Raw genomic sequence first — 72,089 nt, forward strand, 5'->3', positions numbered from 1 at the left:
CTTCTTTTAACTTCATTTCATACAAAAATGGGGACGAGAATTCGATTGAAAAAAAATACGTTGATAACAGTTCAATGGATTAAACGTCTCTTATTGCATTGTGTGCATACACATTCTAGTTTGTCCGCGATATTTAATTGTACACTTGGTAAAACGCATTGTAAATTGTTTCGATGTAAATTATCCATAGTCTTCGATTGCTAAAAATTTTGCTAAATCCTGCAGATTCTCGAATTTATTCTGTTCTTATTTTAACTAACGAAAAAGATTTTTCGTATTTCAGGAAATTGTTATCTACCAAATTAAAACGAAAAATTATGCAGAACAATAGTAATTTTTTCATATTTTACTCAATCCTGAGGTATATTTTAACGCGAGAAGAATACAATTGGCTTCGAAATGACCAAAAGAATCAGAGTTGAGTGCAGTTTAAAGAAAGAATTTTTTAAGCAGTTACTATATTGAGTAACAGTTATTTTACAATTCAAATAACATAGTATCCATCGGCAAATAAACTATTTTTCTTTTCGGTAAGCTAATACTTTATTCCTTCCTCATCTTCGTCAAATAGAAATTCATTTCATTTATATGCTTTAAAATGACACCGGTTTTCCAAGTATTTAACTCCATATGTATACGTTAGAAGAATCAACGATAATTTAAAAGGAAGGAAAGTAAAAGTAGCAAAAATGAATTGTAACGGATGTTACGACCGTTCGCGGAGTGACGCGGTCGCGAGGAAAACGCGTCAGCGAAAGGCGTAAATTCTCGCTACGATGCGGCTAATCGACGCCGCGAAATACTCGTTCCACTTGTTTCGATTAAGATAACAGGGGTAGTTCAATGAATTTAACACTGTGTTAACAGGTTAATATATCGTGTATATTTAACAAGCAATCATGCAATAATATGAGCGTCACAAAGTATTTGGCGATGAGTACAGTTAATGTGTCAGAGAAATTAGATCCGACTTTACGATATCTCTCAATGAATTCGTTGGATTAAGCGACTTTATTCGTCAGAATTCTCGATGTATGCATTTAGACCTTACAGACGGATTGATTTAAGGGTAGAGTCGTTGTTCGACTTGTTGATTGCTCTGACGATGAAAACGAACTGACTTGAAAGTGACGATGCTGTGTCGGAGGAGGGCTAAAGAAGGGTGTGTCTAACGCACGGGATCATCGGGTGAAAGAAACTTGCGATCACAATTTAATCATCGTGACATTTCACAGCAATTTAGCTATGTACAAATGACTTTTCGCACAAAAAGAAAAAAGTAAAAAAATGGGCGGAGCAGGAAAAAACAGAGCAGGAAAAAGATAAAATAGATGCACGGCGTAGCACGAAATACGAGCTGATGACTACTTTGGTGAGACAAGGGCTTGTAATTGACATAGCAATTAATTTAACTGGACCGCTCTAGGGTTTTTGCTTTCTCTTCTTTTTGGGCGGATTTTATCTGCATTCTTTCAATTCCCTTTTGTGTTTTCGTCGACTGGAATCACTGATCATGGCGAATTTGTTTCTTCGTTGCTTACAATGCTGTTCAACTATGAAAAGAAACCGCGTCTGTCAAAGAACCTATTTGTGGTAAATCGACGTAGATTTTTACAGTTTCTACCATTAACATTTGAAAGTCACAGAATAAAAACATAATAAATCATATTTTCGATGTTTTACAGAGAAATAATTTTAAAATTCCAGGGTAAATCGTCGGGAAAATGATATTTCATTTGCTTTACGTTTAATTTAATTTATAATACAGGGGTTATTAGGCAGAAGAGTGCGAATCGTGAGATTTTAAATTTAAGGCGATAAAAAGATTATTATAGGCGGGGTTTCTTGGCGATACTGCAGAATTTAGAATAAGTAGTTATCTTCTTTTAGTAATGTAACGGCACTCAACAATAAAATTTTCCAGCGGATCCAACGGTCAGTACAAGTATCACCGAAGCATAAGTGCCGACAGGGCTAATGAGTCATCGATATCCTTACGGTCCTTCCGCGGAATATTTGGAAGAAGGCGTAGGTGGCAACGGTCGCGGACGCCTAACGAACGCGTGCGTAGTGGGGATACCGAGGAACAAAAGAAACGAATCGGATCAAGAAAACAGTTGAATTGTTTTCCCAGAAGGAAGAATGGTCACTAGGAATCGAGAATTATACGAAAGAGTCGAAAAGCGAAGATTGTTGATAAATATACAGTTGAACACCACCGAGTATTATTCTGGCACCCTACACATCCTATACCAAAATCACCTCAGGAACATCTCGCTGGATTTTAGTAAGATATCTAGGGCAAGACAAGATGAAACTTATATTAAACGTTCTTATTACAAGTTTTAAGACAATGTTATTCATAGGGTATAGGATTCTTAGAAGCGACGTTTTGACTGTACCGTAATAATTTTTATATAATGATAAGAATAATTATATAATGTAAATAATAATGTTAAATATTTTCGAAATATTTCAGGCGAAGAAACGTAATTTCAAAGTAAACATATGAAACATGATTCTTTTAGTTTTTTATAAAGATGTAATTAAATAAGTAATATAGTATTAATATAAATGACGTAGTAGGTATCTGGGTATCTTAAATTTCTTAATCGATCGATTTCATTTTATCGAAGCAAGTATCAGATAAATCAGGAAATCAAGTTTTTCAATCTAGTAATTGAATCTGTTGATTTCCTGCGCAATATCCTAAATCTTAATCCACGATAGTCGAGTGAATTGTAAGTGAGCTTTTTATACCTTTCAACAGAATATCACGTATTCCCATATAATAGAAGAAATATATCCGTTTATACACAGTTTATCTCATTCTTGTATCATTAATTTAACAGTTCATTTAATCACTTTAATTATTAAATACATTTTTATAAATATTATTATTAACAGCTATAAAATTAAATCAATAAAAGTAACTATCGTAAAGCTAACTCCCTGAAAATACATAAAATGATGGAAGAACTATCATATGAAAGGGAAATGATAGATAGATCTATGTAGTACATATTTATTTTTTATACCTTTTTTCTACAATTAAGAGATGCTGTAAGAAAACATGTAATAAAATGAAATACTATAAAGTAAGAATACATAAATAGATAAATATTACTGATTATGTAAGAGAAGAAACTGTTGATGCAGATGTTTCGTAGAACATAATCAGAGAATTTCACTTAGATGAAAATAAGCAGGGTTCGTGTAAATGAGCGGTTCTGCTTTAGCTTCGAAAGATTGACCGAGGTTGCTCCAGAAGCTCTATCTCTTGAAAAACAGTTTTTACATATAAAAAGAAATTAAGCTACTGCGAAATCACCTAGAAACATTTATAAAAATGCAAAGCAAGGATATGGCATGGATTTCTACTCTGTGATATGGTAAGCATCGTATAATATAATTAAACACATGAATTGCTCTACGAATTGTATTACGAACAAACTTTATTATGTAATTATCCAATTAGCAAATTGTACTATGAAAATTAATTATTTACATAATTGGTAATTACCTAATTATACCCTTATCAATTATAAATACTTTGATACAATTATCCAACATTACTTATTTATTAATTATACAACAGTATTTATACAACTAACCTTTTACATAATTATCAATGTTTAAATTTTTTCATTTTGACAAATATATTCGTCTAACGTATAATATATTATAACTAATATCTTTATAGGTATGTATATGTATAATAAGTCATAAATAGTACATAAACTGTCAATAATCATTTGATTTTTGGAAAAATAAACATCGAAAATATAGTAATTAATCATAAAAGAAATATTTGAATTCAATAATATGTTATTATATAAATTTATATTATTGTATAAAATTGGTAGCATTATTAAATGTTTCCAATTGTTTCTTTCTTTCTCAATGGATATAGTCTTAAAACTATATGATGCATTTGTACGAATATATAAGTATTTTCTGGCAACAGAATATAATGTTTTGCATGAACTGGCCATTTTTATTATATTATTATTTTCTGTTATATAATACACGTAAGAAATGAATTTGATTTACATTTGCAAGATTATTTACTTCTTTATCTTTTTATAATTTTAACTTAATAAGAAAGTATAGATAAAAGTCCACTTGGCCCTTTAAGTTGGTAATATAAAAGTTAGCAATTAAACTACTTTTTTTTTTATTCAGCTCTAAAAATTCCTCATAAAGAGTTAATGTTAATACTAGCTAAATTGAAATCAAAATCAAGGAGCACTTCATTAAATCTATTGACTCCACTCGACTATTAGGTATAAATTTTGTTTATACAATGGCTTTTATACCTCATTTACATCATGTATTAAAAAAGTGTATAAAGGTCCTAACTACTGTGAAGTTTACGTTCACGTATTGATTACAGAAAAATATTTTTAACGAAAAAGATCATTTTATTAGCATACTCAAAACTGCCTCCTATCAGGGATCGAGCTACATTTTTGTGCAATATTTCCCTGGTCAAGGTCCTCTTTAATAATAATACGCAAATTAATAGAATTATAAGAATTAACAGAACTATAACAAAAGGCCGCAAATAATACAATAGTAATTTAGAATTTTGCTGGATTCCATCACATATAGGTCAAAACAGCAACTACAGAGCAAACTGATAACTGTATTTGTATTCCATTTACTGATTTTCGTGAATCATTCGAGTACGAATGTAATTTGTATACGAAGGAATAAGTAAAAACACAAATAAAAAAGAAGGAAGGGCAGAAAAAGGAGTAAAGAATACGTAAGCTTCATTAAACCTGCATATTGTCTTTTGCTTTTTCAAATTACACAATTGTTTATAACCTGAGGTATTATTGATTCATGAGGATCAGGACTGGGTTCCGCACTAATGAACAATCGATAATCATCGTGTGGATTCTCCGAGCATTGTTCCATCTTTTTTTCTAATATAGGCAACCATTTCTTCACCAAATGGACATTTTGCAAAATTACCCAATGTCCTTCGTTCGTCGAAAGTTCTATGGCTTCTTCCGCTATGGGTTCCTGACCTTGACCCAGTGATACATTATGGAAAGTCCTTCCTCCAAAAGTGAAATCCAACTACATTCCCAGTTTATCGACGTCCTGAATTTTTATCGTTGTCGTTATTGTAAATACATATTCGATGTGATTACGTTGATTTTCGTAACATGTTTTTGTGTAATTCATTAGGTATCGATAATTCTTAATTTTAATTATCTTCGATTAAGGTTATAAACTGATAAACAAAAGATATGTCGTCAAAAGCAACAGAGTATAGGAAATGAGAAGAGTAAGAAGGTATTACAATTATATTGCATTAAAGAAAAGTTATTAAATGTTGTGCAGTTTGGTTATAGGGTTATTGGTTGTTCAGGGTATTCAAGAATTATATCTCATGACTTTGGTAGCTAATCCTACACCTTCAGATCGGTGGAGATTTATTAAAGAAAGATACCGTATAATAGAATTTCAAAGCCAAATTTTTTGTATTCATCGTGTAATGAATATCTAATGGGTCACGTAATATCTGCAAGGAACCATGGATCGCAAATGGATCGTTCTTTTCGAAAATGATCTTAAAGTTCCATTGGCTCTTATATTGAAATTACATTAGAAAATGTTTACATTTCCCAGTTAGATCAAAACTAAGTAATGCCATATTAAAGAACAAACAGAAAGGTATTTCTTTGAATATATGATAATCTACGCTAAATAGAATGAAGCATCTAACTTCATCATCTCAAACATCATTACAAAATGACTTACTTCATGGAAAAATCTTTCGCATAAAAATTGAATAGCGTTGAAGAGAATACGATTTGGTAGGTGGAATTACAGAAACGTTAATTACTCCATGATTTCGATGTTTTCGAATATGTTGTAGAAATCGATATTTCAAATAACCATTTCCTATATAAGAAGTGAATTCGCTTACTTTTCGGGATATTCGCGAAAAACTATCGATATCACTACAGTGAATTCTGCATTCGCAGTTCTGCAACTGTGACAGCGTATGCGTTAGTTTTAGTTAGTGGTTACCGATTACCGGTCACTTATCTTCTCTTTGAAAACGAGGGTCGGGCGGGTTTAAAGGCTTCGTGCACAACGTAACATGCGAGGCTGCAAGAGTCTGTTATAACTGGTAACTTATAACTCGATTAAAAGTGAATATCATCAATGTATGGGGTTCAAATATGAAATAATTAAATAAATGTTAATACACAGAAGATAAGTGACCGACGACTGGCAACCAGACCGACGCATACGCTGTCACGGATGAATAATCGTAGGCAGAAATATAATATAATCGTGCCGGTAGTTTCTTAACAATATATTGAAAATTAAACAAGTTCACTCCTTATATATAGTATAGTAAATAGGTAAAAGTTGTTCAAAGTATTTCTACAACATATCCAAAAGTCATAGAAATCCGAGGGTAGATAACGTTTCTACAGTTTCATCCTATATAGCGTTAAATATTGCATACAATATTATACAGATATATTATTATTATAAGTTAATAGTGCTATACATTAGATAAAGAAATAAATAAATAAAAAATGTTCAATAAGAACTCCTGATGTTCTATCAGCAAAATGACGTTCAGTCGCGCACGACTATTTCGCACGCGTGCATAGCACGTATACATATATATGCATGTGTTCCATATATTTTGTAGTCGCAGAGTCGTGCCTTAACTTCGCGGTTGCGCGCGTCTGATCGCAAATGGGAAGAAGAATAAAGAGTAGACTTCGTTTAAAGGATCTTGCTACGGAGTGGGGAAAGCAGTGATGCCTTTTAGTAAGCAGATTGTGAGGTTTTCCAAGTTTAGGGATAAGAGTAATTCCTGATATTTTCCAAGATTAGGATAGTATTCAAGGCGACGAATTGCATTAAAAATAGAGGTAATGAGAGCAATCCCTTTTATGAGAAGCTCCTTGATAGCTTTCTTACTTATCTGATCATGTCCCGATGCTTTCCTGGAGTTTAGACGACGGATTAGTTCTATAACTTCCAGAGATGAGAAAGGTTCAATAGGAGGAGACATCTGGAAAGGAGAGTGCAAGTATTCCGTTACTTCAGACATTAGTTAGGTGACTTGCAAACAAGTTGGCTTTTTGTATAGGGTTACGCGCCCACCCACTATGCGGACAGCCAATTGGAGGGATTATTTGCGGAGGATGGGTGAGTTTTCTGGATTCCTCAAAAGTGGTTACGTCTAACGATTGAATGCTTCGCGCGGCCTGTCCAGTCAAGGATGATCGGAAATAGTGGAATTTTTGTATCGGTGTTAATTGTTTATTCCGATCTATCGTAGACGAGAAAGGGTCGTAAAAGAAATACGAATTCTCGATGGTGCCATCAAAAGTAGGCAAATGAATCTCTGGTAATTTAATGGAGGTCGGCTCGGTTGAATTCTTTTACAAATGTGGATGATTGCTGTTCGTTTACAATATTTGTCTAAGTAGTGACTATCAGCAAAGATGTATTGTTCCGAGTTGGTTAATATCAAGTCAGTTTCTATTACAGGCGCAATGAATACAGAGTTTTGTTTGGAAGGTATCGGATAAATTTTAGTTATTTTCCATTCATTCTTTTCCAATACCGGCACAGTTATTGTATATATATTTTTAGTTTACTTAGATCTAGAATTAGTTGAAAATTTTGAGCTGAAGGTTCGATATGATTAGTCATAATGTTTTGTCTCGTTATTTGGTCAAGTGTTTTTAAGAGTTGTTCAGGTTCTACAACTTGTGGATTTATGATTCCTTGTTTTCCTAACGTGACAGTGTTAAAAATTTCGTCGATGATAACATGGAGTTCCGATATGGTAGATTCAGTTTCAATAACTAGGGAGACTAATATTTCGTTTTTTTCATTGTGGTTTTCAATCTTGTGTATATCGTTGGCAAGGTTTTCAAGTTGATCTGTTTTGGTGTCGTCTAGCACAGTGACAAGTGACATGATATGATAGATAAAATATAATATAACATAATGCTACGGCGTCTTATTATTCGCATCGCGAGAGAACTTTATCTCAAAATAAATTAATAAATTCTTACAAACTGTTGAATTTTCCTGCAGAAACCCTGTGTGAGATGTTTCACACGTTGAAAAAATTGTATACTTATTTGTAAAAATAATTTTATCATGTTCCGCGATGATTAATAATTTTTAGCACAGATATTTTCCTTCTACTCTTCTACTACTACTATAGTACGGTACATTGCGGTACGGTAAGGGGTGGAGCATCAGTGACATTTGATTGGTCGACAACTTGCGCACTTTGCACAGTGCCCTATAGTGGGATGAAGGGATCACTGTATAAAATAGGCACGTCCTAGCAGCAAGGTTTAAGATTCAAGGTTCAGTATTACTGTAAGAGTGGAATAGTTCGTGTGGTTCATTCGTACGACGTCGTCAGTATCAGAAATGTTGCCGATGCAAACGATTAATCCAATGTCGTCGGTTCCATCGACGTCGCGTGGCATTCAAGAACGATGTGATCTTCGTTTTGAAACAGCAAGACTCTTGACTTTTCGAAACTGGCCTGTATATGTTGCCATTCCCCTTGCAGCAGCAGGAATCTTTTATACGGGCACATCGAATACAATCAAATGTTTCGTGTGTCAAGTGAAGTTAAATTACCGTTTAGAGCCTAATACTCCCATGCAAATTCACAAGGCATATTCACCAGAGTGCGGATTCGTCCGCAATCAAAATTGCGGCAATGTGCCAATGAAAAGACAGAGCCGCTTGGGATCAAGAACAGTTAGCAAAGAAGCAAATTCGAAATATGATACTTACGAATCCAGATTAGGCACATTCGCAACATGGCCTAATACACATATAAAAAGTGAAGAATTAGCCGATGCAGGCTTCTACTTCAACGGAGTAAATGATACGGTTGTCTGTCACCATTGTGGAATTGCTATGGACAATTGGAGTCCAGGAGAAGATCCGTGGAATCGACATGCAATTTCGTCTCCTGGATGTTGTTATACAATCAAAGCACGGGGTTTGGAATATATTAAGAATGTAACAGGCCAAGACTTCTACGAAACTCCTACAGAAGTAAGTAGAAAAACTTACACCCTGAACCATATGTATAATTAATAATTCCAATATATACTTATGTACATTATATTTATTACAGGCACGAATAGAAACTACAGTTGGCAATCATGAGAGATCCCATGATGAAAATGAAACTGACGAGATGACTCTCGTTGAGAAATGTGGTAAGTAGTGAAAATAAAAACACAGATCATTTTTTCTTTAATTTGTATGAAATCCGTATACGTATAACAAATTTGTAATATATATTATATTTAAATATACTATTTACTATTTTAGCTGCTCTGGAACAAGAAAATCAGGAATTGGAGGATGCTCGATCGTGTAAAGTTTGCATGAGACGAGAAGCAACAATTGCATTCCTACCTTGCGGACATCTCGCAACATGTAATTATTGCGCCCCTGCTTTTCTGAAATGCATAATTTGCCGGGAAGAAGTTAAAGCTGTAGTTCGTATAGCTTCTGCTTAACGCATGCACTTGTATATATATATATATATATATATATATATATATATATATATAATTATGTACAAATAATAATAATTTTTAACAAATATTAAAACATTAAAACGTAATATTAAAATGTGTGATAATATGCAAATAGAAACATATTATTAATCTAATCTTATACGTTTTTTCTGTATATTTTTGACTTTTCTTTTATTTTAACTGTTACTTAATTAAACATTAATCTGAGTCATGTATCTTCTCTTACCTGAATAAAGTTAACTTATTTTTTAGTAATCTAACTAATTGTTCCTTGTTTTATTCCCCTTATTGTTAGTAAAATGAAACTGTATTATACATATATATATTTCTAATCATAAAAGTCATAGCTTACTTTTTCTCTTATTGTACTTTCATTCTTTATGCTTCGCTTGTAATCTTCTCTATTTAAAAATAGCTACCGCAAGAAAAAGATCAAAGACAAAAACATTTAACGCTAAAGGAGAAACTATCAAGGGCTAAATCTGATAAAGACAGTAGCTCATCTTTATCCAGTATACACATATTTATGTTTCTAATTTCTGTATGATTAAGTTAAAATTACATACAATTATTATATAATTTACTAAATAGTATCAAAACAATATTGCGGTGACAATGGAAAAGATAAATCAGTTAGATCAAATGAAGAATAGCGAATTGAGTGATTGTCTAAATGTGCGTTCAATTCCGCATGATCCTAAAGCAAAAAAAAGTGTACTTATTAATAAAGTATTATCACATATCAAGAATACAACAATTTTACAGCCATTTCGTATTTGAATGTATGTAAATGTATCTTTATAAGCAAAGAATGAAATGTATCATATGTGTTCTTAAGTGTACTAAGCTGGCATAAGAAATAACACTAATATGCTATAACATAAGATATTATATTTTTAAATTTATACATTAAAACAGCTTTAGTATACAACAAATAAAATAATGATATATAATTAGATATAATTAATAAAAGGTAATAAATTCCTTTTGCGTCGCTGATTTTTTATGATCTGTTAATCACTTCGAATATAGCTTTTCTGTCAGCTTCATTTTTTATACCAATTTCAATTAAACATTCATTAGTTATAAGTCATAAACAAATCAATGTCAACCTAAAATAAATTTACAATATTAATTTGTAATAAAATTTTACACATACATACATACATACATACATACATACATACATACATATATATATATATATATATATATATATATATATATATGTATATATATATATGGATACATTGTTCAAGAAATATAGGCACATATAGATCTAATCCGCAATGTTTCAGTAAAACAAACATTTTTGCTTCTTCTGAATTGAAAATTATTGCTCTTGGAGGTATCCTGTAACGTGGTGGCGTTGGTTTATTTTCCCCAAATACATTTTCATCATTCATAGTTGGAGGAACATTTTGTTGGCGCAATGGACTAAATTCAAGCACATATTCAAGACTAGTATCAGGATCTTCTTTGTCTTTACTTTAATATTTAAATCTTGTGACCGAATGGACTGTAATCTTTGCAAGCCATACGGTTAAATTAAAATATCCTAGTTATTTTGTATATGTTTCCATTGTGGATTTCTGGCATTGGCGGTAATAATAATCTCTTTCTCTTGGATCTTAGCTTTCACATTCCCTATTGTGTCAGAAACTTCCACTTCAAGAGTAATAGTTTTCCCTCTTAAGGTCTTAACGAAGGTCTGCATGTTGCTAGATCTGGGGAACTGTACAAAAAGACAAACAGATTGTATTGATGTACAATATCGTGAAAAAATGTGCAGTGGTAGTAAATCCTAAAATAAACATTTTCAATAGCTGTAAATTTTTAAAATTTTTAATTTATAAAAACATTAATCAGCTGAAGTTTTGTTAAACAAAATAATGAGGTCACAAAGTATCGGTTACTTGAAAACTCATATAATACCTTTTTACATAAACATGGAAGAAACAGCTGCTATACTTACATTTCTTGAAATAATTTATAGAATAGGGTAGACAGTTGCAACACAAGTCAATTTAAATTTCATTGATAAGCAAATATAGAAAAGCTTACAACATAATGCACAACATTAACAGAGAACGTTATTATATAGAATTATTACATTATTGCATAGAAAATCATTGACAAATGTTCAGAGTAATCCTTTTATATCAATTTATAATAAACCTTTGAATTTTTCCATATACGACTCTTTAAATCGCAAGTTGTTTCCTTGGATGTTATCGTTTTTCAGATGCCGTTTAAAGCTGTTATTACATTGGTTTTGCTTTTGATATTTAATTGATTCATACAGATTAATAAACTAATTAGTTTCGTATGCTGTGTATTTCACCACCTTGCACAACCATTTACGATACATTGGTTACGCAGATAAAAACAAACGTGACGGACGGGGGAAAACAGAAGAGAATCGCAAGCAGTTGTACCAAATCTGGATTTAGGAACCAGTGATGATACCAACATGACATTTATCTCGACAAAAGCCAGTTTAGATTTCCAGCTCAGAATCTTTGGTGCCTAAGGCGCATAAAATGCAAGATGCTAGAGAAAGATAATGAAAAATTCGAAAAACAAGCGAAATGAGAGCAATAGGATACCGTAGATACGCCGCTTCATTGAACACGAATATAAAGACATTCAACAATGAGAACGATTATTCATTTTAGCAATTTCAGGATTGTTAGTAACAAAACATAGGCATCGTCGATTTTAATGGTTTTACTTCGTCGATACTTTTTTTCACATTTGTCAAACGAGAACGTTCCCCTCGATATTTTTCAAGATTTTACTGCTTTTCAAGCTAAGTGTATCGCTTTAATAATTGATAGCTTCGATCTTCGTTTTTACTATCATCTAGTGCATACGCAATTAACACTTTTAGTGCCACACGATGGTATATTGTTGCAAGGAACTTTTGCGAAAAGTACCAAAGACGATATATGATTGCGATATCTATATATATGTATAATAAATTTTTGAAGTTGGCCCCACAAAAGGTCACACCGACCCTGGTATGGATTACAGAATTCTAATAAGAGACAGTGAAAATAAAAGAGAGAGAGAGAGAGAGAGAGAGAAAAGGAGAAGAATATTCGATGTATCCTTTTCTATTTCTAATGGATATATATTATTTTGATTAGGAAAGTTACATTTTGATAAGAGAAGAAAAGAGCAGAAGATCTGAAAAGTCCTGTGAAGGAAATCAAATTTAATAATTAGTAATAGGAGATATGCGGTATAATTTATTTTTCAAAGTATAATAACAGTTTATTTTTTCAAAGTACAACAATGTAAAAGCTTCGTATCGCTTCGAAGTTGATGCAAATATTCAATAGAGGCTCGTTGGACGTTAATCATAAAGAGGTTTCCTTCAAGACATACGGGCAGGAAAGGCAGGAGAATAAAATTATCTGCTCATTCGTCACCTTTAGAAAACATATCTTTCCACTCGATTGTATTGGAGAAAAACTCATTTAGGCTAACGAAAATTCCATACAATCATAGAATGTTTAGCGTAATAGCTGAATTTTCTTAGGAGAGATAAAGCGAATAAGAAACGCACCCGTTATTATAGAACCGTTACATATGGAAAGATTTTTCTTTTGAAATTCTACTACCTGTTTTCTTAGGAATTAGAAACATACAGCAAGATACAACAAAAATGGGAAATTTAGAACGTTCACTTGTGGCCCTAAGAATCTTTGCCACCGAATATGCATAAAATGCAAAATGCTAGAGAAAAATAAAGAAAATTAAAGAAAAAACAAGCGAAATCGGATACCGTAGATACGCCGCTACATTGAACACGAATATAAACACTAGATATCAGACGTTCAATAATGAGAATGATCACTCATTTTAGCAATTTCAGGATTGTTGGTAACAAAACATAGGCATCGTCTATTTCAATGGTTTTACTTCGTCGATACTTTTTTTTCGCATTTGTCAAACGAGAACGATCCCCTCGATATTTTTCAAGATTTAATTGCTTTTCAAGCTAAGTGTATCGCTTTAATAATTAATAGCTTCAATCTTCGTTTTTACTATCGTCTAGTGCATACGCAATTAACAATTTTAGCGCCAAACTATGGTATATTGTTGCCAAAGGTAAGGAACATTTGCGAAAAGTGACAAGTGACATGATATGATAGATAAAATATAATATAACATAATGCTACGGCGTCTTATTATTCGCATCGCGAGAGAACTTTATCTCAAAATAAATTAATAAATTCTTACAAACTGTTGAATTTTCCTGCAGAAACCCTGTGTGAGATGTTTCACACGTTGAAAAAATTGTATACTTATTTGTAAAAATAATTTTATCATGTTCCGCGATGATTAATAATTTTTAGCACAGATATTTTCCTTCTACTCTTCTACTACTACTATAGTACGGTACATTGCGGTACGGTAAGGGGTGGAGCATCAGTGACATTTGATTGGTCGACAACTTGCGCACTTTGCACAGTGCCCTATAGTGGGATGAAGGGATCACTGTATAAAATAGGCACGTCCTAGCAGCAAGGTTTAAGATTCAAGGTTCAGTATTACTGTAAGAGTGGAATAGTTCGTGTGGTTCATTCGTACGACGTCGTCAGTATCAGAAATGTTGCCGATGCAAACGATTAATCCAATGTCGTCGGTTCCATCGACGTCGCGTGGCATTCAAGAACGATGTGATCTTCGTTTTGAAACAGCAAGACTCTTGACTTTTCGAAACTGGCCTGTATATGTTGCCATTCCCCTTGCAGCAGCAGGATTCTTTTATACGGGCACATCGAATACAATCAAATGTTTCGTGTGTCAAGTGAAGTTAAATTACCGTTTAGAGCCTAATACTCCCATGCAAATTCACAAGGCATATTCACCAGAGTGCGGATTCGTCCGCAATCAAAATTGCGGCAATGTGCCAATGAAAAGACAGAGCCGCTTGGGATCAAGAACAGTTAGCAAAGAAGCAAATTCGAAATATGATACTTACGAATCCAGATTAGGCACATTCGCAACATGGCCTAATACACATATAAAAAGTGAAGAATTAGCCGATGCAGGCTTCTACTTCAACGGAGTAAATGATACGGTTGTCTGTCACCATTGTGGAATTGCTATGGACAATTGGAGTCCAGGAGAAGATCCGTGGAATCGACATGCAATTTCGTCTCCTGGATGTTGTTATACAATCAAAGCACGGGGTTTGGAATATATTAAGAATGTAACAGGCCAAGACTTCTACGAAACTCCTACAGAAGTAAGTAGAAAAACTTACACCCTGAACCATATGTATAATTAATAATTCCAATATATACTTATGTACATTATATTTATTACAGGCACGAATAGAAACTACAGTTGGCAATCATGAGAGATCCCATGATGAAAATGAAACTGACGAGATGACTCTCGTTGAGAAATGTGGTAAGTAGTGAAAATAAAAATACAGATAGATCATTTTTTCTTTAATTTGTATGAAATCCGTATACGTATAACAAATTTGTAATATATATTATATTTAAATATACTGTTTACTATTTTAGCTGCTCTGGAACAAGAAAATCAGGAATTGGAGGATGCTCGATCGTGTAAAGTTTGCATGAGACGAGAAGCAACAATTGCATTCCTACCTTGCGGACATCTCGCAACATGTAATTATTGCGCCCCTGCTTTTCTGAAATGCATAATTTGCCGGGAAGAAGTTAAAGCTGTAGTTCGTATAGCTTCTGCTTAACGCATGCACTTGTATATATATATATATATATATATGTAATTATGTATAAATAATAATAATTTTTAACAAATATTAAAACATTAAAACGTAACATTAAAATGTGTGATAATATGCAAATAGAAACATATTATTAATCTAATCGAATACATTTTTTCTGTATATTTTTGACTTTTCTTTTATTTTAACTGTTACTTAATTAAACATTAATCTGAGTCATGTATCTTCTCTTACCTGAATAAAGTTAACTTATTTTTTAGTAATCTAACTAATTGTTCCTTGTTTTATTCCCCTTATTGTTAGTAAAATGAAACTGTATTATACATATATATATTTCTAATCATAAAAGTCATAGCTTACTTTTTCTCTTATTGTACTTTCATTCTTTATGCTTCGCTTGTAATCTTCTCTATTTAAAAATAGCTACCGCAAGAAAAAGATCAAAGACAAAAACATTTAACGCTAAAGGAGAAACTATCAAGGGCTAAATCTGATAAAGACAGTAGCTCATCTTTATCCAGTATACACATATTTATGTTTCTAATTTCTGTATGATTAAGTTAAAATTACATACAATTATTATATAATTTACTAAATAGTATCAAAACAATATTGCGGTGACAATGGAAAAGATAAATCAGTTAGATCAAATGAAGAATAGCGAATTGAGTGATTGTCTAAATGTGCGTTCAATTCCGCATGATCCTAAAGCAAAAAAAAGTGTATTTATTAATAAAGTATTATCACATATCAAGAATACAACAATTTTACAGCCATTTCGTATTTGAATGTATGTAAATGTATCTTTATAAGCAAAGAATGAAATGTATCATATGTGTTCTTAAGTGTACTAAGCTGGCATAAGAAATAACACTAATATGCTATAACATAAGATATTATATTTTTAAATTTATACATTAAAACAGCTTTAGTATACAACAAATAAAATAATGATATATAATTAGATATAATTAATAAAAGGTAATAAATTCCTTTTGCGTCGCTGATTTTTTATGATCTGTTAATCACTTCGAATATAGCTTTTCTGTCAGCTTCATTTTTTATACCAATTTCAATTAAACATTCATTAGTTATAAGTCATAAACAAATCAATGTCAACCTAAAATAAATTTACAATATTAATTTGTAATAAAATTTTACACATACATACATACATACATACATACATACATACATATATATATATATATATATATATATATGGATACATTGTTCAAGAAATATAGGCACATATAGATCTAATCCGCAATGTTTCAGTAAAACAAACATTTTTGCTTCTTCTGAATTGAAAATTATTGCTCTTGGAGGTATCCTGTAACGTGGTGGCGTTGGTTTATTTTCCCCAAATACATTTTCATCATTCATAGTTGGAGGAACATTTTGTTGGCGCAATGGACTAAATTCAAGCACATATTCAAGACTAGTATCAGGATCTTCTTTGTCTTTACTTTAATATTTAAATCTTGTGACCGAATGGACTGTAATCTTTGCAAGCCATACGGTTAAATTAAAATATCCTAGTTATTTTGTATATGTTTCCATTGTGGATTTCTGGCATTGGCGGTAATAATAATCTCTTTCTCTTGGATCTTAGCTTTCACATTCCCTATTGTGTCAGAAACTTCCACTTCAAGAGTAATAGTTTTCCCTCTTAAGGTCTTAACGAAGGTCTGCATGTTGCTAGATCTGGGGAACTGTACAAAAAGACAAACAGATTGTATTGATGTACAATATCGTGAAAAAATGTGCAGTGGTAGTAAATCCTAAAATAAACATTTTCAATAGCTGTAAATTTTTAAAATTTTTAATTTATAAAAACATTAATCAGCTGAAGTTTTGTTAAACAAAATAATGAGGTCACAAAGTATCGGTTACTTGAAAACTCATATAATACCTTTTTACATAAACATGGAAGAAACAGCTGCTATACTTACATTTCTTGAAATAATTTATAGAATAGGGTAGACAGTTGCAACACAAGTCAATTTAAATTTCATTGATAAGCAAATATAGAAAAGCTTACAACATAATGCACAACATTAACAGAGAACGTTATTATATAGAATTATTACATTATTGCATAGAAAATCATTGACAAATGTTCAGAGTAATCCTTTTATATCAATTTATAATAAACCTTTGAATTTTTCCATATACGACTCTTTAAATCGCAAGTTGTTTCCTTGGATGTTATCGTTTTTCAGATGCCGTTTAAAGCTGTTATTACATTGGTTTTGCTTTTGATATTTAATTGATTCATACAGATTAATAAACTAATTAGTTTCGTATGCTGTGTATTTCACCACCTTGCACAACCATTTACGATACATTGGTTACGCAGATAAAAACAAACGTGACGGACGGGGGAAAACAGAAGAGAATCGCAAGCAGTTGTACCAAATCTGGATTTAGGAACCAGTGATGATACCAACATGACATTTATCTCGACAAAAGCCAGTTTAGATTTCCAGCTCAGAATCTTTGGTGCCTAAGGCGCATAAAATGCAAGATGCTAGAGAAAGATAATGAAAAATTCGAAAAACAAGCGAAATGAGAGCAATGGGATACCGTAGATACGCCGCTTCATTGAACACGAATATAAAGACATTCAACAATGAGAACGATTATTCATTTTAGCAATTTCAGGATTGTTAGTAACAAAACATAGGCATCGTCGATTTTAATGGTTTTACTTCGTCGATACTTTTTTTCACATTTGTCAAACGAGAACGTTCCCCTCGATATTTTTCAAGATTTTACTGCTTTTCAAGCTAAGTGTATCGCTTTAATAATTGATAGCTTCGATCTTCGTTTTTACTATCATCTAGTGCATACGCAATTAACACTTTTAGTGCCACACGATGGTATATTGTTGCAAGGAACTTTTGCGAAAAGTACCAAAGACGATATATGATTGCGATATCTATATATATGTATAATAAATTTTTGAAGTTGGCCCCACAAAAGGTCACACCGACCCTGGTATGGATTACAGAATTCTAATAAGAGACAGTGAAAATAAAAGAGAGAGAGAGAGAGAGAGAGAGAAAAGGAGAAGAATATTCGATGTATCCTTTTCTATTTCTAATGGATATATATTATTTTGATTAGGAAAGTTACATTTTGATAAGAGAAGAAAAGAGCAGAAGATCTGAAAAGTCCTGTGAAGGAAATCAAATTTAATAATTAGTAATAGGAGATATGCGGTATAATTTATTTTTCAAAGTATAATAACAGTTTATTTTTTCAAAGTACAACAATGTAAAAGCTTCGTATCGCTTCGAAGTTGATGCAAATATTCAATAGAGGCTCGTTGGACGTTAATCATAAAGAGGTTTCCTTCAAGACATACGGGCAGGAAAGGCAGGAGAATAAAATTATCTGCTCATTCGTCACCTTTAGAAAACATATCTTTCCACTCGATTGTATTGGAGAAAAACTCATTTAGGCTAACGAAAATTCCATACAATCATAGAATGTTTAGCGTAATAGCTGAATTTTCTTAGGAGAGATAAAGCGAATAAGAAACGCACCCGTTATTATAGAACCGTTACATATGGAAAGATTTTTCTTTTGAAATTCTACTACCTGTTTTCTTAGGAATTAGAAACATACAGCAAGATACAACAAAAATGGGAAATTTAGAACGTTCACTTGTGGCCCTAAGAATCTTTGCCACCGAATATGCATAAAATGCAAAATGCTAGAGAAAAATAAAGAAAATTAAAGAAAAAACAAGCGAAATCGGATACCGTAGATACGCCGCTACATTGAACACGAATATAAACACTAGATATCAGACGTTCAATAATGAGAATGATCACTCATTTTAGCAATTTCAGGATTGTTGGTAACAAAACATAGGCATCGTCTATTTCAATGGTTTTACTTCGTCGATACTTTTTTTTCGCATTTGTCAAACGAGAACGATCCCCTCGATATTTTTCAAGATTTAATTGCTTTTCAAGCTAAGTGTATCGCTTTAATAATTAATAGCTTCAATCTTCGTTTTTACTATCGTCTAGTGCATACGCAATTAACAATTTTAGCGCCAAACTATGGTATATTGTTGCCAAAGGTAAGGAACATTTGCGAAAAGTGACAAGTGACATGATATGATAGATAAAATATAATATAACATAATGCTACGGCGTCTTATTATTCGCATCGCGAGAGAACTTTATCTCAAAATAAATTAATAAATTCTTACAAACTGTTGAATTTTCCTGCAGAAACCCTGTGTGAGATGTTTCACACGTTGAAAAAATTGTATACTTATTTGTAAAAATAATTTTATCATGTTCCGCGATGATTAATAATTTTTAGCACAGATATTTTCCTTCTACTCTTCTACTACTACTATAGTACGGTACATTGCGGTACGGTAAGGGGTGGAGCATCAGTGACATTTGATTGGTCGACAACTTGCGCACTTTGCACAGTGCCCTATAGTGGGATGAAGGGATCACTGTATAAAATAGGCACGTCCTAGCAGCAAGGTTTAAGATTCAAGGTTCAGTATTACTGTAAGAGTGGAATAGTTCGTGTGGTTCATTCGTACGACGTCGTCAGTATCAGAAATGTTGCCGATGCAAACGATTAATCCAATGTCGTCGGTTCCATCGACGTCGCGTGGCATTCAAGAACGATGTGATCTTCGTTTTGAAACAGCAAGACTCTTGACTTTTCGAAACTGGCCTGTATATGTTGCCATTCCCCTTGCAGCAGCAGGATTCTTTTATACGGGCACATCGAATACAATCAAATGTTTCGTGTGTCAAGTGAAGTTAAATTACCGTTTAGAGCCTAATACTCCCATGCAAATTCACAAGGCATATTCACCAGAGTGCGGATTCGTCCGCAATCAAAATTGCGGCAATGTGCCAATGAAAAGACAGAGCCGCTTGGGATCAAGAACAGTTAGCAAAGAAGCAAATTCGAAATATGATACTTACGAATCCAGATTAGGCACATTCGCAACATGGCCTAATACACATATAAAAAGTGAAGAATTAGCCGATGCAGGCTTCTACTTCAACGGAGTAAATGATACGGTTGTCTGTCACCATTGTGGAATTGCTATGGACAATTGGAGTCCAGGAGAAGATCCGTGGAATCGACATGCAATTTCGTCTCCTGGATGTTGTTATACAATCAAAGCACGGGGTTTGGAATATATTAAGAATGTAACAGGCCAAGACTTCTACGAAACTCCTACAGAAGTAAGTAGAAAAACTTACACCCTGAACCATATTATAATTAATAATTCCAATATATACTTATGTACATTATATTTATTACAGGCACGAATAGAAACTACAGTTGGCAATCATGAGAGATCCCATGATGAAAATGAAACTGACGAGATGACTCTCGTTGAGAAATGTGGTAAGTAGTGAAAATAAAAATACAGATAGATCATTTTTTCTTTAATTTGTATGAAATCCGTATACGTATAACAAATTTGTAATATATATTATATTTAAATATACTATTTACTATTTTAGCTGCTCTGGAACAAGAAAATCAGGAATTGGAGGATGCTCGATCGTGTAAAGTTTGCATGAGACGAGAAGCAACAATTGCATTCCTACCTTGCGGACATCTCGCAACATGTAATTATTGCGCCCCTGCTTTTCTGAAATGCATAATTTGCCGGGAAGAAGTTAAAGCTGTAGTTCGTATAGCTTCTGCTTAATGCATGCACTTGTATATATATATATATATATATATGTAATTATGTATAAATAATAATAATTTTTAACAAATATTAAAACATTAAAACGTAACATTAAAATGTGTGATAATATGCAAATAGAAACATATTATTAATCTAATCGAATACATTTTTTCTGTATATTTTTGACTTTTCTTTTATTTTAACTGTTACTTAATTAAACATTAATCTGAGTCATGTATCTTCTCTTACCTGAATAAAGTTAACTTATTTTTTAGTAATCTAACTAATTGTTCCTTGTTTTATTCCCCTTATTGTTAGTAAAATGAAACTGTATTATACATATATATTTCTAATCATAAAAGTCATAGCTTACTTTTTCTCTTATTGTACTTTCATTCTTTATGCTTCGCTTGTAATCTTCTCTATTTAAAAATAGCTACCGCAAGAAAAAGATCAAAGACAAAAACATTTAACGCTAAAGGAGAAACTATCAAGGGCTAAATCTGATAAAGACAGTAGCTCATCTTTATCCAGTATACACATATTTATGTTTCTAATTTCTGTATGATTAAGTTAAAATTACATACAATTATTATATAATTTACTAAATAGTATCAAAACAATATTGCGGTGACAATGGAAAAGATAAATCAGTTAGATCAAATGAAGAATAGCGAATTGAGTGATTGTCTAAATGTGCGTTCAATTCCGCATGATCCTAAAGCAAAAAAAAGTGTATTTATTAATAAAGTATTATCACATATCAAGAATACAACAATTTTACAGCCATTTCGTATTTGAATGTATGTAAATGTATCTTTATAAGCAAAGAATGAAATGTATCATATGTGTTCTTAAGTGTACTAAGCTGGCATAAGAAATAACACTAATATGCTATAACATAAGATATTATATTTTTAAATTTATACATTAAAACAGCTTTAGTATACAACAAATAAAATAATGATATATAATTAGATATAATTAATAAAAGGTAATAAATTCCTTTTGCGTCGCTGATTTTTTATGATCTGTTAATCACTTCGAATATAGCTTTTCTGTCAGCTTCATTTTTTATACCAATTTCAATTAAACATTCATTAGTTATAAGTCATAAACAAATCAATGTCAACCTAAAATAAATTTACAATATTAATTTGTAATAAAATTTTACACATACATACATACATACATACATACATACATACATACATACATATATATATATATATATATATATATATATATATATATATATATATATGTATATATATATATGGATACATTGTTCAAGAAATATAGGCACATATAGATCTAATCCGCAATGTTTCAGTAAAACAAACATTTTTGCTTCTTCTGAATTGAAAATTATTGCTCTTGGAGGTATCCTGTAACGTGGTGGCGTTGGTTTATTTTCCCCAAATACATTTTCATCATTCATAGTTGGAGGAACATTTTGTTGGCGCAATGGACTAAATTCAAGCACATATTCAAGACTAGTATCAGGATCTTCTTTGTCTTTACTTTAATATTTAAATCTTGTGACCGAATGGACTGTAATCTTTGCAAGCCATACGGTTAAATTAAAATATCCTAGTTATTTTGTATATGTTTCCATTGTGGATTTCTGGCATTGGCGGTAATAATAATCTCTTTCTCTTGGATCTTAGCTTTCACATTCCCTATTGTGTCAGAAACTTCCACTTCAAGAGTAATAGTTTTCCCTCTTAAGGTCTTAACGAAGGTCTGCATGTTGCTAGATCTGGGGAACTGTACAAAAAGACAAACAGATTGTATTGATGTACAATATCGTGAAAAAATGTGCAGTGGTAGTAAATCCTAAAATAAACATTTTCAATAGCTGTAAATTTTTAAAATTTTTAATTTATAAAAACATTAATCAGCTGAAGTTTTGTTAAACAAAATAATGAGGTCACAAAGTATCGGTTACTTGAAAACTCATATAATACCTTTTTACATAAACATGGAAGAAACAGCTGCTATACTTACATTTCTTGAAATAATTTATAGAATAGGGTAGACAGTTGCAACACAAGTCAATTTAAATTTCATTGATAAGCAAATATAGAAAAGCTTACAACATAATGCACAACATTAACAGAGAACGTTATTATATAGAATTATTACATTATTGCATAGAAAATCATTGACAAATGTTCAGAGTAATCCTTTTATATCAATTTATAATAAACCTTTGAATTTTTCCATATACGACTCTTTAAATCGCAAGTTGTTTCCTTGGATGTTATCGTTTTTCAGATGCCGTTTAAAGCTGTTATTACATTGGTTTTGCTTTTGATATTTAATTGATTCATACAGATTAATAAACTAATTAGTTTCGTATGCTGTGTATTTCACCACCTTGCACAACCATTTACGATACATTGGTTACGCAGATAAAAACAAACGTGACGGACGGGGGAAAACAGAAGAGAATCGCAAGCAGTTGTACCAAATCTGGATTTAGGAACCAGTGATGATACCAACATGACATTTATCTCGACAAAAGCCAGTTTAGATTTCCAGCTCAGAATCTTTGGTGCCTAAGGCGCATAAAATGCAAGATGCTAGAGAAAGATAATGAAAAATTCGAAAAACAAGCGAAATGAGAGCAATGGGATACCGTAGATACGCCGCTTCATTGAACACGAATATAAAGACATTCAACAATGAGAACGATTATTCATTTTAGCAATTTCAGGATTGTTAGTAACAAAACATAGGCATCGTCGATTTTAATGGTTTTACTTCGTCGATACTTTTTTTCACATTTGTCAAACGAGAACGTTCCCCTCGATATTTTTCAAGATTTTACTGCTTTTCAAGCTAAGTGTATCGCTTTAATAATTGATAGCTTCGATCTTCGTTTTTACTATCATCTAGTGCATACGCAATTAACACTTTTAGTGCCACACGATGGTATATTGTTGCAAGGAACTTTTGCGAAAAGTACCAAAGACGATATATGATTGCGATATCTATATATATGTATAATAAATTTTTGAAGTTGGCCCCACAAAAGGTCACACCGACCCTGGTATGGATTACAGAATTCTAATAAGAGACAGTGAAAATAAAAGAGAGAGAGAGAGAGAGAGAAAAGGAGAAGAATATTCGATGTATCCTTTTCTATTTCTAATGGATATATATTATTTTGATTAGGAAAGTTACATTTTGATAAGAGAAGAAAAGAGCAGAAGATCTGAAAAGTCCTGTGAAGGAAATCAAATTTAATAATTAGTAATAGGAGATATGCGGTATAATTTATTTTTCAAAGTATAATAACAGTTTATTTTTTCAAAGTACAACAATGTAAAAGCTTCGTATCGCTTCGAAGTTGATGCAAATATTCAATAGAGGCTCGTTGGACGTTAATCATAAAGAGGTTTCCTTCAAGACATACGGGCAGGAAAGGCAGGAGAATAAAATTATCTGCTCATTCGTCACCTTTAGAAAACATATCTTTCCACTCGATTGTATTGGAGAAAAACTCATTTAGGCTAACGAAAATTCCATACAATCATAGAATGTTTAGCGTAATAGCTGAATTTTCTTAGGAGAGATAAAGCGAATAAGAAACGCACCCGTTATTATAGAACCGTTATATATGGAAAGATTTTTCTTTTGAAATTCTACTACCTGTTTTCTTAGGAATTAGAAACATACAGCAAGATACAACAAAAATGGGAAATTTAGAACGTTCACTTGTGGCCCTAAGAATCTTTGCCACCGAATATGCATAAAATGCAAAATGCTAGAGAAAAATAAAGAAAATTAAAGAAAAAACAAGCGAAATCGGATACCGTAGATACGCCGCTACATTGAACACGAATATAAACACTAGATATCAGACGTTCAATAATGAGAATGATCACTCATTTTAGCAATTTCAGGATTGTTGGTAACAAAACATAGGCATCGTCTATTTCAATGGTTTTACTTCGTCGATACTTTTTTTTCGCATTTGTCAAACGAGAACGATCCCCTCGATATTTTTCAAGATTTAATTGCTTTTCAAGCTAAGTGTATCGCTTTAATAATTAATAGCTTCAATCTTCGTTTTTACTATCGTCTAGTGCATACGCAATTAACAATTTTAGCGCCAAACTATGGTATATTGTTGCCAAAGGTAAGGAACATTTGCGAAAAGTGACAAGTGACATGATATGATAGATAAAATATAATATAACATAATGCTACGGCGTCTTATTATTCGCATCGCGAGAGAACTTTATCTCAAAATAAATTAATAAATTCTTACAAACTGTTGAATTTTCCTGCAGAAACCCTGTGTGAGATGTTTCACACGTTGAAAAAATTGTATACTTATTTGTAAAAATAATTTTATCATGTTCCGCGATGATTAATAATTTTTAGCACAGATATTTTCCTTCTACTCTTCTACTACTACTATAGTACGGTACATTGCGGTACGGTAAGGGGTGGAGCATCAGTGACATTTGATTGGTCGACAACTTGCGCACTTTGCACAGTGCCCTATAGTGGGATGAAGGGATCACTGTATAAAATAGGCACGTCCTAGCAGCAAGGTTTAAGATTCAAGGTTCAGTATTACTGTAAGAGTGGAATAGTTCGTGTGGTTCATTCGTACGACGTCGTCAGTATCAGAAATGTTGCCGATGCAAACGATTAATCCAATGTCGTCGGTTCCATCGACGTCGCGTGGCATTCAAGAACGATGTGATCTTCGTTTTGAAACAGCAAGACTCTTGACTTTTCGAAACTGGCCTGTATATGTTGCCATTCCCCTTGCAGCAGCAGGATTCTTTTATACGGGCACATCGAATACAATCAAATGTTTCGTGTGTCAAGTGAAGTTAAATTACCGTTTAGAGCCTAATACTCCCATGCAAATTCACAAGGCATATTCACCAGAGTGCGGATTCGTCCGCAATCAAAATTGCGGCAATGTGCCAATGAAAAGACAGAGCCGCTTGGGATCAAGAACAGTTAGCAAAGAAGCAAATTCGAAATATGATACTTACGAATCCAGATTAGGCACATTCGCAACATGGCCTAATACACATATAAAAAGTGAAGAATTAGCCGATGCAGGCTTCTACTTCAACGGAGTAAATGATACGGTTGTCTGTCACCATTGTGGAATTGCTATGGACAATTGGAGTCCAGGAGAAGATCCGTGGAATCGACATGCAATTTCGTCTCCTGGATGTTGTTATACAATCAAAGCACGGGGTTTGGAATATATTAAGAATGTAACAGGCCAAGACTTCTACGAAACTCCTACAGAAGTAAGTAGAAAAACTTACACCCTGAACCATATGTATAATTAATAATTCCAATATATACTTATGTACATTATATTTATTACAGGCACGAATAGAAACTACAGTTGGCAATCATGAGAGATCCCATGATGAAAATGAAACTGACGAGATGACTCTCGTTGAGAAATGTGGTAAGTAGTGAAAATAAAAACACAGATCATTTTTTCTTTAATTTGTATGAAATCCGTATACGTATAACAAATTTGTAATATATATTATATTTAAATATACTATTTACTATTTTAGCTGCTCTGGAACAAGAAAATCAGGAATTGGAGGATGCTCGATCGTGTAAAGTTTGCATGAGACGAGAAGCAACAATTGCATTCCTACCTTGCGGACATCTCGCAACATGTAATTATTGCGCCCCTGCTTTTCTGAAATGCATAATTTGCCGGGAAGAAGTTAAAGCTGTAGTTCGTATAGCTTCTGCTTAACGCATGCACTTGTATATATATATATATATATATATGTAATTATGTACAAATAATAATAATTTTTAACAAATATTAAAACATTAAAACGTAATATTAAAATGTGTGATAATATGCAAATAGAAACATATTATTAATCTAATCTTATACGTTTTTTCTGTATATTTTTGACTTTTCTTTTATTTTAACTGTTACTTAATTAAACATTAATCTGAGTCATGTATCTTCTCTTACCTGAATAAAGTTAACTTATTTTTTAGTAATCTAACTAATTGTTCCTTGTTTTATTCCCCTTATTGTTAGTAAAATGAAACTGTATTATACATATATATATTTCTAATCATAAAAGTCATAGCTTACTTTTTCTCTTATTGTACTTTCATTCTTTATGCTTCGCTTGTAATCTTCTCTATTTAAAAATAGCTACCGCAAGAAAAAGATCAAAGACAAAAACATTTAACGCTAAAGGAGAAACTATCAAGGGCTAAATCTGATAAAGACAGTAGCTCATCTTTATCCAGTATACACATATTTATGTTTCTAATTTCTGTATGATTAAGTTAAAATTACATACAATTATTATATAATTTACTAAATAGTATCAAAACAATATTGCGGTGACAATGGAAAAGATAAATCAGTTAGATCAAATGAAGAATAGCGAATTGAGTGATTGTCTAAATGTGCGTTCAATTCCGCATGATCCTAAAGCAAAAAAAAGTGTATTTATTAATAAAGTATTATCACATATCAAGAATACAACAATTTTACAGCCATTTCGTATTTGAATGTATGTAAATGTATCTTTATAAGCAAAGAATGAAATGTATCATATGTGTTCTTAAGTGTACTAAGCTGGCATAAGAAATAACACTAATATGCTATAACATAAGATATTATATTTTTAAATTTATACATTAAAACAGCTTTAGTATACAACAAATAAAATAATGATATATAATTAGATATAATTAATAAAAGGTAATAAATTCCTTTTGCGTCGCTGATTTTTTATGATCTGTTAATCACTTCGAATATAGCTTTTCTGTCAGCTTCATTTTTTATACCAATTTCAATTAAACATTCATTAGTTATAAGTCATAAACAAATCAATGTCAACCTAAAATAAATTTACAATATTAATTTGTAATAAAATTTTACACATACATACATACATACATACATACATACATACATATATATATATATATATATATATATGGATACATTGTTCAAGAAATATAGGCACATATAGATCTAATCCGCAATGTTTCAGTAAAACAAACATTTTTGCTTCTTCTGAATTGAAAATTATTGCTCTTGGAGGTATCCTGTAACGTGGTGGCGTTGGTTTATTTTCCCCAAATACATTTTCATCATTCATAGTTGGAGGAACATTTTGTTGGCGCAATGGACTAAATTCAAGCACATATTCAAGACTAGTATCAGGATCTTCTTTGTCTTTACTTTAATATTTAAATCTTGTGACCGAATGGACTGTAATCTTTGCAAGCCATACGGTTAAATTAAAATATCCTAGTTATTTTGTATATGTTTCCATTGTGGATTTCTGGCATTGGCGGTAATAATAATCTCTTTCTCTTGGATCTTAGCTTTCACATTCCCTATTGTGTCAGAAACTTCCACTTCAAGAGTAATAGTTTTCCCTCTTAAGGTCTTAACGAAGGTCTGCATGTTGCTAGATCTGGGGAACTGTACAAAAAGACAAACAGATTGTATTGATGTACAATATCGTGAAAAAATGTGCAGTGGTAGTAAATCCTAAAATAAACATTTTCAATAGCTGTAAATTTTTAAAATTTTTAATTTATAAAAACATTAATCAGCTGAAGTTTTGTTAAACAAAATAATGAGGTCACAAAGTATCGGTTACTTGAAAACTCATATAATACCTTTTTACATAAACATGGAAGAAACAGCTGCTATACTTACATTTCTTGAAATAATTTATAGAATAGGGTAGACAGTTGCAACACAAGTCAATTTAAATTTCATTGATAAGCAAATATAGAAAAGCTTACAACATAATGCACAACATTAACAGAGAACGTTATTATATAGAATTATTACATTATTGCATAGAAAATCATTGACAAATGTTCAGAGTAATCCTTTTATATCAATTTATAATAAACCTTTGAATTTTTCCATATACGACTCTTTAAATCGCAAGTTGTTTCCTTGGATGTTATCGTTTTTCAGATGCCGTTTAAAGCTGTTATTACATTGGTTTTGCTTTTGATATTTAATTGATTCATACAGATTAATAAACTAATTAGTTTCGTATGCTGTGTATTTCACCACCTTGCACAACCATTTACGATACATTGGTTACGCAGATAAAAACAAACGTGACGGACGGGGGAAAACAGAAGAGAATCGCAAGCAGTTGTACCAAATCTGGATTTAGGAACCAGTGATGATACCAACATGACATTTATCTCGACAAAAGCCAGTTTAGATTTCCAGCTCAGAATCTTTGGTGCCTAAGGCGCATAAAATGCAAGATGCTAGAGAAAGATAATGAAAAATTCGAAAAACAAGCGAAATGAGAGCAATAGGATACCGTAGATACGCCGCTTCATTGAACACGAATATAAAGACATTCAACAATGAGAACGATTATTCATTTTAGCAATTTCAGGATTGTTAGTAACAAAACATAGGCATCGTCGATTTTAATGGTTTTACTTCGTCGATACTTTTTTTCACATTTGTCAAACGAGAACGTTCCCCTCGATATTTTTCAAGATTTTACTGCTTTTCAAGCTAAGTGTATCGCTTTAATAATTGATAGCTTCGATCTTCGTTTTTACTATCATCTAGTGCATACGCAATTAACACTTTTAGTGCCACACGATGGTATATTGTTGCAAGGAACTTTTGCGAAAAGTACCAAAGACGATATATGATTGCGATATCTATATATATGTATAATAAATTTTTGAAGTTGGCCCCACAAAAGGTCACACCGACCCTGGTATGGATTACAGAATTCTAATAAGAGACAGTGAAAATAAAAGAGAGAGAGAGAGAGAGAGAAAAGGAGAAGAATATTCGATGTATCCTTTTCTATTTCTAATGGATATATGTTATTTTGATTAGGAAAGTTACATTTTGATAAGAGAAGAAAAGAGCAGAAGATCTGAAAAGTCCTGTGAAGGAAATCAAATTTAATAATTAGTAATAGGAGATATGCGGTATAATTTATTTTTCAAAGTATAATAACAGTTTATTTTTTCAAAGTACAACAATGTAAAAGCTTCGTATCGCTTCGAAGTTGATGCAAATATTCAATAGAGGCTCGTTGGACGTTAATCATAAAGAGGTTTCCTTCAAGACATACGGGCAGGAAAGGCAGGAGAATAAAATTATCTGCTCATTCGTCACCTTTAGAAAACATATCTTTCCACTCGATTGTATTGGAGAAAAACTCATTTAGGCTAACGAAAATTCCATACAATCATAGAATGTTTAGCGTAATAGCTGAATTTTCTTAGGAGAGATAAAGCGAATAAGAAACGCACCCGTTATTATAGAACCGTTATATATGGAAAGATTTTTCTTTTGAAATTCTACTACCTGTTTTCTTAGGAATTAGAAACATACAGCAAGATACAACAAAAATGGGAAATTTAGAACGTTCACTTGTGGCCCTAAGAATCTTTGCCACCGAATATGCATAAAATGCAAAATGCTAGAGAAAAATAAAGAAAATTAAAGAAAAAACAAGCGAAATCGGATACCGTAGATACGCCGCTACATTGAACACGAATATAAACACTAGATATCAGACGTTCAATAATGAGAATGATCACTCATTTTAGCAATTTCAGGATTGTTGGTAACAAAACATAGGCATCGTCTATTTCAATGGTTTTACTTCGTCGATACTTTTTTTTCGCATTTGTCAAACGAGAACGATCCCCTCGATATTTTTCAAGATTTAATTGCTTTTCAAGCTAAGTGTATCGCTTTAATAATTAATAGCTTCAATCTTCGTTTTTACTATCGTCTAGTGCATACGCAATTAACAATTTTAGCGCCAAACTATGGTATATTGTTGCCAAAGGTAAGGAACATTTGCGAAAAGTGACAAGTGACATGATATGATAGATAAAATATAATATAACATAATGCTACGGCGTCTTATTATTCGCATCGCGAGAGAACTTTATCTCAAAATAAATTAATAAATTCTTACAAACTGTTGAATTTTCCTGCAGAAACCCTGTGTGAGATGTTTCACACGTTGAAAAAATTGTATACTTATTTGTAAAAATAATTTTATCATGTTCCGCGATGATTAATAATTTTTAGCACAGATATTTTCCTTCTACTCTTCTACTACTACTATAGTACGGTACATTGCGGTACGGTAAGGGGTGGAGCATCAGTGACATTTGATTGGTCGACAACTTGCGCACTTTGCACAGTGCCCTATAGTGGGATGAAGGGATCACTGTATAAAATAGGCACGTCCTAGCAGCAAGGTTTAAGATTCAAGGTTCAGTATTACTGTAAGAGTGGAATAGTTCGTGTGGTTCATTCGTACGACGTCGTCAGTATCAGAAATGTTGCCGATGCAAACGATTAATCCAATGTCGTCGGTTCCATCGACGTCGCGTGGCATTCAAGAACGATGTGATCTTCGTTTTGAAACAGCAAGACTCTTGACTTTTCGAAACTGGCCTGTATATGTTGCCATTCCCCTTGCAGCAGCAGGATTCTTTTATACGGGCACATCGAATACAATCAAATGTTTCGTGTGTCAAGTGAAGTTAAATTACCGTTTAGAGCCTAATACTCCCATGCAAATTCACAAGGCATATTCACCAGAGTGCGGATTCGTCCGCAATCAAAATTGCGGCAATGTGCCAATGAAAAGACAGAGCCGCTTGGGATCAAGAACAGTTAGCAAAGAAGCAAATTCGAAATATGATACTTACGAATCCAGATTAGGCACATTCGCAACATGGCCTAATACACATATAAAAAGTGAAGAATTAGCCGATGCAGGCTTCTACTTCAACGGAGTAAATGATACGGTTGTCTGTCACCATTGTGGAATTGCTATGGACAATTGGAGTCCAGGAGAAGATCCGTGGAATCGACATGCAATTTCGTCTCCTGGATGTTGTTATACAATCAAAGCACGGGGTTTGGAATATATTAAGAATGTAACAGGCCAAGACTTCTACGAAACTCCTACAGAAGTAAGTAGAAAAACTTACACCCTGAACCATATTATAATTAATAATTCCAATATATACTTATGTACATTATATTTATTACAGGCACGAATAGAAACTACAGTTGGCAATCATGAGAGATCCCATGATGAAAATGAAACTGACGAGATGACTCTCGTTGAGAAATGTGGTAAGTAGTGAAAATAAAAATACAGATAGATCATTTTTTCTTTAATTTGTATGAAATCCGTATACGTATAACAAATTTGTAATATATATTATATTTAAATATACTATTTACTATTTTAGCTGCTCTGGAACAAGAAAATCAGGAATTGGAGGATGCTCGATCGTGTAAAGTTTGCATGAGACGAGAAGCAACAATTGCATTCCTACCTTGCGGACATCTCGCAACATGTAATTTTTGCGCCCCTGCTTTTCTGAAATGCATAATTTGCCGGGAAGAAGTTAAAGCTGTAGTTCGTATAGCTTCTGCTTAACGCATGCACTTGTATATATATATATATATATATATGTAATTATGTACAAATAATAATAATTTTTAACAAATATTAAAACATTAAAACGTAATATTAAAATGTGTGATAATATGCAAATAGAAACATATTATTAATCTAATCTTATACGTTTTTTCTGTATATTTTTGACTTTTCTTTTATTTTAACTGTTACTTAATTAAACATTAATCTGAGTCATGTATCTTCTCTTACCTGAATAAAGTTAACTTATTTTTTAGTAATCTAACTAATTGTTCCTTGTTTTATTCCCCTTATTGTTAGTAAAATGAAACTGTATTATACATATATATATTTCTAATCATAAAAGTCATAGCTTACTTTTTCTCTTATTGTACTTTCATTCTTTATGCTTCGCTTGTAATCTTCTCTATTTAAAAATAGCTACCGCAAGAAAAAGATCAAAGACAAAAACATTTAACGCTAAAGGAGAAACTATCAAGGGCTAAATCTGATAAAGACAGTAGCTCATCTTTATCCAGTATACACATATTTATGTTTCTAATTTCTGTATGATTAAGTTAAAATTACATACAATTATTATATAATTTACTAAATAGTATCAAAACAATATTGCGGTGACAATGGAAAAGATAAATCAGTTAGATCAAATGAAGAATAGCGAATTGAGTGATTGTCTAAATGTGCGTTCAATTCCGCATGATCCTAAAGCAAAAAAAAGTGTATTTATTAATAAAGTATTATCACATATCAAGAATACAACAATTTTACAGCCATTTCGTATTTGAATGTATGTAAATGTATCTTTATAAGCAAAGAATGAAATGTATCATATGTGTTCTTAAGTGTACTAAGCTGGCATAAGAAATAACACTAATATGCTATAACATAAGATATTATATTTTTAAATTTATACATTAAAACAGCTTTAGTATACAACAAATAAAATAATGATATATAATTAGATATAATTAATAAAAGGTAATAAATTCCTTTTGCGTCGCTGATTTTTTATGATCTGTTAATCACTTCGAATATAGCTTTTCTGTCAGCTTCATTTTTTATACCAATTTCAATTAAACATTCATTAGTTATAAGTCATAAACAAATCAATGTCAACCTAAAATAAATTTACAATATTAATTTGTAATAAAATTTTACACATACATACATACATACATACATACATACATACATATATATATATATATATATATATATGGATACATTGTTCAAGAAATATAGGCACATATAGATCTAATCCGCAATGTTTCAGTAAAACAAACATTTTTGCTTCTTCTGAATTGAAAATTATTGCTCTTGGAGGTATCCTGTAACGTGGTGGCGTTGGTTTATTTTCCCCAAATACATTTTCATCATTCATAGTTGGAGGAACATTTTGTTGGCGCAATGGACTAAATTCAAGCACATATTCAAGACTAGTATCAGGATCTTCTTTGTCTTTACTTTAATATTTAAATCTTGTGACCGAATGGACTGTAATCTTTGCAAGCCATACGGTTAAATTAAAATATCCTAGTTATTTTGTATATGTTTCCATTGTGGATTTCTGGCATTGGCGGTAATAATAATCTCTTTCTCTTGGATCTTAGCTTTCACATTCCCTATTGTGTCAGAAACTTCCACTTCAAGAGTAATAGTTTTCCCTCTTAAGGTCTTAACGAAGGTCTGCATGTTGCTAGATCTGGGGAACTGTACAAAAAGACAAACAGATTGTATTGATGTACAATATCGTGAAAAAATGTGCAGTGGTAGTAAATCCTAAAATAAACATTTTCAATAGCTGTAAATTTTTAAAATTTTTAATTTATAAAAACATTAATCAGCTGAAGTTTTGTTAAACAAAATAATGAGGTCACAAAGTATCGGTTACTTGAAAACTCATATAATACCTTTTTACATAAACATGGAAGAAACAGCTGCTATACTTACATTTCTTGAAATAATTTATAGAATAGGGTAGACAGTTGCAACACAAGTCAATTTAAATTTCATTGATAAGCAAATATAGAAAAGCTTACAACATAATGCACAACATTAACAGAGAACGTTATTATATAGAATTATTACATTATTGCATAGAAAATCATTGACAAATGTTCAGAGTAATCCTTTTATATCAATTTATAATAAACCTTTGAATTTTTCCATATACGACTCTTTAAATCGCAAGTTGTTTCCTTGGATGTTATCGTTTTTCAGATGCCGTTTAAAGCTGTTATTACATTGGTTTTGCTTTTGATATTTAATTGATTCATACAGATTAATAAACTAATTAGTTTCGTATGCTGTGTATTTCACCACCTTGCACAACCATTTACGATACATTGGTTACGCAGATAAAAACAAACGTGACGGACGGGGGAAAACAGAAGAGAATCGCAAGCAGTTGTACCAAATCTGGATTTAGGAACCAGTGATGATACCAACATGACATTTATCTCGACAAAAGCCAGTTTAGATTTCCAGCTCAGAATCTTTGGTGCCTAAGGCGCATAAAATGCAAGATGCTAGAGAAAGATAATGAAAAATTCGAAAAACAAGCGAAATGAGAGCAATGGGATACCGTAGATACGCCGCTTCATTGAACACGAATATAAAGACATTCAACAATGAGAACGATTATTCATTTTAGCAATTTCAGGATTGTTAGTAACAAAACATAGGCATCGTCGATTTTAATGGTTTTACTTCGTCGATACTTTTTTTCACATTTGTCAAACGAGAACGTTCCCCTCGATATTTTTCAAGATTTTACTGCTTTTCAAGCTAAGTGTATCGCTTTAATAATTGATAGCTTCGATCTTCGTTTTTACTATCATCTAGTGCATACGCAATTAACACTTTTAGTGCCACACGATGGTATATTGTTGCAAGGAACTTTTGCGAAAAGTACCAAAGACGATATATGATTGCGATATCTATATATATGTATAATAAATTTTTGAAGTTGGCCCCACAAAAGGTCACACCGACCCTGGTATGGATTACAGAATTCTAATAAGAGACAGTGAAAATAAAAGAGAGAGAGAGAGAGAGAGAAAAGGAGAAGAATATTCGATGTATCCTTTTCTATTTCTAATGGATATATATTATTTTGATTAGGAAAGTTACATTTTGATAAGAGAAGAAAAGAGCAGAAGATCTGAAAAGTCCTGTGAAGGAAATCAAATTTAATAATTAGTAATAGGAGATATGCGGTATAATTTATTTTTCAAAGTATAATAACAGTTTATTTTTTCAAAGTACAACAATGTAAAAGCTTCGTATCGCTTCGAAGTTGATGCAAATATTCAATAGAGGCTCGTTGGACGTTAATCATAAAGAGGTTTCCTTCAAGACATACGGGCAGGAAAGGCAGGAGAATAAAATTATCTGCTCATTCGTCACCTTTAGAAAACATATCTTTCCACTCGATTGTATTGGAGAAAAACTCATTTAGGCTAACGAAAATTCCATACAATCATAGAATGTTTAGCGTAATAGCTGAATTTTCTTAGGAGAGATAAAGCGAATAAGAAACGCACCCGTTATTATAGAACCGTTATATATGGAAAGATTTTTCTTTTGAAATTCTACTACCTGTTTTCTTAGGAATTAGAAACATACAGCAAGATACAACAAAAATGGGAAATTTAGAACGTTCACTTGTGGCCCTAAGAATCTTTGCCACCGAATATGCATAAAATGCAAAATGCTAGAGAAAAATAAAGAAAATTAAAGAAAAAACAAGCGAAATCGGATACCGTAGATACGCCGCTACATTGAACACGAATATAAACACTAGATATCAGACGTTCAATAATGAGAATGATCACTCATTTTAGCAATTTCAGGATTGTTGGTAACAAAACATAGGCATCGTCTATTTCAATGGTTTTACTTCGTCGATACTTTTTTTTCGCATTTGTCAAACGAGAACGATCCCCTCGATATTTTTCAAGATTTAATTGCTTTTCAAGCTAAGTGTATCGCTTTAATAATTAATAGCTTCAATCTTCGTTTTTACTATCGTCTAGTGCATACGCAATTAACAATTTTAGCGCCAAACTATGGTATATTGTTGCCAAAGGTAAGGAACATTTGCGAAAAGTGACAAGTGACATGATATGATAGATAAAATATAATATAACATAATGCTACGGCGTCTTATTATTCGCATCGCGAGAGAACTTTATCTCAAAATAAATTAATAAATTCTTACAAACTGTTGAATTTTCCTGCAGAAACCCTGTGTGAGATGTTTCACACGTTGAAAAAATTGTATACTTATTTGTAAAAATAATTTTATCATGTTCCGCGATGATTAATAATTTTTAGCACAGATATTTTCCTTCTACTCTTCTACTACTACTATAGTACGGTACATTGCGGTACGGTAAGGGGTGGAGCATCAGTGACATTTGATTGGTCGACAACTTGCGCACTTTGCACAGTGCCCTATAGTGGGATGAAGGGATCACTGTATAAAATAGGCACGTCCTAGCAGCAAGGTTTAAGATTCAAGGTTCAGTATTACTGTAAGAGTGGAATAGTTCGTGTGGTTCATTCGTACGACGTCGTCAGTATCAGAAATGTTGCCGATGCAAACGATTAATCCAATGTCGTCGGTTCCATCGACGTCGCGTGGCATTCAAGAACGATGTGATCTTCGTTTTGAAACAGCAAGACTCTTGACTTTTCGAAACTGGCCTGTATATGTTGCCATTCCCCTTGCAGCAGCAGGATTCTTTTATACGGGCACATCGAATACAATCAAATGTTTCGTGTGTCAAGTGAAGTTAAATTACCGTTTAGAGCCTAATACTCCCATGCAAATTCACAAGGCATATTCACCAGAGTGCGGATTCGTCCGCAATCAAAATTGCGGCAATGTGCCAATGAAAAGACAGAGCCGCTTGGGATCAAGAACAGTTAGCAAAGAAGCAAATTCGAAATATGATACTTACGAATCCAGATTAGGCACATTCGCAACATGGCCTAATACACATATAAAAAGTGAAGAATTAGCCGATGCAGGCTTCTACTTCAACGGAGTAAATGATACGGTTGTCTGTCACCATTGTGGAATTGCTATGGACAATTGGAGTCCAGGAGAAGATCCGTGGAATCGACATGCAATTTCGTCTCCTGGATGTTGTTATACAATCAAAGCACGGGGTTTGGAATATATTAAGAATGTAACAGGCCAAGACTTCTACGAAACTCCTACAGAAGTAAGTAGAAAAACTTACACCCTGAACCATATGTATAATTAATAATTCCAATATATACTTATGTACATTATATTTATTACAGGCACGAATAGAAACTACAGTTGGCAATCATGAGAGATCCCATGATGAAAATGAAACTGACGAGATGACTCTCGTTGAGAAATGTGGTAAGTAGTGAAAATAAAAACACAGATCATTTTTTCTTTAATTTGTATGAAATCCGTATACGTATAACAAATTTGTAATATATATTATATTTAAATATACTATTTACTATTTTAGCTGCTCTGGAACAAGAAAATCAGGAATTGGAGGATGCTCGATCGTGTAAAGTTTGCATGAGACGAGAAGCAACAATTGCATTCCTACCTTGCGGACATCTCGCAACATGTAATTATTGCGCCCCTGCTTTTCTGAAATGCATAATTTGCCGGGAAGAAGTTAAAGCTGTAGTTCGTATAGCTTCTGCTTAACGCATGCACTTGTATATATATATATATATATATATGTAATTATGTACAAATAATAATAATTTTTAACAAATATTAAAACATTAAAACGTAATATTAAAATGTGTGATAATATGCAAATAGAAACATATTATTAATCTAATCTTATACGTTTTTTCTGTATATTTTTGACTTTTCTTTTATTTTAACTGTTACTTAATTAAACATTAATCTGAATCATGTATCTTCTCTTACCTGAATAAAGTTAACTTATTTTTTAGTAATCTAACTAATTGTTCCTTGTTTTATTCCCCTTATTGTTAGTAAAATGAAACTGTATTATACATATATATTTCTAATCATAAAAGTCATAGCTTACTTTTTCTCTTATTGTACTTTCATTCTTTATGCTTCGCTTGTAATCTTCTCTATTTAAAAATAGCTACCGCAAGAAAAAGATCAAAGACAAAAACATTTAACGCTAAAGGAGAAACTATCAAGGGCTAAATCTGATAAAGACAGTAGCTCATCTTTATCCAGTATACACATATTTATGTTTCTAATTTCTGTATGATTAAGTTAAAATTACATACAATTATTATATAATTTACTAAATAGTATCAAAACAATATTGCGGTGACAATGGAAAAGATAAATCAGTTAGATCAAATGAAGAATAGCGAATTGAGTGATTGTCTAAATGTGCGTTCAATTCCGCATGATCCTAAAGCAAAAAAAAGTGTACTTATTAATAAAGTATTATCACATATCAAGAATACAACAATTTTACAGCCATTTCGTATTTGAATGTATGTAAATGTATCTTTATAAGCAAAGAATGAAATGTATCATATGTGTTCTTAAGTGTACTAAGCTGGCATAAGAAATAACACTAATATGCTATAACATAAGATATTATATTTTTAAATTTATACATTAAAACAGCTTTAGTATACAACAAATAAAATAATGATATATAATTAGATATAATTAATAAAAGGTAATAAATTCCTTTTGCGTCGCTGATTTTTTATGATCTGTTAATCACTTCGAATATAGCTTTTCTGTCAGCTTCATTTTTTATACCAATTTCAATTAAACATTCATTAGTTATAAGTCATAAACAAATCAATGTCAATCTAAAATAAATTTGCAATATTAATTTGTAATAAAATTTTACACATACATACATACATACATACATACATACATACATACATATATATATATATATATATATATATATATATATATATATATATATATATATATGTATATATATATATGGATACATTGTTCAAGAAATATAGGCACATATAGATCTAATCCGCAATGTTTCAGTAAAACAAACATTTTTGCTTCTTCTGAATTGAAAATTATTGCTCTTGGAGGTATCCTGTAACGTGGTGGCGTTGGTTTATTTTCCCCAAATACATTTTCATCATTCATAGTTGGAGGAACATTTTGTTGGCGCAATGGACTAAATTCAAGCACATATTCAAGACTAGTATCAGGATCTTCTTTGTCTTTACTTTAATATTTAAATCTTGTGACCGAATGGACTGTAATCTTTGCAAGCCATACGGTTAAATTAAAATATCCTAGTTATTTTGTATATGTTTCCATTGTGGATTTCTGGCATTGGCGGTAATAATAATCTCTTTCTCTTGGATCTTAGCTTTCACATTCCCTATTGTGTCAGAAACTTCCACTTCAAGAGTAATAGTTTTCCCTCTTAAGGTCTTAACGAAGGTCTGCATGTTGCTAGATCTGGGGAACTGTACAAAAAGACAAACAGATTGTATTGATGTACAATATCGTGAAAAAATGTGCAGTGGTAGTAAATCCTAAAATAAACATTTTCAATAGCTGTAAATTTTTAAAATTTTTAATTTATAAAAACATTAATCAGCTGAAGTTTTGTTAAACAAAATAATGAGGTCACAAAGTATCGGTTACTTGAAAACTCATATAATACCTTTTTACATAAACATGGAAGAAACAGCTGCTATACTTACATTTCTTGAAATAATTTATAGAATAGGGTAGACAGTTGCAACACAAGTCAATTTAAATTTCATTGATAAGCAAATATAGAAAAGCTTACAACATAGTGCACAACATTAACAGAGAACGTTATTATATAGAATTATTACATTATTGCATAGAAAATCATTGACAAATGTTCAGAGTAATCCTTTTATATCAATTTATAATAAACCTTTGAATTTTTCCATATACGACTCTTTAAATCGCAAGTTGTTTCCTTGGATGTTATCGTTTTTCAGATGCCGTTTAAAGCTGTTATTACATTGGTTTTGCTTTTGATATTTAATTGATTCATACAGATTAATAAACTAATTAGTTTCGTATGCTGTGTATTTCACCACCTTGCACAACCATTTACGATACATTGGTTACGCAGATAAAAACAAACGTGACGGACGGGGGAAAACAGAAGAGAATCGCAAGCAGTTGTACCAAATCTGGATTTAGGAACCAGTGATGATACCAACATGACATTTATCTCGACAAAAGCCAGTTTAGATTTCCAGCTCAGAATCTTTGGTGCCTAAGGCGCATAAAATGCAAGATGCTAGAGAAAGATAATGAAAAATTCGAAAAACAAGCGAAATGAGAGCAATGGGATACCGTAGATACGCCGCTTCATTGAACACGAATATAAAGACATTCAACAATGAGAACGATTATTCATTTTAGCAATTTCAGGATTGTTAGTAACAAAACATAGGCATCGTCGATTTTAATGGTTTTACTTCGTCGATACTTTTTTTCACATTTGTCAAACGAGAACGTTCCCCTCGATATTTTTCAAGATTTTACTGCTTTTCAAGCTAAGTGTATCGCTTTAATAATTGATAGCTTCGATCTTCGTTTTTACTATCATCTAGTGCATACGCAATTAACACTTTTAGTGCCACACGATGGTATATTGTTGCAAGGAACTTTTGCGAAAAGTACCAAAGACGATATATGATTGCGATATCTATATATATGTATAATAAATTTTTGAAGTTGGCCCCACAAAAGGTCACACCGACCCTGGTATGGATTACAGAATTCTAATAAGAGACAGTGAAAATAAAAGAGAGAGAGAGAGAGAGAGAAAAGGAGAAGAATATTCGATGTATCCTTTTCTATTTCTAATGGATATATGTTATTTTGATTAGGAAAGTTACATTTTGATAAGAGAAGAAAAGAGCAGAAGAACTTGTTTCGTAGTCGTAGGCATAGTTGTATACACAGATCTGAAAAGTCCTGTGAAGGAAATCAAATTTAATAATTAGTAATAGGAGATATGCGGTATAATTTATTTTTCAAAGTATAATAACAGTTTATTTTTTCAAAGTACAACAATGTAAAAGCTTCGTATCGCTTCGAAGTTGATGCAAATATTCAATAGAGGCTCGTTGGACGTTAATCATAAAGAGGTTTCCTTCAAGACATACGGGCAGGAAAGGCAGGAGAATAAAATTATCTGCTCATTCGTCACCTTTAGAAAACATATCTTTCCACTCGATTGTATTGGAGAAAAACTCATTTAGGCTAACGAAAATTCCATACAATCATAGAATGTTTAGCATAATAGCTGAATTTTCTTAGGAGAGATAAAGCGAATAAGAAACGCACCCGTTATTATAGAACCGTTATATATGGAAAGATTTTTCTTTTGAAATTCAACTACCTGTTTTCTTAGGAATTAGAAACATGCAGCAAGATACAACAAAAATGGGAAATTTAGAACGTTCACTTGTGGCCCTAAGAATCTTTGCCACCGAATATGCATAAAATGCAAAATGCTAGAGAAAAATAAAGAAAATTAAAGAAAAAACAAGCGAAATCGGATACCGTAGATACGCCGCTACATTGAACACGAATATAAACACTAGATATCAGACGTTCAATAATGAGAATGATCACTCATTTTAGCAATTTCAGGATTGTTGGTAACAAAACATAGGCATCGTCTATTTCAATGGTTTTTTTTTTTTTTTTTTTTTTTTTTTTATAACGTTTATTGTCCAAGAAGATGAGTATTACATGTGTATGTTATTCACAATAAACAATGAATTTCGGTTGTAGGGTGGATTAGGCAAAAGTACCGATACGCGTCCGTACGACGTAGCCATGGTCTAATATGTGTCGTGGGTTTTAGGTTTTTGCGTTTATTTTTTTGTTTTTTTTGGGTTTAAGTCGCCTTGGTGCGTGATTTTTGTGTATTCTTGTGTGTGTTGTATTTTGTCCTGAAACTTGGCCGCAAAACAGGACTCCTCGGTGTATTACTTTTATGCGTTGTGGGATTTTGGGGGGGGGATGAGTGGGAAGGGGAGGGGGGTGTTAAATTATATTATTTACAATTGTTTATAGTATTTACATATTTACAGTATTTACATCTAGGTTATACGGTGGTAGAATGGGTTTTTTTTTTTTTTTTTTTTTGTCAAATTGGTAGTTTTCACTTATATTTTCTTATGGGTTTGGAATCCACCAATATTTTTTTGTGTTTCTTCTGTGTTTGTCTTTAGTGTCTTTTTGGGGGAGGGCCATGTTGTACCTCCACCTGGTGTCTGCAGTCAGTCCGTTTAGGTTTTCCTCGTAGAGTATCGTTTTTATCCCTATTTTTCTTTTTATGTGGAAAATTATCGGGATATTGTTTTGGTCTTGGAGGTAATTTTTTTCGTCTAGGTATAGGAACGCTTCTGGGGGGATGTAGCCTGTTTTCATTGTGTTTTTGTAATATTGTACGTTTGGGTATAAGCCGCTGAAGATTAGGCTGTTTTCTTTTATTTTTGACGCTTGTGCGAAATGATTTCTTGCTAGTTTTAGTATGTGACAGTCAATGCGGTGAATGTTGGCTAGGTCGTAGATTTTTTTGTTTTTTATATATTTTTTGTATCCGCTCTGTTCGGATCTGTACGCATTTTGGCAAGCTCTAATGCATTTTCTTTCGAAAACGCGGATTCTCTCCATTAGCGATGCTGGTATGTTGTACCAGATTGGGCAACCGTATGTTATAATTGGTCTAATTAGAGCTTGGTAGCATAATGTTTTTACATTATTCTTGAGCTGTTTCGAGTAAAATAGTCTCTTTGATCTCCAGAATGCTTTATTGGCCTTGGCGAGTTGGGTTTCTATGTGTTGTTTGTAATTTAGTTTGTCATCTATGTTTATGCCTAGGTACTTTACGCAGTTTTTGTGTGGTATGATTGTCTCTTCGGATGACTTTTCTTTTAATTGGAAATTTTTGCAGTGTTTTCTTTCTGCTGGGCCGATTTCGCTGGTTTTGGGTTTGAACAGTATGCTTTCGCATTTGTTTGCGTTAATTCTTAGTTTCCATGTGTGGTAGTAATCATTGATTTTGTCGAATAGTTCTTGGAGGTCTGTGTTTATTGTTTTAGTTTTGCGGCCTGTTACGTAGATGATTAGGTCGTCTGCGAAGGCTATGGAGCGTTTGTGGGTAGATTTGTTCATGTCGAACAGGTTTAATATGTCACTGTTGTATATGTTGAAGAGTAGCGGGGAGTTTACAGTTCCTTGTTGGAGTCCGTTTTTTATGGTGAATTCTTTGTTCGATGTATGGGAGTCCTCGGTCATTAGGAATGTTCTGTTTGTAATCATGTCCCATATTATTTTGATTAAGTATCTCGGGAAGTTTTTTTTTATTAATTTATAAATGAGGCCTGTGGTCCAGACTGTGTCGAAGGCTTTTTCGAGATCTATTAAGCAGGCGGCTACTCGTTGTTTTGCGTTTAGTGCCCAGCAGATGTCTGACGTGAGTTTGTTTGTCGCGTGTAGTGTGGAGTGTTTGTGTCGGAAGCCAAATTGGTTTTCTGGTATAATGTTTTTTTTTTTGCAGAATGTAGTTAGGGGGTTATTGATGACTACTTCAAATACTTTGCTTATGTTGGGGAGGAGACTTATTGGTCGTAGGTTTGTGAGTGATGAGCCGTCTTTATTTTTTTTTGTGATTGCTATTATTTTGGCTTTTTTCCACTTTTTCGGGAAGTATGCGTTGTTTAGCGCATTGTTGAATATTACTGTGTAGTACCATTTTATTTTGTTTGGTAGGTGCTTAAGTGAGATGTTCGGGATGCCGTCGAAGCCGGAGGATTTTTTATTATTTAGCTTGGCGAAGATTTTGTTTAGTTGGTTATAATTTGTAAAGTAATTTATTTCTGTTTCTGGTTGTTTGGGATTGTCTGAGCTGTTTTCGTTTGAGAACGTGCAGACTGTTTTGTTTAGCGTTATGTCTTGTTCTATTTCGTTTTTGAGTTTGTTCGTTTCTGCGATGATGATTCTGTTTAATTCTTCTCGGCCCATGTGTTCGTTTTGGGTATGTGTTTTGGAGAAGTGGGTGCCTATGATGTCTGGTTTTTCTGTTGTTTTAGTTATTATGAAGTTATTCTCGGTGTCTTTGCTGGTGTTGTGTATCTCTATACCTGCTTCTTGGATGAGGGGAGCTTTCTCTGGGGGCAATTTGAGCGGAGTGCTGGGGTTTTGTTCTTTCGGTCTGAAGATTTGATTTATTTGTGGGAACATGTTGGCTGAGTCGTTTTTGGAGATATTTTTTATTTTGTTTGACCAGTAGAGGTTTATAGAGTTTGCGAATTCTTGTTTCTGTTGTAATTTTATTTTGTGTAGTAGGTATTTTAGGTATTCTAATTCCTCTCTTTTGTCGTAAGAGTAGTTGTGTTTTATATTGTTTATTTTGGAGAGTATGTAGCTTTTGTCTCGTTGTAGTTCTTTTATTTTGTTGTTGATATATAGATCGCAGGAGTTTTTTTGTTTGTAGGTTGGGACGGATTTTTGGAGTGCGCTTTGTATGTGTTTTTCGATTTCGTCTATGTATGTGTCGATTTGTCTGTTTGTTAGGTTGACGTTGTTGTAGATATTTAGGTCGCATTTCTGATCGAGTAGTTTTTGGAATTTTTTCCAGTTTGTCTTTTTGTAGTTGTACTTGGGGGTTTCGGTTTGTGTTTCAAGTGTTAGGTAGTCGGATGTGTTTTTGTTTATCTGTAAGAGTATGGCTTTATGGTCGCTGTCGTAGTCTAGGGTTTTGAGCGTGTTATTTGGTCGTAAGTTTTGGATTTTTAGTCGCGCATCTGTTAGGCATATGTCGAGGTATGAGCCTCCTTTTGGGTAGGAGGGTAGCTCGGAGCTGTAAAGGTTTGTTTTGTAGTGTATGCTTTTATTGTCTAGCCAGTTTCTGATGAAGTTTCCTCTCGTATTGTTTAGTGGGTTTTTCCAGCTTGTGTGTTTTGCGTTAAGGTCGCCGGCTATTATGTGGAAGTTTTCTTGTTTGTCGAGCTGTAAAAGTTCGAAGAGGTTATTGAATTCGTCGTTAAATTCTTTTTCGTTTCCGTAGGATGCGTAGGCTGCGGTGATGAGTAAGTTTTCCTTTTTGTTTATTTTTATTTTTATGGTTGTCGTCTCCAGGGTTTTAAAATTTGTTATTTTGTCGTTTTGGATTTCTTTGAATTTCAGGGGGTTTTTTATGAGGATTGCCGTTCCTCCTCCTTGGATAGCGTTTGGTCTGTCGTGTCTTATTATGGAGTAGTTTTTGAAGGATACTTTGTGTCTTTTGTTCAGTTTTGTTTCTGAGATGAGTACGATGTCGGGGGTTTCTTTGTTTATTAGGGTTAGCATACTGTATCTTTTTTGGTTTGAGATTAGAGAGTTTGCATTTATTGCAATTATTTTCAGGTGTTTTAAATCTAATTTGGATGTTTTATGTTGTGTTTGTTGGTTTGGTGTGTTTTGGTTAATTGTCGACTTCGATATCTAAGGAGTTGAAGATGGTGTTGAACCTGTCTTCGTGCGATGATATTGCATTTTTTAATTCGTTGAGTTGTATTTGTTGTTGATTTAGTGCTTGGATGATACATTTTTTAAAATCTTCGAAGGCGTTTAATATTATTTGTTGAGGGATGATCTCGGTTGTAATTGGGATTTGGTTTGCCCGCGAATCTAGTTTTGGGTTTATTGTGTGAGGGGGGTTTTCGATTTCCTGCTTTGGTCTTGCTTGTTGTTTCACTGCGTCCGAGAACTTTAGTTCTGGGGTGTATTTTCGGCTTATCTGTTCTAGTCGTTTGTTTTTTGTTTCTTTGTCTTTTTTAATTTTTTCTGAAAGTTTTTGTCGCAGCTCTATGATTTTGGGGCACCCTTTGTATGACGCGGGGTGTCCGTAGCTTTTGCAGTTGACGCAGAATATTTTATCCTTTGTGATTGTATCGTCTTTTTTTATTTTGCACTCGCCTGGGCCATGGGGCTCGGTGCATTTTACACAGCGGTAGATTAGGTTGCAGTTTTGTGCTGTGTGGCCTAATCGTTGGCATTTGTGGCATTGGGTAATGTCATTTTTTCTTATTTTTTCCCAAGTTATTTTATAGTAGCTTAGTCTATTTATTTTTTGTAATTTCACGACGTTGCTATTGGGGGATACCTGTACTATGTATATTGGGAGCAGTCTGTTACTTTCCCTTGACTTTCTTGTCGAGAAGCGCGATACTTTCGTAAACTGTATGTCGTCTATTTTTAATGCTTGTAAGTCTTCTAGTATTTCTGTCTCTGTAAGGTTAATGTCTAGTCCTTTTAATAGGAACGTGTGATGTTTTTGTGCTTTTGGTGTGTATGTGTAGAACGTTGTGTTTGTTGTTATCAGTAATTCTTTTGCTTTAACGTAGTCGCTTAGATTATGTAGGTATAGAGCGTGTTTGTTCGCGTGTATTCTGTTAATGTGAAAGTTTTTGATTTTGAGCGCGTCTTGTAAGAGAGCAATGGTGTCTTTTGGGTCTTGATGAGTTATGTTGATTGGCGGGGGCCTGTTACCTTTTGTGGGTGAGGGGGCGTCCTGTTGTTCCTGTGTGGGGTGGTTGGTGGGCTGTTCCTGTTGTGCTTGTTCCCTCGGTGCCTTTGTCGGTGGGGGTTGCTCTTTTGGTTTGATCAGATGAGTGTGTTGATTTTGTGGTGTCGGCGGCCTCCTAGGTGGGGCGAGGGGGCTGTTTGTTCGTGTGTTGTTTGATTTTTCTTGGGTGTGTGGTGTTCCCAATGTGGACGTAGTCCTCCTGTTTGCTTTGATTCGCATTTCATTGTTCTTCTTTCTTATGGCTTCCACGATCGCATTTTGTATTGTTGATTCTTTTGTTGATGTTGTTTGAGTGTGATTCTGTTGTTGCGGTATGGTGGTTTCCTGTGTTTGTAACACTTCAAATCTGTTTTTTGTTGGTATCACTGGTGAGGGAGGGCTTCTTGTAGTTTTCATGGTTTTGCTTTCTTTGATGGTGGGATCTTGTGTATTGTTCTCTTTTTGGATTAGAACGAGATCTTCTTCTGTGTTTTCCGGGTTGTCTGGTAGTCTTTTGGACCTTCCCACTAGGTTTGGTTGTGGGTTGAGTTTCCGCGTTTTTTGCGCGGAAAGTCTTATGCTAATGTTGTTTTCTTTGTCCGTTTTTGGCGAGATTGCTTTTCTTTTACTTGTTTTTTTTGTTGGGATTACGGAGGGTTCCGTTTTTTTGCTTTCTGCTTCATTATCGATGTCGCCTATTTTTTTATTTATTTTGTTGTTATTATTTTTTTTCCCTATTTATAGCGATGGTGTCACTAATCAATTTTCCACTTTCTGTCACTTTTTTCTCTTTTTTTTTTTTTTTCCACTTAGACTTTCTCTACGCGAAAGATTGTCTAGTTGGCGCGCGCACTGTTCGGGTCTGGGTCAGCTGTCCCTTTTTTTTTTTTAGGGCTGAGAGGTCCGTTTGGCTCGGAGGTTCGCAGTCGACTGTCTATTTCAATGGTTTTACTTCGTCGATACTTTTTTTCACATTTGTCAAACGAGAACGTTCCCCTCGATATTTTTCAAGATTTTACTGCTTTTCAAGCTAAGTGTATCGCTTTAATAATTGATAGCTTCGATCTTCGTTTTTACTATCATCTAGTGCATACGCAATTAACACTTTTAGTGCCACACGATGGTATATTGTTGCAAGGAACTTTTGCGAAAAGTACCAAAGACGATATATGATTGCGATATCTATATATATGTATAATAAATTTTTGAATTTGGCCCCACAAAAGGTCACACCGACCCTGGTATGGATTACAGAATTCTAATAAGAGACAGTGAAAATAAAAGAGAGAGAGAGAGAGAGAGAGAGAAAAGGAGAAGAATATTCGATGTATCCTTTTCTATTTCTAATGGATATATATTATTTTGATTAGGAAAGTTACATTTTGATAAGAGAAGAAAAGAGCAGAAGAACTTGTTTCGTAGTCGTAGGCATAGTTGTATACACAGATCTGAAAAGTCCTGTGAAGGAAATCAAATTTAATAATTAGTAATAGGAGATATGCGGTATAATTTATTTTTCAAAGTATAATAACAGTTTATTTTTTCAAAGTACAACAATGTAAAAGCTTCGTATCGCTTCGAAGTTGATGCAAATATTCAATAGAGGCTCGTTGGACGTTAATCATAAAGAGGTTTCCTTCAAGACATACGGGCAGGAAAGGCAGGAGAATAAAATTATCTGCTCATTCGTCACCTTTAGAAAACATATCTTTCCACTCGATTGTATTGGAGAAAAACTCATTTAGGCTAACGAAAATTCCATACAATCATAGAATGTTTAGCATAATAGCTGAATTTTCTTAGGAGAGATAAAGCGAATAAGAAACGCACCCGTTATTATAGAACCGTTATATATGGAAAGATTTTTCTTTTGAAATTCAACTACCTGTTTTCTTAGGAATTAGAAACATGCAGCAAGATACAACAAAAATGGGAAATTTAGAACGTTCACTTGTGGCCCTAAGAATCTTTGCCACCGAATATGCATAAAATGCAAAATGCTAGAGAAAAATAAAGAAAATTAAAGAAAAAACAAGCGAAATCGGATACCGTAGATACGCCGCTACATTGAACACGAATATAAACACTAGATATCAGACGTTCAATAATGAGAATGATCACTCATTTTAGCAATTTCAGGATTGTTGGTAACAAAACATAGGCATCGTCTATTTCAATGGTTTTACTTCGTCGATACTTTTTTTTCGCATTTGTCAAACGAGAACGATCCCCTCGATATTTTTCAAGATTTTACTGCTTTTCAAGCTAAGTGTATCGCTTTAATAATTGATAGCTTCGATCTTCGTTTTTACTATCATCTAGTGCATACGCAATTAACACTTTTAGTGCCACACGATGGTATATTGTTGCAAGGAACTTTTGCGAAAAGTACCAAAGACGATATATGATTGCGATATCTATATATATGTATAATAAATTTTTGAAGTTGGCCCCACAAAAGGTCACACCGACCCTGGTATGAATTACAGAATTCTAATAAGAGACAGTGAAAATAAAAGAGAGAGAGAGAGAGAGAGAGAGAGAGAGAGAAAAGGAGAAGAATATTCGATGTATCCTTTTCTATTTCTAATGGATATATATTATTTTGATTAGGAAAGTTACATTTTGATAAGAGAAGAAAAGAGCAGAAGAACTTGTTTCGTAGTCGTAGGCATAGTTGTATACACAGATCTGAAAAGTCCTGTGAAGGAAATCAAATTTAATAATTCGTAATAGGAGATATGCGGTATAATTTATTTTTCAAAGTATAATAACAGTTTATTTTTTCAAAGTACAACAATGTAAAAGCTTCGTATCGCTTCGAAGTTGATGCAAATATTCAATAGAGGCTCGTTGGACGTTAATCATAAAGAGGTTTCCTTCAAGACATACGGGCAGGAAAGGCAGGAGAATAAAATTATCTGCTCATTCGTCACCTTTAGAAAACATATCTTTCCACTCGATTGTATTGGAGAAAAACTCATTTAGGCTAACGAAAATTCCATACAATCATAGAATGTTTAGCATAATAGCTGAATTTTCTTAGGAGAGATAAAGCGAATAAGAAACGCACCCGTTATTATAGAACCGTTATATATGGAAAGATTTTTCTTTTGAAATTCAACTACCTGTTTTCTTAGGAATTAGAAACATGCAGCAAGATACAACAAAAATGGGAAATTTAGAACGTTCACTTGTGGCCCTAAGAATCTTTGCCACCGAATATGCATAAAATGCAAAATGCTAGAGAAAAATAAAGAAAATTAAAGAAAAAACAAGCGAAATCGGATACCGTAGATACGCCGCTACATTGAACACGAATATAAACACTAGATATCAGACGTTCAATAATGAGAATGATCACTCATTTTAGCAATTTCAGGATTGTTGGTAACAAAACATAGGCATCGTCTATTTCAATGGTTTTACTTCGTCGATACTTTTTTTTCGCATTTGTCAAACGAGAACGATCCCCTCGATATTTTTCAAGATTTAATTGCTTTTCAAGCTAAGTGTATCGCTTTAATAATTAATAGCTTTAATCTTCGTTTTTACTATCATCTAGTGCATACGCAATTAACAATTTTAGCGCCAAACTATGGTATATTGTTGCCAAAGGTAAGGAACATTTGCGAAAAGTGACAAGTGACATGATATGATAGATAAAATATAATATAACATAATGCTACGGCGTCTTATTATTCGCATCGCGAGAGAACTTTATCTCAAAATAAATTAATAAATTCTTACAAACTGTTGAATTTTCCTGCAGAAACCCTGTGTGAGATGTTTCACACGTTGAAAAAATTGTATACTTATTTGTAAAAATAATTTTATCATGTTCCGCGATGATTAATAATTTTTAGCACAGATATTTTCCTTCTACTCTTCTACTACTACTATAGTACGGTACATTGCGGTACGGTAAGGGGTGGAGCATCAGTGACATTTGATTGGTCGACAACTTGCGCACTTTGCACAGTGCCCTATAGTGGGATGAAGGGATCACTGTATAAAATAGGCACGTCCTAGCAGCAAGGTTTAAGATTCAAGGTTCAGTATTACTGTAAGAGTGGAATAGTTCGTGTGGTTCATTCGTACGACGTCGTCAGTATCAGAAATGTTGCCGATGCAAACGATTAATCCAATGTCGTCGGTTCCATCGACGTCGCGTGGCATTCAAGAACGATGTGATCTTCGTTTTGAAACAGCAAGACTCTTGACTTTTCGAAACTGGCCTGTATATGTTGCCATTCCCCTTGCAGCAGCAGGATTCTTTTATACGGGCACATCGAATACAATCAAATGTTTCGTGTGTCAAGTGAAGTTAAATTACCGTTTAGAGCCTAATACTCCCATGCAAATTCACAAGGCATATTCACCAGAGTGCGGATTCGTCCGCAATCAAAATTGCGGCAATGTGCCAATGAAAAGACAGAGCCGCTTGGGATCAAGAACAGTTAGCAAAGAAGCAAATTCGAAATATGATACTTACGAATCCAGATTAGGCACATTCGCAACATGGCCTAATACACATATAAAAAGTGAAGAATTAGCCGATGCAGGCTTCTACTTCAACGGAGTAAATGATACGGTTGTCTGTCACCATTGTGGAATTGCTATGGACAATTGGAGTCCAGGAGAAGATCCGTGGAATCGACATGCAATTTCGTCTCCTGGATGTTGTTATACAATCAAAGCACGGGGTTTGGAATATATTAAGAATGTAACAGGCCAAGACTTCTACGAAACTCCTACAGAAGTAAGTAGAAAAACTTACACCCTGAACCATATGTATAATTAATAATTCCAATATATACTTATGTACATTATATTTATTACAGGCACGAATAGAAACTACAGTTGGCAATCATGAGAGATCCCATGATGAAAATGAAACTGACGAGATGACTCTCGTTGAGAAATGTGGTAAGTAGTGAAAATAAAAACACAGATCATTTTTTCTTTAATTTGTATGAAATCCGTATACGTATAACAAATTTGTAATATATATTATATTTAAATATACTATTTACTATTTTAGCTGCTCTGGAACAAGAAAATCAGGAATTGGAGGATGCTCGATCGTGTAAAGTTTGCATGAGACGAGAAGCAACAATTGCATTCCTACCTTGCGGACATCTCGCAACATGTAATTATTGCGCCCCTGCTTTTCTGAAATGCATAATTTGCCGGGAAGAAGTTAAAGCTGTAGTTCGTATAGCTTCTGCTTAACGCATGCACTTGTATATATATATATATATATGTAATTATGTACAAATAATAATAATTTTTAACAAATATTAAAACATTAAAACGTAATATTAAAATGTGTGATAATATGCAAATAGAAACATATTATTAATCTAATCTTATACGTTTTTTCTGTATATTTTTGACTTTTCTTTTATTTTAACTGTTACTTAATTAAACATTAATCTGAGTCATGTATCTTCTCTTACCTGAATAAAGTTAACTTATTTTTTAGTAATCTAACTAATTGTTCCTTGTTTTATTCCCCTTATTGTTAGTAAAATGAAACTGTATTATACATATATATTTCTAATCATAAAAGTCATAGCTTACTTTTTCTCTTATTGTACTTTCATTCTTTATGCTTCGCTTGTAATCTTCTCTATTTAAAAATAGCTACCGCAAGAAAAAGATCAAAGACAAAAACATTTAACGCTAAAGGAGAAACTATCAAGGGCTAAATCTGATAAAGACAGTAGCTCATCTTTATCCAGTATACACATATTTATGTTTCTAATTTCTGTATGATTAAGTTAAAATTACATACAATTATTATATAATTTACTAAATAGTATCAAAACAATATTGCGGTGACAATGGAAAAGATAAATCAGTTAGATCAAATGAAGAATAGCGAATTGAGTGATTGTCTAAATGTGCGTTCAATTCCGCATGATCCTAAAGCAAAAAAAAGTGTACTTATTAATAAAGTATTATCACATATCAAGAATACAACAATTTTACAGCCATTTCGTATTTGAATGTATGTAAATGTATCTTTATAAGCAAAGAATGAAATGTATCATATGTGTTCTTAAGTGTACTAAGCTGGCATAAGAAATAACACTAATATGCTATAACATAAGATATTATATTTTTAAATTTATACATTAAAACAGCTTTAGTATACAACAAATAAAATAATGATATATAATTAGATATAATTAATAAAAGGTAATAAATTCCTTTTGCGTCGCTGATTTTTTATGATCTGTTAATCACTTCGAATATAGCTTTTCTGTCAGCTTCATTTTTTATACCAATTTCAATTAAACATTCATTAGTTATAAGTCATAAACAAATCAATGTCAACCTAAAATAAATTTACAATATTAATTTGTAATAAAATTTTACACATACATACATACATACATACATACATACATACATACATACATACATATATATATATATATATATATATATATATATATATGTATATATATATATGGATACATTGTTCAAGAAATATAGGCACATATAGATCTAATCCGCAATGTTTCAGTAAAACAAACATTTTTGCTTCTTCTGAATTGAAAATTATTGCTCTTGGAGGTATCCTGTAACGTGGTGGCGTTGGTTTATTTTCCCCAAATACATTTTCATCATTCATAGTTGGAGGAACATTTTGTTGGCGCAATGGACTAAATTCAAGCACATATTCAAGACTAGTATCAGGATCTTCTTTGTCTTTACTTTAATATTTAAATCTTGTGACCGAATGGACTGTAATCTTTGCAAGCCATACGGTTAAATTAAAATATCCTAGTTATTTTGTATATGTTTCCATTGTGGATTTCTGGCATTGGCGGTAATAATAATCTCTTTCTCTTGGATCTTAGCTTTCACATTCCCTATTGTGTCAGAAACTTCCACTTCAAGAGTAATAGTTTTCCCTCTTAAGGTCTTAACGAAGGTCTGCATGTTGCTAGATCTGGGGAACTGTACAAAAAGACAAACAGATTGTATTGATGTACAATATCGTGAAAAAATGTGCAGTGGTAGTAAATCCTAAAATAAACATTTTCAATAGCTGTAAATTTTTAAAATTTTTAATTTATAAAAACATTAATCAGCTGAAGTTTTGTTAAACAAAATAATGAGGTCACAAAGTATCGGTTACTTGAAAACTCATATAATACCTTTTTACATAAACATGGAAGAAACAGCTGCTATACTTACATTTCTTGAAATAATTTATAGAATAGGGTAGACAGTTGCAACACAAGTCAATTTAAATTTCATTGATAAGCAAATATAGAAAAGCTTACAACATAATGCACAACATTAACAGAGAACGTTATTATATAGAATTATTACATTATTGCATAGAAAATCATTGACAAATGTTCAGAGTAATCCTTTTATATCAATTTATAATAAACCTTTGAATTTTTCCATATACGACTCTTTAAAACGCAAGTTGTTTCCTTGGATGTTATCGTTTTTCAGATGCCGTTTAAAGCTGTTATTACATTGGTTTTGCTTTTGATATTTAATTGATTCATACAGATTAATAAACTAATTAGTTTCGTATGCTGTGTATTTCACCACCTTGCACAACCATTTACGATACATTGGTTACGCAGATAAAAACAAACGTGACGGACGGGGGAAAACAGAAGAGAATCGCAAGCAGTTGTACCAAATCTGGATTTAGGAACCAGTGATGATACCAACATGACATTTATCTCGACAAAAGCCAGTTTAGATTTCCAGCTCAGAATCTTTGGTGCCTAAGGCGCATAAAATGCAAGATGCTAGAGAAAGATAATGAAAAATTCGAAAAACAAGCGAAATGAGAGCAATGGGATACCGTAGATACGTCGCTTCATTGAACACGAATATAAAGACATTCAACAATGAGAACGATTATTCATTTTAGCAATTTCAGGATTGTTGGTAACAAAACATAGGCATCGTCTATTTCAATGGTTTTACTTCGTCGATACTTTTTTTCACATTTGTCAAACGAGAACGTTCCCCTCGATATTTTTCAAGATTTTACTGCTTTTCAAGCTAAGTGTATCGCTTTAATAATTGATAGCTTCGATCTTCGTTTTTACTATCATCTAGTGCATACGCAATTAACACTTTTAGTGCCACACGATGGTATATTGTTGCAAGGAACTTTTGCGAAAAGTACCAAAGACGATATATGATTGCGATATCTATATATATGTATAATAAATTTTTGAATTTGGCCCCACAAAAGGTCACACCGACCCTGGTATGGATTACAGAATTCTAATAAGAGACAGTGAAAATAAAAGAGAGAGAGAGAGAGAGAGAGAGAAAAGGAGAAGAATATTCGATGTATCCTTTTCTATTTCTAATGGATATATATTATTTTGATTAGGAAAGTTACATTTTGATAAGAGAAGAAAAGAGCAGAAGAACTTGTTTCGTAGTCGTAGGCATAGTTGTATACACAGATCTGAAAAGTCCTGTGAAGGAAATCAAATTTAATAATTAGTAATAGGAGATATGCGGTATAATTTATTTTTCAAAGTATAATAACAGTTTATTTTTTCAAAGTACAACAATGTAAAAGCTTCGTATCGCTTCGAAGTTGATGCAAATATTCAATAGAGGCTCGTTGGACGTTAATCATAAAGAGGTTTCCTTCAAGACATACGGGCAGGAAAGGCAGGAGAATAAAATTATCTGCTCATTCGTCACCTTTAGAAAACATATCTTTCCACTCGATTGTATTGGAGAAAAACTCATTTAGGCTAACGAAAATTCCATACAATCATAGAATGTTTAGCATAATAGCTGAATTTTCTTAGGAGAGATAAAGCGAATAAGAAACGCACCCGTTATTATAGAACCGTTATATATGGAAAGATTTTTCTTTTGAAATTCAACTACCTGTTTTCTTAGGAATTAGAAACATGCAGCAAGATACAACAAAAATGGGAAATTTAGAACGTTCACTTGTGGCCCTAAGAATCTTTGCCACCGAATATGCATAAAATGCAAAATGCTAGAGAAAAATAAAGAAAATTAAAGAAAAAACAAGCGAAATCGGATACCGTAGATACGCCGCTACATTGAACACGAATATAAACACTAGATATCAGACGTTCAATAATGAGAATGATCACTCATTTTAGCAATTTCAGGATTGTTGGTAACAAAACATAGGCATCGTCTATTTCAATGGTTTTACTTCGTCGATACTTTTTTTTCGCATTTGTCAAACGAGAACGATCCCCTCGATATTTTTCAAGATTTAATTGCTTTTCAAGCTAAGTGTATCGCTTTAATAATTAATAGCTTTAATCTTCGTTTTTACTATCATCTAGTGCATACGCAATTAACAATTTTAGCGCCAAACTATGGTATATTGTTGCCAAAGGTAAGGAACATTTGCGAAAAGTGACAAGTGACATGATATGATAGATAAAATATAATATAACATAATGCTACGGCGTCTTATTATTCGCATCGCGAGAGAACTTTATCTCAAAATAAATTAATAAATTCTTACAAACTGTTGAATTTTCCTGCAGAAACCCTGTGTGAGATGTTTCACACGTTGAAAAAATTGTATACTTATTTGTAAAAATAATTTTATCATGTTCCGCGATGATTAATAATTTTTAGCACAGATATTTTCCTTCTACTCTTCTACTACTACTATAGTACGGTACATTGCGGTACGGTAAGGGGTGGAGCATCAGTGACATTTGATTGGTCGACAACTTGCGCACTTTGCACAGTGCCCTATAGTGGGATGAAGGGATCACTGTATAAAATAGGCACGTCCTAGCAGCAAGGTTTAAGATTCAAGGTTCAGTATTACTGTAAGAGTGGAATAGTTCGTGTGGTTCATTCGTACGACGTTGTCAGTATCAGAAATGTTGCCGATGCAAACGATTAATCCAATGTCGTCGGTTCCATCGACGTCGCGTGGCATTCAAGAACGATGTGATCTTCGTTTTGAAACAGCAAGACTCTTGACTTTTCGAAACTGGCCTGTATATGTTGCCATTCCCCTTGCAGCAGCAGGATTCTTTTATACGGGCACATCGAATACAATCAAATGTTTCGTGTGTCAAGTGAAGTTAAATTACCGTTTAGAGCCTAATACTCCCATGCAAATTCACAAGGCATATTCACCAGAGTGCGGATTCGTCCGCAATCAAAATTGCGGCAATGTGCCAATGAAAAGACAGAGCCGCTTGGGATCAAGAACAGTTAGCAAAGAAGCAAATTCGAAATATGATACTTACGAATCCAGATTAGGCACATTCGCAACATGGCCTAATACACATATAAAAAGTGAAGAATTAGCCGATGCAGGCTTCTACTTCAACGGAGTAAATGATACGGTTGTCTGTCACCATTGTGGAATTGCTATGGACAATTGGAGTCCAGGAGAAGATCCGTGGAATCGACATGCAATTTCGTCTCCTGGATGTTGTTATACAATCAAAGCACGGGGTTTGGAATATATTAAGAATGTAACAGGCCAAGACTTCTACGAAACTCCTACAGAAGTAAGTAGAAAAACTTACACCCTGAACCATATGTATAATTAATAATTCCAATATATACTTATGTACATTATATTTATTACAGGCACGAATAGAAACTACAGTTGGCAATCATGAGAGATCCCATGATGAAAATGAAACTGACGAGATGACTCTCGTTGAGAAATGTGGTAAGTAGTGAAAATAAAAATACAGATAGATCATTTTTTCTTTAATTTGTATGAAATCCGTATACGTATAACAAATTTGTAATATATATTATATTTAAATATACTGTTTACTATTTTAGCTGCTCTGGAACAAGAAAATCAGGAATTGGAGGATGCTCGATCGTGTAAAGTTTGCATGAGACGAGAAGCAACAATTGCATTCCTACCTTGCGGACATCTCGCAACATGTAATTATTGCGCCCCTGCTTTTCTGAAATGCATAATTTGCCGGGAAGAAGTTAAAGCTGTAGTTCGTATAGCTTCTGCTTAATGCATGCACATGTATATATATATATGTAATTATGTATAAATAATAATAATTTTTAACAAATATTAAAACATTAAAACGTAATATTAAAATGTGTGATAATATGCAAATAGAAACATATTATTAATCTAATCTTATACGTTTTTTCTGTATATTTTTGACTTTTCTTTTATTTTAACTGTTACTTAATTAAACATTAATCTGAGTCATGTATCTTCTCTTACCTGAATAAAGTTAACTTATTTTTTAGTAATCTAACTAATTGTTCCTTGTTTTATTCCCCTTATTGTTAGTAAAATGAAACTGTATTATACATATATATTTCTAATCATAAAAGTCATAGCTTACTTTTTCTCTTATTGTACTTTCATTCTTTATGCTTCGCTTGTAATCTTCTCTATTTAAAAATAGCTACCGCAAGAAAAAGATCAAAGACAAAAACATTTAACGCTAAAGGAGAAACTATCAAGGGCTAAATCTGATAAAGACAGTAGCTCATCTTTATCCAGTATACACATATTTATGTTTCTAATTTCTGTATGATTAAGTTAAAATTACATACAATTATTATATAATTTACTAAATAGTATCAAAACAATATTGCGGTGACAACTTTATAGGAAGGTACTTACTGTCTCATTCTACTACTAGTTTTACTGAATTACTTAATAAATCTAAATTTAAAATGAATAAAAATTAATAATTAGGAAACCGGAAATTTCTAAAGGAGCGTTCAGACGATCAATATTTATTATCAATACTATTGTCAATATATTAGGTTCTCAATATTGTATTGACAATGTACAGAGTATTTAATTTTGGAAAACTAAGGCCAAAGAGCGGTTGTAGATGACATATGTATACACTCATACAGAAAAGTAATTCAATACTGATATTTAAAACATTTCAAGCTCATCAAAATCGTTGCAGCATTTATCCAATTAACTGTGTTCGACGCGTATACACGACATTGCTTGATTTTAATTACGCATCCCGTAGGAGATTTTGAAAACTCAATTCCGCAGTTAACTGATGAAGATCGAAGATAGACAGAGGAACGAAATTGGGTACAGAAAGTCGGATCTCGCAACAATGTTCGTCTCTCTCTAATGAAATCTTTGTTAAATTTCTTAGGTGGAAAATCGTACACCGTTTGTCACAGTAGCTTTACAAGAATGCGAACGAATGAATCTACTGTGTGAAGAACTTAGAAGATCCCTGCAAGAATTAGAATTAGGCTTAAAAGTAATGACAAATTTTTATGCATTTTTACATCTTTGCTGTATACTTTTTTTACGCAAATGCTACATGGTCTCTCGCATGCACGACAACTTCTAACAAAAAGGAAATTTCTCTCTGCCCCTACCGTCGGTGTACGCATTGTATAGACCTGCAGAGTATGCGTGAATTTTAATAATTTAATATTTGTAATATTTGTATATTTTTATAATTTGATAATTTAATATAATAATTAAGATAATTTGGTCCAATTCCTCGCTTACCCTCGTTACCCTCGCTTTTCTACCGAAAAGTGTGAACAACGAATCCGCGTCCTTAGTTCAGAAACGGTTCACCCACATCGAGCTTTCCTCCTAAATAGTTCCAGATGGTTCAATCACTTCTATTCTACTCCTCGGAGAGTCAAGTCACTGCTCTTACACTCCTCGGACAGTCAAGTACTTCGCTCTAACATACCTCGGACTGTTCTATCGCTCATCGGGCAGTCACGATCTTGGGATATAACGCGCTACACTATCAACCCTCGGCTTAAACATTGTACTTTCGGCCGACATCAAAACTTTTTCTGTCTATGTTGTAATCTGGTGTAAATATATCTATCTTATATAACTGTAGACTACAGTTATTCAACCACAAAGACCCCTATTATCCCAAAAGAAATAAGGGGATCGCCCTGCTCGCGGTGTCGATTCGTGTAATCGTAACGGGAATTTACGATTCCCGTTGACGCGCCTCAACGCGATCGCGTCTCCCCGCGACTGGACGAAAATACAGGCTCTTTAGTTCACATTTTTGTTCCATATACTTACCTATTAATTAAAATAATTAAATTAAAACTTTACTGATATTTGAGCACCCTTACAGACTTATCAAGTCACGCGTTCTTTGGGTACATTCGGTACGTGGTCGGAAATGTTCGGCATTACTAATTTTTAATTCCTTGTAACTGTTTTATTATTAATCATTGTAGGAAAAAAATACGTGTCACATATCTTTCTTTCCTAAATTCATTTACATAATTACTGAATAGAGTGCAAGTACCGAATTCTTGGAAAGTCACCTCTACCGTTATCTTCCATTCCTTTTTCTGGTCCCGATCGTTATACATACTGTATACTCAATAATGCTTGCCTATTACCTTTAGTTATACTGTTTATTGTGATATATGTAATAATGCTGCATTTTTATATTACTATATTTTATATCTTTTTTATATATGTAAATAATTTTGATCGTATAAGAGCAATAAAAGATAGATCTCTATATTTGAAAATTTGAACGTCACGTTCAAGATCAGGTTTCAAGGTCACCGCAACGTACAACACACTAGCACATAGTATGTTCTCCTTCGTGTTATGCAATTTTTTCTGAAACATCTCGTGACATTCGTGTTTTTGGAGATATTTCAGCGGTTCACGATAAACCGGACACACTGTATATATGTTTATCAGTAAAATATTCTAATTATTGCGTGTTTTACAAAACACAAAGATTAAAAAAAGAGCCAGAATTCTGTTGTCTTAGAAAACTCTCTCGTTAAAAATTTATTAAAATAAATTACTATTAGTAACTGTAGCGTTAATTTTAAATTAATCACGATATTAATGAAATATTTAATAGAGATACAACTTACAGAGTGGTTTCAAACTTTTAGCTGGTAATGTATGTGCATTTCATTTAAAAATGACAAACGGAAACATTCGATAATTACACAAAAGGATCCCATGCACAATTGCATAGGCGTCGTTCCCCCTACGCGACCCCTGACGTACCGGAAATCGAATATCGCTGAGACAATGTATCTAGATACTAAATCAAAACTAAAAATGTTTCATCTTTTACCCTTCCTAAATCATTCTTTTACTAATATATTTGTGAGATCTTTCTGATTAGGATGAATCCAAACAAATAATTTTGATTATATTTACTTATTAATACGTCTTTAATTATTATTTATATAGTAAGCAAATATGCCTATTGGTTAATTTTATTGATCACAAATCAAAAATAGAAAATTTAGGTATTTGAATTAAAGGTCTCAGCTTAGGATTAGGTTGAGATTAGGTTTAATGTTTGCCTGGCGCGCCGGCCTCGACACAAGAACTGGCGCGCCGGGGTTGAGGGCCCTCGGGGCCGTCCTCCCAAACTGGGACGTTTGGCTGGACGGCGGCGCGCCTCCCCTGACCTATAGAGTGACGCAGGTGCTCACGGGGCACGGATGCTTCGGCGAGTATCTGCGGCGGATCGGAAAGGAGGCGACCGCGCGTTGCCATCACTGTGACGCAAGAGTGGACTCGGCGCAGCACACCCTGGAACAGTGCCCGGCGTGGGCAGCGCTGCGACACTCTCTCATCGGGGAAATAGGGCTCGACCTCTCGCCACCGGCGATCTTTAAGGCGCTGTTGACGAGCGAGAGAGGCAGGAAGGCCGTAACCTCTTTCTGCGAGCAAGTGATGCTGCGGAAAGAGGCGTCGGAGCGGGAGAGGGAACGGGCCTCCTATCCCGAGAGGATCGGCCGAAGAGGACGCGGCGGTGCCCGTGGACGCGCCTATATGGGGCGCGGGTGAGCCGTAGCGACCTCCGAAGGGGAATGAAGTTAGGCGCTGGACCTTCCAGCACCCGGGAGATACCAAACAGTCCGGTTGGGGATCCGGACGCCCTCTGAGAGAGGGAGAGACGTAGTATAGACGGAATATTGCGCGGCGTGGGGGCCGGTGTGTCGCCGCAGCGGTTCCTGGGCTCCCCTCGACGCAGTAGAGACAGTCTTCGTGAAGGTTTTAGTCGGTTGGAGTCCGACACTACCACGCCGCCCTCCCCCCTAGAGGCGGCGGGTGTCCGTGCGGATTTCCTCCACGGAAAAATAAAAAAAAAAAAAGGTTTAATGTTTGCCGTATGCTTCGACTCTCAGTCGCTCTTTTTCTTTCACTCGCATTTCCTCTTCTACGTTGGGCATATCTAAGAACTCAAGAACTTTTAGAACAGTCTCTATATGCCTATAATTGCAACATTTGATTTCCGATTTCCGTGCAATCACCGAATGTTTCTTATATGTGTTTCTGTAACCTAATTTCCAAATTGTATGTTATATAAAATACTTTAAAATATATCATAAAGAAAGAAATCATTGTAGAATTATACCATACGATGAGTGCAATGACAAAGCGACATTCTCCTATGATACCATTTTAATATCTTTTTACAGTGTGATATCGTTGGACTATAACTTTATTTAGTCATGACTGATAGTGTAACTTTTTAATTAACTTTATGACCACTAAATTGGTGTATTTTATTACAATATTGTACTTTATAAAAGCGGAAATGGAATCGCAATTAATTGGGGACAATTCCAGGTAAGGAATAACTGGTAATAACAACAACAAAAAAGAAAACGCGTTGCTAAAGTCAAAAAGGGAGATTTGTCCGTTCGGTCATTTAGCGATGTTCTTCACAGAGAGATCTGCGCGTTCTGTTGGCTAAGTGTTAAAAAAAGTAAAAAAGCCAACACCACACGGAGTTCCCAAGCGGTCACCCATCTAAGTATTACCCGTGCCCAGCGCTGCTTGACTTTCGTAATCGGACGAGAACGAGTATTTTTTTTTTTTTTTAATAGTTTATTTAGCCAAGATTTGTTTTTTTTTTTTATACATTTTTGAGATTCACAATAGACAATGAATTTGAGTATAGTGTGTTAGGCAAAAGTACCGATACGCGACGGTACGACGTAGCCATGCTCTATTATGTGTCATGGTTTTTCGGTTTTTGTGTTTATTTTTGTTTTTTGGATTTAAGTCGCTATGGAGCGTGGTTTTTGTGTATTCTTGTTTGTGTTGTATTTTGTCCTGAAACTTGGCCGCAAAACAGGACTCTTCGGTGGTTTACTTTTGTGCGTTGTGGGATTTTGGGGGGGGGGAGGTGGCGGGATGATAGGGGCGGGGAGGGAGATGTTAAATTGGATTATTTACAATGATTACAGTATTTACATATTTACAGTATTTACATCTAGGTTACCCGGTGGTAGAATTGGTTTTTATCGAATTGGTAGTTTTCACTTATATTTTATTATGGGTTTGGAATCCACCAATATTTTTCTGTGTTTTTTCTGTGTTTGTCTTTAGTGTCTTTTAGGGGGAGGACCATGTTGTACCTCCACCTGGTGTCTGCGGTCTGTCCGTTTAAGTTTTCCTCGTAGAGTATTGTCTTTATCCCTATTTTTCTTTTTATGTGGAAAATTATCGGGATATTGTTTTGGTCTTGGACGTAATTTTTTTCTTCTAGGTATAGGTACCATACGATGAGTGCAATGACAAAGCGACATTCTCCTATGATAACCAAATTACTGTTAAAACTCTTGGAACATATTGCCGTACTTCTTCCATCATCATTAAATCAATTAGAATATGATCAATTTAAAACTATTGAAATAGTTATATACATTATATTCGAAATTGTTTATATTGAATGGAACTGCTTATAGAAAAAATTATAACTTTTCAAATTTATTGATGATAGATGAAGGGAGTTTCATAATCTTTTGAATTTTCAAACTTTAAATGCTGCTTTGTAATATAATGCCAGACAATTTGATTGTATATAATGTGAATAGTATATGTACGCTCACTTTTTCTTATGTATTAATTTCATTTTATTATTAAGTTGGTATGATTTTTTGAGAACGCGATGTAAACTTGTGAGGACTTATAAGCTTAAACGAAAGAGAGAGCGGAGTTCATAACCGCGAAAACGAGCAACGAAGTATTGTCTGAACTAGAAGTCATGTCACCCCATAAAGGAAGCAATAAATAATTGCATTAGATTTGATATATATAAATCTAATTAATTAGTAGCTATGTAAATGCTCTAATAAGTACAATGATGTACAAATATTTTTTATAGCTACTGAATGTGCGAGTATCTTCTTATATATATATATATGTCGGGTTAACTTTATGATTAGGGGTTAGATTTATGATCAATTTATTTTATTAGGGTGACGATATTCATAGGGCTCCAAATTTTCTTGTCTCAATTTAGAAATCAGTATATATTGAACAAATAGTACCTAATTGAGCAGTTGCAAAACACGAGAATATGTCTATATCAATCATGTTATATGAATTTAAGAAAGACATAAATACAACCATTGGTGTGAAAAACATTTACTATACTTATATTTTGTTATTTGAGGTTAATATTATGTTACGCTTGACGTTTCGAAGAAATTCTTAACATGACTTCTTAAAAAAAAGAGTAAAAGACTATTTATACAGTATGTCCCTTCTATCGATTTTTTTCACAAAATGGTCTGAGAAGTTAAAGGGTATAAAAAAACAAGTTTGCAATGTAATCAATTACAATTTTGTCTTTCAACGCTCTCAAATGAGATTAACAATTAATATAAATATCGTCAATTTCGTTTTATTCTTCCGATTATATCGTTATTTATTAATTATCATAGATTAATTATTATTGTTTCGAATGTTTATCATAATTGTTTAATAAAGTATTTACGAATTTATATTTATAACATCTTTTTCATATTTTTACTTATAACAGAGACGTATGCGGTTTCCTATGAAAATTTTATTACTTTTTATAAAAAGTCAATTTTTATCAAAATTAATTGCTGTAAAATTTCATTGTAAAATTAATATACATATATACCATGTCAAGGTAACGAAATCTCTGTTCTTTTATTTATATGAAATAATGTTTATATCTGCATAAACAATTATTTTTTATTTGTATGTTAAGAAATAAATATCTTATTATACTTCATTATTATACAATTTATTTAAATAAAAATAACCTTGTCGTAAGATGTACAAGGACTTTTAATCAGTTTGATAAGTAAATATAAATACAGATAGTTACTGATACAGTACATTACATAACAGCAATTTTAAATAACTTGTAGAAAATTTGAATGGTTTCAATGCTAGACGTATGGACGTAGTAAAGTGATTTAAGTTTATCTATAAAACTGATACATCTTTTTTAAATCATTTCTTCTGCTATTGTTTATGATGTGTTCTATGATACCTTATTTGAATCTGTGACCCACTTTCTTAATGCTTGAGATGTGCCACCGAGAAGCTAATAAGTTGAATTAATTTCACGAGGGAAAACTTTTAAAAACTCGTTTCCATGTGCAAAAGGCGAGGAGGTTTAACTCGTGCATTCATCTCGCATATAATACGTACCAACACCCGTGTATTCTCTCTTTCTCTATTTTACGGATTCTTTCATTTAATTGAGGCAAACTAGGTAAATATTTTCAGGACACGTTTTGTTACATTCACCTAGAACCTCAGATAGCCGTGCACTCTTCCTTCACGCACTAATCTTAAGCATTGGGTATATGCATGACTTAATTTCAACCTACTTTTAGAAATTTAGATTCTTACAATAAAAATTTATGCAAAATTTCCATCTTTGTAATACACTTCTACTAATTATCTATTTCAACGTTCTATACAATATTCATTACACCAATTATTTCATTCTCTTCGATATTGTTCGATATTGGCATTGTGTTTATTGGACTAAACGGTATTCTGCGAGAGCATTTTACTTTGTAAACGATGTTTAGAACGTGAATCGTTTTAAAGAGTGCTATTAGTGTTTAGAATATTGGCAAATAGAGTAGAATAGATTTTAATTAAATAACTTTAACTCAATAGACATTAAATAAAGTTTAACATACATACTAATTGTCAATAATAATTTTCTCGTATAAAAGGATAAATAAATGTAAGTAAGATAGAAAAAGAGTAAGATTGCGTGATTTTTGAATTGTGTTAAATAATGATTGTACAGGTAAATATTGCATTCAACGAATGTTACTCGCCTGAAACATCAAATTACAAAATCATTGACAGTATATCTATATCTTACATATACGTGTGATTGGTCTCAATTGTTTCATAAATTATGTTGCTCTTAAAATTTATACTTGCTGTTAAGAATAAGAAACGTTAAACCGTTCTACTTTTAGAAATGTTCATTATCTTGAAAAAATTGTTGCATGCAGTTATATTTAAGAAGTGAAATCAAAACTTAATATATGTGTTTTCATTCATACAAATTTTAAAAACCATACTTCCATTCTACCTTCTATTTTTCAAACGCCCTTTCCTTATAATTAGTTCTTTCCACTCACTCTTTTGTCCCATCTATCTTAATTAACTTAATTAACAAGGACGTTTTGTTAGAATGATCAAAATAAGATAACCTTCTATCAACAATCTCATTTTAAATCATAAAATATTACAACTTTCTGTCCATAAATAAGTAACGATAATTTAAACAACTTTCAAAAACGCTTCCTCTGGATTTTCGTCAATTTACCACGCTAATTACGCGAGTGTATAAAAGAAGTAATTTGTGGCTAAACAAGTTCGGGAGAAGAGAAAGAAAAATATTGCAATTTGAAAAATGCGAATTAACTTGGGCAAGTAATTTTCATGTATATTGCGTCCCTCAGAAGATATTTCCACTTCAGGGTGGATTTGTTTGTTCCTGATGTGTGTATTATTGCAATGTTTTATCAGAGTATGAAGTACAGTACAGAGTATGGAGTTAGATATGTGACGATTTTTATAAGAAAACGAGATGAATTTAACATTAAAAGCATGTTTAACGCGTTTAGTACCGAATATTTTTTTAGCTCGTGAGAAAGGGGTTGACTTTAATTATATGTTAACAGTAGAAACATATTTTCCGAATATGTTTTGTAAAACGGAAATAATGCCAATTTTATCGAAAACATATTTATTGTTTAATGAATTAATAATTTAATGCATTATATATATACAATGTGCATGAACACTTAAATACCTTTTTTACTTTTAATGATACCGCAGCATCTTTAAAGCATATAACATGTATGAATAATTGGAAAGGTAGAGTATTGTTAGATAAAGAGATTTTACACGCTCATTTTTTCTTAAATCTTGGAAGGTCACTATTATTTTTTGAAAGTGGAGTAATTATTCTTTTCTATCGTATTTTTTAATGCTGAAATACATTGAAATACAGTCGAGGAACAAAAATAAATGAATAGGTAGTGGAAATAAATGACCTTGAATATTTAATAAGTAATATAATAGCCACAATTATATTTATACAACTTTAACAATCAATATTGTTTGAACAATTTAAAGCTATGTACAACTTTTAACCAGTAATACAACCAAAAGTGTATTCGTTATTCCAAGAAAGGATCATACCTGTTAACAACAGCAAAGAATGCTTACTTAGTTGCTGTAATGAAAGTGAAGTATAAAATGTATATCATTCTAATAACTGTATGTAATACACTGTGTATGATAAATAAATATATACTATAATAAAACGAAAGAAAAGGGGAGCAAAAACAATAGAGAATTAAAAACCTCGCTTGACGATAGACATAAAATCACAGTTTTGTAGCCAAGAGGTCACAATTTCGATTCCCATGAGAAGTCTCCTCATCTTTTCTCTGTTCTAATGTGCAAATATTTTATGTATATGTACAAAAGTTCAACAGAATTATGTAATAATGAATCTAATTTTACGAAATATATATAATAATAACGTTTGTATACCGTCTTAATCTTCCACGATGAATTACATTATACGTGCCATGTCTGTTTTCATGACTACCTTGATATGATGTTAAATTGACATTTTATTCAAGATCCCACACAAGTAGCTAAAACTTGTTAAAGCTTCAAACCAGTAGGAACTAGAAAATGTTTTCATGAAAATTAAATAATGCATATCCCTGTTACAAAACTGAAGAAGCTTAAAAAGCTTCAAACCCACTTTTATTTTTTTCAGTTGACCTATATGTTCAATTCCCCGAAAAAAAATTTTTCCGCGCCTGCCTACCTTTTATTTTTTTAATAGATATAATAACATGGACACGTTTTAAATAATAAAAACTTTATTACAAAAAAGAAAAAAACAAAAAACTGAAAACTACAATTAATAGAATAATAATAAGGTTTCGCTATATCATATACGTGCGTTATGATACGAAGCTTTATTTATTTGTAGATATTATGGTATGAAAATTAATATTTTATTAAAAACTGTTGACACCTTCTCCGGCAATAGTTCACGTCTCCCAGGTTGAAAACCGCTGTACTAATCGATGCGACTTTTTGTTCTCTTCTCTAATATTTTCTCTTTCCTGAATCATAAACCTCTTTTGTAATAGCCAAATAACCTGCGACTTGCCCCCTTACTATACAAGCTGATTAAAGCTGATTTTCATCAAAAAATTAATATTTTAGACATATCAATTAAAAAATCCATTTAACGTGTAATCTCAAGAGATAAATCCCATAGCAAGTACTTCAATACCTGCTTCGAAATCAAGAAATAAATATTAGTTTAAATGATGTTTTAACTTTAATTTTGTCAAATTTAGTATATGAAATACCAGAAAACGAAATGCATAATCTAGTGTTTCGTGTTGTTCTGACATTTTGTAGAAAATCTTGTTACATGTTCGTTATTTGTTAACTAATTGTGAATTAATAATATATTTTTTAATTAGATTATTAATTTAATTTAATATTTGGCGAATCTCTTATCTGTTTGGTGAATCTATAATCGTAGCAAGATGCTGTTAGATGTTCGAACTTGAAGATCAAGGTGTTTTGATTGATTTGAAGTGCAGCCATTAAGTGGAAGCGTTTAATCCGCGATTGGTCGGTAAAAGAGTTCATGCGTGACTAAGTAATTGCGGAGTATTTAGGAAGGGCAGGAAGGCCGTAGCCTCCTTCAGCGAGCTAGTTATGCTGTTGTTGGCGGCGGTGTAGTGGTCGAGGGAGCTGGCTTCCCATCCCGAGAGGATTGGCCGACAAGGGCGCGGCGGTGCCCGTGGACGCGCCTACACGAGGCACGCGAGTGCCGCCGCGACCATCGAAAGGGGTTGAAATTAGGTGCCCGACCCTCCAGGACCCGGGAGCCGCCAAGCAGTCCGGTTGGGAATCCGGACGGCCCCTGGGAGAGTGCGCGACGAGACATGGCAGTACGCCGCGCCATTTACGGTCAGAATGTTGTTCGCGGGGGGCCCGGTGTGTCTCCACAGCGGTTCCCGGGTTCGGTTGGAGTCCGAACTACCACGCCGCTCTTCCCCCTAGAAGCGGTAGGTGTCCGTGCGGATTTCCTCCACGAAAAAAAAAAAAAAAAAAGGAAAAAAGTATTTGCAGAGTATTTGAAGATCGACGAACTAGTCAACTGGAATATGAGACGATTGATATGACCTCATTAGATACCATAAGTTAGGATTTGAAGTAAACGAGGTAATTGCTAATTTTACTTAAGTAATTACGAACATATCCTACCCAAAGGGAACTAACTGTGTAATATTAAATAAAGGAAAGGTCTTTTCGTGTTTTTTAGAAACTGCTTTTAGAAATAATTGATTAAAAATTTTATTAAACTTCTCGAGATGATATTGAGACATCTCAAAATTCAAGAAACTTACTAAATCTAAAATCGATATTATCGCTTACTAATATTATTTGAACGATTCAAAGTTGAATTTACATAAAATAATTTGAGAACATATTTTACAAAATAACTCGATGCTTTTCATTCACATAAAGCTATATAAATGCATGATATATTTGAAATTTTAAATTTATACTTTTATAATTATAAATGGAATTTTAAATGCATACTTGGGCAAATTTGATTTAAAATAATGGATTATTTCGACTTTATTTTTAATTTAGATATGACATAGCGAAAGGAACTTTATTTTGTGTCAAAATTAAATAAATAATTAAATAATAATTTTCAACAAAATCTTCTACTTTAATTCTCTTCCAAATAAAATAACGAGCATTAAATATTATTTCAAAACAACATCTAACCAAATAAGGTAGGTGATATATCATTTAAATTATTATTTTTCAAATATAGATGACACCCATAAAACGGCAGTTAGGTTTCGAAAGAATTCCATGTTATCCGAATCCCTCTTATGTGAAACAAAGAATTACTGCAAAAATGGGGATTAGGTTCCATCAGTTAACAAAAGTATATTATATTTTCATACCTATAAGAAACATGTTACTAAAAAAATTAGTAATTAAATTAAAGTATTACATATTAATATGATGTATGTTAGTTTATAAATAGTTTAAAATAAAAGAGGCCATTGATTTTTTATCTGAAACGCTCTCAGTTGCTATTTCGATACAGTGAACAAATTTTCGAGTGCAAATGGTTAATACTCCATTGAAATGAACTAGAAATAAATTACAAATTTTAATATTTTTACACACGTTTTCTTGAATGAAAATTAAAAAAATCTCATTGCGTACCGTTACGTGCAGGTGCAGGAATTTGCCCAATTCTTGAACCGTGTATTATCTGTGTATCTGAGTGCATATTCGTGTTGTAAGAGCACCGTGTTACACGTGGGATACCTTTATTTTATTTAAATGATTCTCAAGTCTGGATGTAATAATAATACTATAATAACATAATAATTGTAGAATATAAACAGAATAAACGTATGAATTAAACAAAAATATATTTTAGATAATCTCATAAGAATTTTGTAGATACAATTTAATTTAGGAATAGTGTGTAAATTCTGAATTTAAAAAGCTATTCTGGAATCATGATCATGAATATATTAATTTAATACTCTCTTGCATAAATGAAATGTCAGAAAGGGGACAGTAGTAATTATACTGCGAATATTTAAGCATTTATGGAAAATTTAAACGTGGAAAGATTTAGATTCTATAAGACATAAAGGTAAATATATAAAATATTCAAATTAAAGTAATGATGCTATGAAATAGTAGTATTTCTCTCTTTGCATTTGTTATTTATAATAAATACATTTATAATAAACATATATAATTCTGGCACCCTATAAATTTAATTTGGAAGATCGTATGAATGTTTATTTGCATTGTTATTATATTCTGTTTAAAACACAATTTAAATTTTAAATGGTTAATCCTCGAGTTCGGTTCTTAATTCTACGGTATTTAATTTTAATTCTTATTGTATATTTTACTCGATAAATGTCACGTTATCGTAAATTAAAATGAAATGCTCTAGAATTAAGTAATTCGATGATGTGAACTGAAGATCAAGTATACTGTGAAGGAAAATGAACAAGTACTTTTACAAATAACTTTCTATTCAAATCTTTCAAGATGCGAGAAAGCTATAAAGACAAAGCGCTGTACATCTCTCGGAACATCGTTTTATTGTACGTTAAAAATTCCCTGTCCTGCTATCGCTTCATACAAACGACTACACATTCCGTGTTTCAGCAATCTCCTAATATCAAGCATAGCAGTAAGCAAGCATAAGTCGGACATATTACGCAAGACTATAGCAAAGGAGAGCAATGCTTTTGCTTTTATCCATAAACAAAAATGAGTGTTATGCATATGGACAGAAGTAAGCTTTCCAGGTTTGAAGAGCCAGTTAGAAGAGCTTTCGTAATTCGTGCAAAAAGTCCGTATGGGCTCTTGCGTATACAGTGCACTACCAGCATCAAAGGCTGCACTTGCGTGGAAGAATTCGTACACAGGTGCACTCCTGCCACATATCCATACTGTTTAATCACATTTTGAGAAACTACATTGCTTCTTTAATTTTATTTTACTCTTATATAATAAACGCATATGTAAAACAGAGGAATATTTATAGAAACTTTTTACGAATATGTTCTATGTATTATATAAAGCATCTTGAAATTTCATTAGTCTCATAATAACATATGATTATCACGATTATAAATCAATCAGAAAATATATAT

At 32.9% G+C, this 72,089-nt stretch overlaps 8 protein-coding genes across 8 annotated transcripts; all 8 read left to right on the plus strand.

Annotated features, from left to right (window-relative positions):
• Positions 1–8,445: 8,445 nt before the first annotated feature.
• Positions 8,446–9,560, plus strand: LOC132915334 (E3 ubiquitin-protein ligase XIAP-like). Its single transcript, XM_060975138.1, has 3 exons — positions 8,446–9,087; positions 9,170–9,254; positions 9,370–9,560. Exons 1-3 carry the CDS (start codon positions 8,446–8,448, stop codon positions 9,558–9,560), a joined length of 918 nt encoding a protein of 305 aa, XP_060831121.1.
• Positions 9,561–14,202: 4,642 nt separating this feature from the next.
• LOC132915335 (E3 ubiquitin-protein ligase XIAP-like) lies at positions 14,203–15,321 on the plus strand. Its single transcript, XM_060975139.1, has 3 exons — positions 14,203–14,844; positions 14,927–15,011; positions 15,131–15,321. The coding sequence occupies exons 1-3, from the start codon at positions 14,203–14,205 to the stop codon at positions 15,319–15,321; spliced, it is 918 nt and encodes a 305-aa protein (XP_060831122.1).
• Positions 15,322–19,919: 4,598 nt separating this feature from the next.
• Positions 19,920–21,037, plus strand: LOC132915336 (E3 ubiquitin-protein ligase XIAP-like). The gene is made up of 3 exons (XM_060975140.1): positions 19,920–20,561; positions 20,643–20,727; positions 20,847–21,037. The coding sequence occupies exons 1-3, from the start codon at positions 19,920–19,922 to the stop codon at positions 21,035–21,037; spliced, it is 918 nt and encodes a 305-aa protein (XP_060831123.1).
• Positions 21,038–25,671: 4,634 nt separating this feature from the next.
• On the plus strand, positions 25,672–26,786 carry LOC132915337 (E3 ubiquitin-protein ligase XIAP-like). Its single transcript, XM_060975141.1, has 3 exons — positions 25,672–26,313; positions 26,396–26,480; positions 26,596–26,786. Exons 1-3 carry the CDS (start codon positions 25,672–25,674, stop codon positions 26,784–26,786), a joined length of 918 nt encoding a protein of 305 aa, XP_060831124.1.
• A 4,592-nt stretch (positions 26,787–31,378) lies between these two features.
• LOC132915338 (baculoviral IAP repeat-containing protein 3-like) lies at positions 31,379–32,496 on the plus strand. The gene is made up of 3 exons (XM_060975142.1): positions 31,379–32,020; positions 32,102–32,186; positions 32,306–32,496. Exons 1-3 carry the CDS (start codon positions 31,379–31,381, stop codon positions 32,494–32,496), a joined length of 918 nt encoding a protein of 305 aa, XP_060831125.1.
• A 4,592-nt stretch (positions 32,497–37,088) lies between these two features.
• LOC132915339 (E3 ubiquitin-protein ligase XIAP-like) lies at positions 37,089–38,203 on the plus strand. Its single transcript, XM_060975143.1, has 3 exons — positions 37,089–37,730; positions 37,813–37,897; positions 38,013–38,203. Exons 1-3 carry the CDS (start codon positions 37,089–37,091, stop codon positions 38,201–38,203), a joined length of 918 nt encoding a protein of 305 aa, XP_060831126.1.
• Positions 38,204–51,165: 12,962 nt separating this feature from the next.
• On the plus strand, positions 51,166–52,280 carry LOC132915341 (E3 ubiquitin-protein ligase XIAP-like). Its single transcript, XM_060975144.1, has 3 exons — positions 51,166–51,807; positions 51,890–51,974; positions 52,090–52,280. Exons 1-3 carry the CDS (start codon positions 51,166–51,168, stop codon positions 52,278–52,280), a joined length of 918 nt encoding a protein of 305 aa, XP_060831127.1.
• Positions 52,281–56,944: 4,664 nt separating this feature from the next.
• On the plus strand, positions 56,945–58,063 carry LOC132915342 (E3 ubiquitin-protein ligase XIAP-like). The gene is made up of 3 exons (XM_060975145.1): positions 56,945–57,586; positions 57,669–57,753; positions 57,873–58,063. Exons 1-3 carry the CDS (start codon positions 56,945–56,947, stop codon positions 58,061–58,063), a joined length of 918 nt encoding a protein of 305 aa, XP_060831128.1.
• Positions 58,064–72,089: the final 14,026 nt, after the last annotated feature.

This window comes from Bombus pascuorum, chromosome 16, assembly GCF_905332965.1.
Source record: "Bombus pascuorum chromosome 16, iyBomPasc1.1, whole genome shotgun sequence".
Taxonomy (NCBI): Eukaryota; Metazoa; Arthropoda; class Insecta; order Hymenoptera; family Apidae; genus Bombus; species Bombus pascuorum.

Coding starts and splice junctions, on each gene's coding strand:
- LOC132915334 (XM_060975138.1), top strand. CDS start 8,446: ATGTTGCCGATGCAAACGATTAATCCAATGTCGTCGGTTCCATCGACG. Junction 9,088..9,169: donor TCTACGAAACTCCTACAGAA/GTAAGTAGAAAA, acceptor TATTTATTACAG/GCACGAATAGAAACTACAGT. Junction 9,255..9,369: donor GACTCTCGTTGAGAAATGTG/GTAAGTAGTGAA, acceptor TTACTATTTTAG/CTGCTCTGGAACAAGAAAAT.
- LOC132915335 (XM_060975139.1), top strand. CDS start 14,203: ATGTTGCCGATGCAAACGATTAATCCAATGTCGTCGGTTCCATCGACG. Junction 14,845..14,926: donor TCTACGAAACTCCTACAGAA/GTAAGTAGAAAA, acceptor TATTTATTACAG/GCACGAATAGAAACTACAGT. Junction 15,012..15,130: donor GACTCTCGTTGAGAAATGTG/GTAAGTAGTGAA, acceptor TTACTATTTTAG/CTGCTCTGGAACAAGAAAAT.
- LOC132915336 (XM_060975140.1), top strand. CDS start 19,920: ATGTTGCCGATGCAAACGATTAATCCAATGTCGTCGGTTCCATCGACG. Junction 20,562..20,642: donor TCTACGAAACTCCTACAGAA/GTAAGTAGAAAA, acceptor TATTTATTACAG/GCACGAATAGAAACTACAGT. Junction 20,728..20,846: donor GACTCTCGTTGAGAAATGTG/GTAAGTAGTGAA, acceptor TTACTATTTTAG/CTGCTCTGGAACAAGAAAAT.
- LOC132915337 (XM_060975141.1), top strand. CDS start 25,672: ATGTTGCCGATGCAAACGATTAATCCAATGTCGTCGGTTCCATCGACG. Junction 26,314..26,395: donor TCTACGAAACTCCTACAGAA/GTAAGTAGAAAA, acceptor TATTTATTACAG/GCACGAATAGAAACTACAGT. Junction 26,481..26,595: donor GACTCTCGTTGAGAAATGTG/GTAAGTAGTGAA, acceptor TTACTATTTTAG/CTGCTCTGGAACAAGAAAAT.
- LOC132915338 (XM_060975142.1), top strand. CDS start 31,379: ATGTTGCCGATGCAAACGATTAATCCAATGTCGTCGGTTCCATCGACG. Junction 32,021..32,101: donor TCTACGAAACTCCTACAGAA/GTAAGTAGAAAA, acceptor TATTTATTACAG/GCACGAATAGAAACTACAGT. Junction 32,187..32,305: donor GACTCTCGTTGAGAAATGTG/GTAAGTAGTGAA, acceptor TTACTATTTTAG/CTGCTCTGGAACAAGAAAAT.
- LOC132915339 (XM_060975143.1), top strand. CDS start 37,089: ATGTTGCCGATGCAAACGATTAATCCAATGTCGTCGGTTCCATCGACG. Junction 37,731..37,812: donor TCTACGAAACTCCTACAGAA/GTAAGTAGAAAA, acceptor TATTTATTACAG/GCACGAATAGAAACTACAGT. Junction 37,898..38,012: donor GACTCTCGTTGAGAAATGTG/GTAAGTAGTGAA, acceptor TTACTATTTTAG/CTGCTCTGGAACAAGAAAAT.
- LOC132915341 (XM_060975144.1), top strand. CDS start 51,166: ATGTTGCCGATGCAAACGATTAATCCAATGTCGTCGGTTCCATCGACG. Junction 51,808..51,889: donor TCTACGAAACTCCTACAGAA/GTAAGTAGAAAA, acceptor TATTTATTACAG/GCACGAATAGAAACTACAGT. Junction 51,975..52,089: donor GACTCTCGTTGAGAAATGTG/GTAAGTAGTGAA, acceptor TTACTATTTTAG/CTGCTCTGGAACAAGAAAAT.
- LOC132915342 (XM_060975145.1), top strand. CDS start 56,945: ATGTTGCCGATGCAAACGATTAATCCAATGTCGTCGGTTCCATCGACG. Junction 57,587..57,668: donor TCTACGAAACTCCTACAGAA/GTAAGTAGAAAA, acceptor TATTTATTACAG/GCACGAATAGAAACTACAGT. Junction 57,754..57,872: donor GACTCTCGTTGAGAAATGTG/GTAAGTAGTGAA, acceptor TTACTATTTTAG/CTGCTCTGGAACAAGAAAAT.